At 37.5% G+C, this 72089-nt stretch overlaps 1 pseudogene; it reads left to right on the top strand.

Annotated features, from left to right (window-relative positions):
• The first annotated feature begins 33776 nt into the window (after positions 1-33776).
• Positions 33777-52968, top strand: LOC128043015 (uncharacterized; annotated as a pseudogene).
• The last annotated feature ends 19121 nt before the right edge of the window (positions 52969-72089 follow it).

Here is a 72089-nt window from a genome sequence, read left to right as displayed (position 1 = left end):
TTGCGAAAGTTTTCGAATGGCGCTTGATGAACTGAACCAAGGACGTTTTCGGGGCAGGGTCGTATCATCACCCCTTCTTCGAAGCGACTTGTTCTCAAGTCGATGCGTTGGTTCACTCGAACATAGCTCCTCTTACTCAACTTTCCTCAATCGAATGGGACTAATGACAATTGAGTCCACTGAAAAGAATAGCCATGAGTTAGTAAATAGCAACGCAAACAAACTTGTAGTCCAATCATAAGCATAACAAAACAAGTATAACGCATGTGAATGGACAGATTCAGATTGCCATGCAAACAAGCTAATTTACTCTCCAATGCCTCGTCAAATATTCGAAACAAAGATGGACATGTTTTAAGGCATTCAATCATCTCAAATTGTTTCCACAAACCATGAATAAATCGCGAGTAATAAATCAAATGGTAAACGTAATAATCACAAGTAGGTATTTGAAAAGGTTCACACGGTTCACAAAGTTGCACAATCATACCATGCATTAATCGACGGACTATAGATTCACTCACACATGCATCATAAAAATTATCAAAAACAATAATCTTTTTATCAACCATCAAAAATATAGATCATAAATAAATAAAATAGGACAGTCAAGCATGTTTCGATCTAAGTGTTTTACAAAAATTAAATCATCAACTCGATCTTTGTCAATATCCGAGGAGTACAAAGCTGTTTCAAAAGTTTCAAGCATCTTACCTTTATAAGCAGAAGAATAAGGGTCGATTTTACCATTTCCATTTAATACAAACCTTCGCTCATCGGGGGCATAGTGTAGTCGAAGCTCCGTTGTTGAGTTAACCTTTATCAAATGGAACTCAAACTTCATGTTAAGGCACAAATATAAATTGAAAACAAATTTGGCAAATTTCTTTACCTTATTCAAAAACGAAGTATCAAAACAATAGAAAGTATTTGCACACAATAGATTATGCTTGATTTTCCAACAAAATATACCAAAATAGATTCCGGGTTTAAAAACTTGATTTTGATTAGTCATGCCGAAGTGTAAGAAAGATTTCATTAAACCAATCAAATTAAAAACCATGAGGATTTTCGCATACATACCAACATACATTCAAAACTTTTTTTATTCACCAAAACAGATTTGCACAAATTCGCGGATTTTACACAAGGCAAATTAAGAGAATAACAACTCACGCTTCCTTTCGTAATGACTTTATCAACCACAATCAAATAATAACAATTAATCGGATCAAAATGAGGGAATCTTTTAAGAACTAAGTCACCAAAAGTTTTATCAATAATTTTCAAATCTGTACGGGACTCGGTTGCTAAAATTTCCTTACCTGGCTTACCTTCGGGCTCATGTAGTGCGATTTCATCTTCAACCTTGCCTATGTTGATCGTATGAAAGCGTCTTTCATCGGAAAGGTATTGAAGTTGAAAGTTATCTTTTGGTCTTTTGGGAACTTGAAAAGTAGCAACACAACAAAAATTCATATCTTGGTTAGTGGAAACATTCCTCACTACCCATTCCTCATCTTTTTATTTTGTTTCTTTTTCTAACTCATTTTCTCTTCTTTCTTCAATTTCTTTTTCACTTTTCTTGTCTGTTTCACATTCCTTTTCACTTTCAATCTCTTTTTTCTCTTTTTCATTCTCTTTTTCTTTTTCGATTTCTTTTTCTGTCTTCCTTTCATTACAAGATAGAGATGTTACAAATGAATTAGAATGAAAAGACTCTCGTTGGGTATGTAAGGAATGACTTGCATACGAACAATGATCACCTTTTCAAAATTGATTCTCAGTGGACGAGTTCCTTGGGGCTTACGAAGGATTACTTGTGATTTCTTGTTCGTCACCTTGGAAAACTTCACACTCGAAACTTGCTTTGCATCATCTTGAATTTCTCGTTGAATAGGAATCATGATATGAATCTCTTCTCGAATATTCGTTGGATGTTCGTTTTCTTGGCGCTCTCATTTTTGCCCTTTCACTTGAATTAAGTTGTTCTCGTTGGGCTCTTTTCTCCACTCGGTCCAATCGCATGTCATTGATAGTAGCACTCAATGTTCGAAGTATGGCATTTGTTTGTTTGAGTTCAACAGCCCATTCGTCTAACTATTGTTGGATCTCTTTAAATTTATCATGGACATCATTATGGTCATCATCAACTTGACCAATTCTAGGCATATTATTTTTTTCTTTTGGAATACCTGCAAAATAAACACTTGAAAGAAAAAAACTTCACAAACCTCACCGTTAATCACTCAAAAAGGAAAATCAAATTCTCAAAGAGGTAGAATTAAGTCTTCTGAGTTCTTTAGTAGAGTCTATATCAATCAATTTAGAAAGTGGATGAACTGTAACTAGCAAAGAATCTTAATTGCACTAGGAGTCCAAAAAGTGACGAGACTCCAATTGATTTGTGTCGCACCGAGGAAGAATTGTGCAAACTTTTAAATCCTAATAACATAAGAAACAAGGTGTTAGATAGTGTAAAAGGAAGAATAAAGGCAAAACAAATGAAAACCTACAGCTAAGAATCAATAAAAATTGCTGAAACCCGAAAACCCAAAAAACTGCGGAGTAACTTGACAACTTCGTTCGAGGTGTTCCTGATCTCTAAAAATCACAAAATTTAAACTGGAATGTCTTTAAAATATTTTATATTTTATCTGGAAATTTTCGGCACTAAACTCAACCCGCTGAATCTTTTTTTTAATTTTTACTTGATTTTGTCTTTTTCAAATTTTTTTACTTTTTATACTGATTTTTTTGCAGAAATATTTTTTAATATTCTATTACAGTGCCACAAATATGCATGTAAAATTTTAGACCAATCGGAAAACGTTTACCCACTGAAATGAATTTTTTTCCAAAAATTTTTCTGGGTAAAAACTACTGTTTAATGTTTTTAAAAGGAGATCAGTTTAGAAATCACCCAAGAACACCCAAAACGCTCAAAATCTGATACCAAATGATAGAGGGTTGTGCGCGACCAAGATCGAGTCGTTAAGTCATGGGAAAGTCCTACGAGATCTATAAACAAATTGGCTGCAACGAAAACAGAAAACAGAGAACTAAACTTTTCAGATCAAGAAACCCAAGTCGAATACAATAAGAAATACTTGGGCGGCAAGAAATCTAGAAATTGTGAATGAAGAACGTGTTTTGATGCTTAAGAATGAAGCCGAATCAGATCTTGAAGTTTGGAATGGCTGAAACGCAACAAGAACAATTAATCCCAAGTTAACCAATAAATCGGCACAAGCAGAAATTAATAAAGAAGAACGAACAGCAAGAAAATAAAGAAAGTCCTAAGAAGCCTTGAAATCCCGAAAGACTTCACAACTCCCTTCAAACGGCTCTAATCTCCCCTCCGATGTAAGCACAAGGCAAGAAGAAGGCTGAAGATGGCTCCCACAATAAAAAAGATTGTTAAAACTACTTCTAAAGAAAACTCAAGAGAGAATTCTTGGAGAAACTCTAAGAAAATTTTCACTCAACAAAAATTTGAAATTTTAATGTAATAATCAATGTAATTGTATATAAGGTGGTCGGCCAAGCCTTATTATAGGCCTTCTATCTATTTTCCTAACCCTATTAGGAAACCTAAAAAAAAAAAACCTAATTATTAACTTCAAGGGAAATTCGGCCAAGGCTTTTAATGGGCTTCTTGGGCTGAATTTTTTTTACATAGGAATTTAATCGTAAAGTCTAAAATTAAACTAAGTATTTAAAAAAATTAAAGTTTTACAAATTGGGCCACTTTGACAATTTGGCCTGATTTTCAACTAAGTCTAATTTAAATTTCTTGATTGGGCTTGGAACATCTTATTGGGTCGTTTCTTCAAGCATTTGGGCTTGTAATCCATTCTCTCCCGAAATTGGTTCATTGATGCTCGTAATTGAGATCTAAGCGCCTTATCTGCAAGATTCGGTTTCTTGGGCCAAGATTTCCAAGATTTGACATCTTGATTTTCTTGATTCTTGAAATCTCTCAAAACAGCAAAATTGGACCAAGATTCGGTTTCTTAATTTTCTTGAAAACAAGAAAGTGAATCTTGATTTTCTTTTTCCTTTGTATACGCATCTAAGGCCTTGCTAATGAAGTCTTGAATGGTTCCATTTAGTTTCGTATGCATTTGCCTGGCCTTTGACCTCGTTATTGGGCCTTGTGGTAATTTGAGCCCATCACGTCCTTGAGCTTGAATTGGGCCTTTGTGTCTTGTATCATTCCCTTATCTCTCCAACATGTCTCAGGGTCTCAATGCCCAAATCATATAACATATAAGTAAGTACTTACAATCCTATGTCATGCCATCTATATGCAACGATGTCAAGAATCACAAGGCCAAAATATCTATTATTAAGCACACATATATTACTTACCGATTTACCGCTCACTATCACTGCGTATTTACATTATAAGTACATAATTATCACTGTCACTTGGCATGTTTGACATGCCTACATATGCAGTCTCACAACAGTAATCATGAACACATGTCACATTGACGTGATCTGGCTCGGTTGATTGAGTCGATTCACTTGATTGCCCGATTGTCAACGAGAAGTTTTTCATTCGATGTTGTATGAAGATAAAGATATGGAGATGTATAAACGAAAGCCGGTAATTTGGGTTCAAAAGATAGGCTTGGGTTCAAAAGATAGGCTAAGTTAATATAGCTAGGTTCGGTTTAACAAGAAATAAAAATTATAAATTGATAGTTAAAATGGAAATGGAAATTGAACTCAAGCTTAAGAACGATTCAATACTATGTAAAGTATTGCCCCGGGACTTATATTGCTTAAGGTGGATTAATGGAAAGTCGAAGATGGACCTTGACCCGTTACCTATATAGAGGTAAGAACCAAAGGTATAAAAGATGGTTGAACACCACACCGAGAGGGTGATAAGTTCAAAGAGTCGGGTTGACGCCACTAGCTAGCTAGATAAGTCAGAACGAGACTCAAATGAATGAAGAGAGGAGGCAACCTCACTATCAAGTTTTTAATAATAAAAAATGTCTAACCTGTTTACAAAGAGAAACAAACTACTTATAGTTTACATATGATAGCCGAATAGACAAACTTAAGGACTAAGCAATTTGGCTTTAAAAGTGTGAATTAATCTAGCAATGTATTTCCTATTAGCTAAGCCTATATTCGGCTGAATGGGGAGTTTAATGATCAGCTTCAAAACCAAGGAAATGAATTTGGTAGCTTGTGAATGTATGGGAGGCCAATGAGCGTGTCTAGATTCGGCCAAAGTTCGAATGGTCTCTCCAACAGATGCTTCTTGGCCAAATAAGTACATATGAGATCAATGGACAGCAATCGATGCATGTAGATGAACAATCATGAACTCTTCCATTCATTGTAATAAACCATTCATGTACCATCTTTAAAGCATTCATTCATTGAAGGGGGGAATGATACGACCCCACCCTGGACATGTCCTTGGTTCAGCTCACCTAATTTTAATTCAGCTCACATGAGCTTAATTTAGCTCGTTTGAGCTCGGTTTAATTTCTTTTCAGCTCATTAATTTTATTTGCTGGAATAAACTTAGTTAATTAAATAAGTTAGTTAATTTAATTAAGTTCAGCTCAAAATCAGTTAACTTGCATTTTAATGTGTCAAATTCTAGACATGTTAATTGAGTTTAAATGTGTCTTAGTTCATACATAGTTATTAGCTAATTTTAATGTGTTAAGCCTAGGACAAATTTATTAGCTGCTGCTATTTAATTTGTCCAGCTGAATTTAATTTATTGGCTGCTGTTGTTTAATGTGTCTGGCCTAATTAATTGTGTCTTAACTTAAATAAATGTGTCTAATTGTTAATTAATGTGTTTTACTTCTTTAATTTAATGCGTCCTGCTGCTGCAGAATATTAATGTGTCTTGTTGTTGAATTCTAGTCTAGCCGAAATTTAAAGAGCAATTTAATGTGTCTAGTTACTGCCGATTTTTAATATGTCCTAACTTGTTTTTAATTTGTTTATTTAATTGTTTCAGGTATATACCTTGGATGGAACCCATGCATGTATAATGATTTAATGGCTGAATTTATTGGATGCAGTCACCATGCATGGACGGCATTTAAAAGAGTGAGCTGTTGATTGCTCTCCTCCAAGTGACCATTCGGTCATTGCAACAGCCACAAGTAGCTGATGCTTATTCTTCCCAAAGTGGCCGGCTAGCTCCCCAAAGCAACCTTGAAAGCTTTCACACCTGCTGCACATTCCGTTCACATCACAAGGCATTCCAGATTTTTGTTTTCACACACACAAAGCTGTTTGCATTGGGTTTCATACTTGGATGACCATTACAATACTCAAGCTACCAATTAAAGCTCCTAAACTATTCAGCTGAACAAGGAGTTTCAATTAAAGCCATTCAAGCTGACGTGACCATGTCCCAAGCTCCACCAAGCCCGCCTCTTGACCCATTGAGCTCCCAAAGGGACCTATGACTCGATCTCGGTCCAAGCGACTCCAAGAAGCTGTTTCAACTTTATTTCTTAAGTTTTGGAAGGAGAATCAGCTCATTGATGATGGAGAAACTCAAGCCAACTCATTGAAGAATCCATGCACCTTAGTGCAAGCTGATTTTAGCTCAATTTCAGCTCCCTTAGTTCATTTCAACTCCAACCAGCTCATTTGAGCTCAATTCTGTCCATTTGAGCTCAATTTAGTTTCCTATCAGCTCATTAATTTTATCATTTAAATAAATTACATATTAGCTTAATTAATTCAGCTTGTTACAGCTCTAGACCGAATTCCCTAGCTCAAATCAGTTTATGAATTGTTTCCTATCTTTTTGAGCTAGCCGAATTTAATAGCTATGTTTTTAATTAATTTTTTTAAAATTACTAAGTTTTGTTGCTTATATGTCTAGTTCTGCTGAATATATTTTGGAATTTAATGTATTTGTGATTCATGTAGGTACAACTGAATGTGGGAATACCATTAAAGATGATTCATGAACAGGCTGGTTCAATGTATGTTCAGGTGCATGCACGAATACCTACAACGAATGGTTGCCTTAAGGATGATACATGAATGGTTCATTACATTGAATAGGATAGTGCATGAATGTCCATCTACATGCATCAGTTACTGTCCATTAATCTCCTATGTACTTATTCGGCCAAAAGGCATCTTTTGGAGTGTCCATTCACACCTTGGCCGAATCTAGACAAGGCTTTTGGCTTCCCATGCATTCACCACCCACCAAGTTCATTTCCTTAACCATGAAGCTGCCCATTGAAGACCCATTCAGCCGAATTTAGACATAGCTTTAAGGGATACATTTCTAGATTAGTTTAACTCATTTAAAGCCGAATTACTTAGTCTTTAAGCTTATCTAATTTTGTCCATTCGACTATCATATGAAAACTATAAATAGTTTATTTCTTTTTGTAACAAGGTTAGATATCTTGAATATTAAAAACTTGATTGTGAGGTTACCTCCTTTCTTATTTCGTTCGAGTCTCGTTCTGACTTATCTAGCTAGCTAGTGGCGTTAACCCGACTCTTTGAACTTATCACCATTCTGGTGTGGTTTTCATCCATCGTTTTATACCTTTGGTTCTTACCTCAATATAGGTAGGGTCAAGGTCCATCTTCAATATTCCATTAACCCACCTTAAGCAATATAAGTACCGGGGCAATACTCTCTATAGTATTGAGTCGTTCTTGATACTTAAGTTCACTTTTCCATCTCCATCCTATTTATTAAATATAAACTTTATTTCTTTTCTTATTAAACCGAACCTACAAAATATCCAAATTTAGCCTATCTTTTGAACCCTTTTAAAAAGTCTTCCGCTTAAATTGAAAACAATCTTCATCTTAAAACAATTTCAAAAGAACTTCTCATCGACAATCGGGCATCTTAAGTGAACTCGACTCAATCAACCGAGCTGGCTCACGTCATTTGGTATCAAAGCTTGCAAAACAAGGAGCACCGACGTTTGTAGCTATCCCGGAAGATAGGTTTGTAAAACAATCATGCATAAAAAAAAGAAAGGCACTCAATTTATTTATTCATCTATTGTAATTGAAAAAAAAATTCAAAGTTAAAAAAAATCGAGTGATTATAAAAAAAAAGTGAAGTCTTGAAAATTCTATTTCTTCTTCTAAATATCACATACGTGAGTTTTACATTATTTTTTTTTATACTACTCCAAAAATACGCCACACTTATACCCTGATTTTATTTTTGTTTAGCCTACCCTACACCATTTCATCATTCCCTTTGTTACCTATTTTGAAACTGACCTTCAAGCTACAAATTAAGTCGATACGAGACGAATTACGAAATTGTGAAACGAGGTTGAGTGGTAAAAGGCAAGAGTGAATTACATCAAAGAAAAAGCCTAAAAGAGTGCAAATACGAGTGTGAGTGACGAATATTTTCTTTCTGAGTGAACCATGAGTTTTGTGAGTGAGGTTTATTTTACTTATGTCTAGAAGCCCCGAAAGATATATGGCGAAAAGACAACCCGTAAGAAATGTGCCAGATTTAAATTTGCAAGCCTTGCTACGCGAGGTTAAACGTTTATTTGATCGTAAGTTAGAGCCAATACAATATCGACTTGATCAAGTGGAAGGGAGAGGCCATCGAGGAAGGACTCATCTAAGTCCACCTAGAAATCGAAACCAAAGACAATCTCATGATAATGAAGTATCTGAAACAAGTGGGGCCGAAAGCGAACAAGGCTCAAACATTAGTGACCAAAGGAGACGTCGACGACGTCAAGGACCACGAGAGCAAGAAAGGTATGATGACGACCTTAAAAGTATTAAACTAACTATTCCTCCTTTCCATGGACGTTCAGATCCGGAAGCTTATTTGGAATGGGAGAAGAAAATTGAATTAGTGTTCGAATGTCACAGTTATTCTGAGGCAAAGTAGGTCAAGTTGGCGGCCATTGAATTTTCAGATTATGCTATGATTTGGTGGGACCAATTTGTCACGAGTCGAAGGCAAAATAGCGAGCGTCCTATCACCACTTGGGCCGAGATGAAAGCCGTGATGCAGCGAAGGTTTATTCCTTCATATTATCATCGGGAGTTGTATCAAAAGCTCCAAAATCTCACCCAAGGGACCAAAAGTGTGGAGGATTACTACAAATAGATGGAAATAGCCATGATTCATGCGGATGTGCAAGAAGATCGCGAGGCAACTATGGCGCGATTTTTGGCCGGACTTAATCGATAAATAGCCAACATTGTTGAGTTGCAACATTACGTGGAGATTGTAGACAGGGTGCATATGGCAATCAAGGTTGAGAAGCAAATTAAAAAGAAGGGTGTCATTCGAGGATATTCATTTCCCAATACATCTAAATGGAACCAAGGTGCGAGCAAGAGTGCCGCTCTTAATTCAACAAAGGAGCCAACCGCACCATCAAAAACGCCCAAGCCAATTATCGAATCTAGCAAAGGTAAGTCTGTGGACAATTTCCAAAACCGATCAAGAGACATAAAATGTTTTAAGTGTCTTGGAAGGGGACATGTAGCAAATCAATGTCCAAATCGGAATGCCATGATTGTTATACCTAATGGTGACATTGAATCCTAGGAGGAAATAGACAAAAACGAAGAAGAGGATGAAATTCCTTCCGATAATGAAAATGAAGTATTTGCCATTGAAGGAGAGATGCTAGTAGTCAAAAGAAGTCTTAGTGCACAAAGCTTCGCGGGATGAATTACAACGAGAAAACTTGTTCCATACGTGTGGACTTGTCAAAGAAAAGTTTTGTAGCATTGTGATCGATGGTGGAAGTTGCACCAACGTTGGAAGCACGTACATGGTGGACAAACTTACATTGGCAACAATCAAGCATCCAAGCCCATATAAATTGCAATGGCTCAACGAAGGGGTTGAACTAAAGGTTACTAAGCAAGCCATGATTTCATTTTCCATTGGCAACTACCATAATGAGGTATTATGTGATGTTGTGTCCATGCATGCGGGTCATATTTTACTCGGAAGACCATGGCAATTTGAATGGCGAGTCAAACATGAAGATTTTGCTAATCAATACTCATTTCAACATAAGGGTAAAAATGTTACTTTGGTTCCTTCGTCTCCACCGCAAGTCATGGAAGACCAACAACGCCTTAAGCGATCCATGGAGCAAGCGAAAGAAAAAGAGAGCATCGAAAAAGAGACTGAAAAAGAAAGAAGAGAAAAACTAAAAGAAAAGAAAGTGAGTTGTGAGAAAAATGAGAGTATCGAAAAAGAAAAAGAAAGCAAAAGAAAAGTGAGAGAGAAAAAGAAAGGAGATTTAAATAACCATTGCTTTCTTATGTCTTCGTTTCAGGTTAAATTGAAGAAGGAGGCCCGACTACATTACAATTCCGAAGAGAGAAGATTTGAAATGATTGAAGGAGGTATTCCTAAATTTAAAAATTTTACTTTTCACGATGAGCAAGGTAAGATTTCTGAAGTTATTCAACCATTTTTTCTTTATTCGAATGATGATGAAATTTTTGTTGGTACTTTGATTTCTAAAAATTGTTTGAATCCTATTGCGGTTATTTGTTTGATTTTGCTTGATGAGGATGAAACTACTTTGGTTGATGATAAGAAGATTCTTTTTCTGGAAAATGTGATGAAGGTTAAAAATTCTTGACTCATTGCTCACATGTCATTTACTTAAACAATGACTTGTGGAAGCAAATTGAAATATTCGAATGCTTAAAAACATATTCGTCTTTGTTTCAATCATTTGACGAGCTTCCATCGAGGCCAATCACCCGAGCCCTTGCTAAGAGGTTTCAAGAAGCTGTAGGAAGCTACATTGCTCGAGTTTGGATCGATGGAATGGCTGAATATCAAGTGGCCAACTCAAGTATCTCGGTGTGCAATTTTCTACAAGCTGACTTAGCTTGTGCTAGCTCAAGGGAGCTCAAATAGTCATTTAGTTAGCTCATTGAGCAAGATTGTAGTTTCTTTAATTATTGCATCTTAGTTGTTGAATAAAGTTATTAATTAAGTTAGTTAATTAGTTAAGTTATAGTTTAATTAATTAATTTGTCTAAATTCTGGAATGTTAAATTCGATTTTTAATTTGCTGTTAAGTTGTCTTAATTTAATACAAGTTTTTAATGTGTCTTAGGCTAGCTGAAATTAATATAATTAATATGTCTTAATTTATGCATTAAAATGCCTTAAGATACTGCAAAATCTATGAATCTATATTGCATGAACTTATTTTGTCTTTAAACAAGAATTAAAGGCTATTTTTAATCTGGTGCAGGAATTTGGCATGGATGGTAATCAATTCGGCTGCGGCTGATTACTCTCCTCCATACACCTTTTCGTAAACAGCAAAGGGACTTTTGGGGGTTGCATTTGAATTTCCAAAGCAGCTCAATTCAACTCATCAAATACCTTAGAAGACGCCACCAGCTGTTGAACAAATGTCACTATCTTTTGGCCACTCAATTTCATGAGTTCACACACATTTGGTTGCTCCTATTCCTTGTGCACACCATGGGGCTGTTGGAGTTTCCCAAAACTCCCTTAAAGGCATGCAACCTGTTCAGCTCACCAAGGATTTTTCATAAAAGCTTTCCAAGCTTCTAGGCTGAACCAAGACTCTCCATTCAGCTCACCAACACTTCCATTAAATATCCAGCTGAATGGACTTCATCTAGAAGCTACCCAATTGACTTTTCCATGCATTAAGCTTCTCAAAACATTCTAGAAAGGTTGCTGGAAATCTCCAGTCTCTTTTGCTTTAATTTTGGCTGACTATTCAGCATCTCATTAGTCCATTCGGCTACCTTAGGCTTAGGCTACAAATAATTGCTTATTTGCATTTTGTAAGGACCTTTTTGAATCTTTTATGAATTTTATGCACTTTGTGAGTTTGTTTTCAACTCTCATTGTTCTCCAAAGACTGGTCTGACTTATCAAGTGTCCTTTGTGGCGTCAACCCATTTTTGTATTCGAACTTATCACTTTGTCCCTAAATTATGGCGTTCAAATTATACCGAGGTTCCTATCAATATTGATAGTGGGTCGAGGTTGCATTTCTATTTCCTACCTTCCTAACCATTACCATCTTAACCTAAGCATTCGTATCAGTTTCGGGATAACACACTTATATTGTGTTAGATCAACTTGAATACTTGGTTTATGATCACCTATCAATCTCCATTCATTCCATAACCTCTTGAACCAATTTGAGCCTTTATTCCTTCTTTCTTAACCTATCTTCGACAGACCTTAATATTACTCCAATTCATGAACGGGCAAACAAATACGACTCAATTCTTCAACGAAGTGAGTGCGTATCATGTTGGTATCAGAGCTAGCTGAATCGGAGTAAGATCAACATTTTCTGTATTACTGATACGGCCACGCCTCAAGTCCTACCTAGCTCGAACAAGGAGCCGTTGGAGTTTCCCCAAGGTCCCATCACCCGATCACGAGCTAAACAATTCAAGGAGGTCTGTTTGGCTTTAGTTGACAAAGTTTGGGCGAGATCTTGGTTGGTCACATCGAGGAAGCTTGGACCAACTCGAAAAGCAATCCGTGCACTTTAATACGAGCTGAATTAACTTCCATTTCAGCTCAATGAGCTCGAATTAGCTCAACTTCACTCAAACCTTTTCAATTCACAAATATCAACTAGACATTAATTTAATAGCTGAATATTTATTTAAGTCGATTTAATTAGTTTATTACAGCTTATTAATATGTTTGTTGCATGTTTTAATATGTTAAGTTTTATTACATGATTTTAAGTTGCTTTAAAGTCTTAAATTTAATGAGTGATTTTAGTGATATAGTTGACCGAATTAATGTTTCATGGTTTTAATATTAATTTTGTTCAGCTAAATATCATATTAATTTTAGTTCTTCTTATTTATATAGGTTGGCGAATGTGTGGGATCATTTAACAAGGTTAGCGAATTTGAAGATTCATTTTAGCAAGGTGCATGCATGTTAGATACATTGCACCGGAGATACATGCATCAAATTGGTGAGCTGAATTCAACATTCCTAGGTGACTATTCGGCCAAGGGAGCTAATGTTTCCAACTCCAAAGCTGCCCATTAATTCCTTTCACATTTGCTGGATGCATCTTGGCTTTTCGGTTCCATGTGTTCACACTCCATGACTCTTCAACGTTGAGCTTTCACACTTGAATTGGCTGCTCGTTATCCTCTTAATTGCTGGTCACCTTTCAGCCAAAAGTTACAACATAAATGAGCTAATTTACGCCCATTGGGCGAACCTAGCTATCCATGCATCATCCAAGTTTTTCTAAGTCGAATGCTTCATCTAGAAGGTGTCTAATGGAGCTCCATGTTCAAATTTAATCTAGCTAGTTCATTTAAGTGATTCATTTGCTTAATTTTTAAGGAATGTAAGTGACCATTCGGCTAGCTTAGGTGTTGCTTATAAATAGCTGAAATTTTACTTTGTAAAGGACTTTTGACATTTTTAATTAGCGAATTGCTGCCAAAATTGTGAGGCATTTTCTCTCAAATTTCGTTCGAGACCCGTAAGACTTATCTAAGCTTTTAGTGGCGTCTTTTCGAGTCTTTTCCAAACTTATCACTCCTTAAACCCGAGTGTGGCATTCACCTTTGATACCTTTGGTTCATACTTTCCTAAGTATCGGGTCAAGGTCCTTTTCAACCATTTCCAATTCATTTAGGTCCTATAAGTTTCGGGTCGACACTTTTCTTTAGTGTTGGTTCATTCTTGACCTCTTTGAACCATTACCAATTCGTACCAAATACCATACCATTTCATACCAATTCCATACCATTTCGTACCAATTCCCAAATACCAAAACGTACCAAAACCAAATACCATTTCTTAATTATCTTAAACCGAACTCTTCCATTCTATTCATACCATTTCGACTTAAACCAAATCCACATCCAACTTTGCACAAACTTATCTTACTTCTTTGTACACAAATATATTCTAACTCCTTCTCGTCTAATCTACTTCTTCGTTTACGATCGGGAACCAAACAACTCGGACTCAACTACTAAATCGAGATCGTATCATTTGGTATCAGAGCTGGTTAAAACGAGAAGTACGAGCATTCGAAGACATTTTGAAATAGGTACGTAAAAAAAAGTTCAAAAAAAAATTTTGAGTGAAACACGAGTGGAGTGTTATTCTTTCTTTTCGAGAGATTCGTGAGGTTTTGTTGTGAGGTTTTTTTTTCATGTCTCAAAGTCCTGAACGAAATATGGTGGAAGGAGGTGGAAGGCAACCAATTTGAAACATTGCGCCTGGAGGAGGTGGAGTGCCAGATTTGGCTCAACAAGCCTTCTTACGAGAAATCCAACGTATGATCTGAGGTGAGTTAGAATCCGTTAACGAACAATTGGATCGAGTTGAATTGGGGTATCAACGAGAGCGTACACCCCAAGGGCCGCAAAGAAGGCGAGACCAATTGGAAATCAATCAAGACGACCTATATGATCCGAATGAAGCCGAAAGTGATCAAGGATCAAACATAAGTGAAGGACGAAGAGGTCAAAGGAACCGAGGTAATCGGAATCAAAGACGCATGGATGACGACTTAAGAAACATTAAACTATCCATTCCATCCTTTCAAGGAAAATCTGATCCGAAAGCCTACTTGGAATGGGAGAAGAAGATCGAATTGGTTTTAATTGTCATAATTATTCCGAGATCAAAAAGGTGAAGTTGGCGGCCATAGAATTCTCCAATTACGCTATGATATGGTGGGATCAACTCACTACGAGCGAAGAAGGAATGGGAACGGCCAATATCCACTTGGGCCGAGATGAAGGCCGTGATGAGACATCGTTTCATTCCTCCTACTACCATCGGAACTCTATCAAAAGCTTCAAAATCTCACTCAAGGTTCAAAGAGTGTTGAGGATTATTTCAAAGAGATGGAGATCGCAATGATCCGAGCCGATGTCCAAGAAGATCGTGAAGCAACGATGGCGCGATTCCTTGCTGGTCTCAACCGAGATATCGCTAACATTGTGGAACTCCAACATTATGTTGAGATAGTGGACATGGTACACATGGCCATTAAGGTGGAGAAGCAACTCAAGCGAAAGAGTACCACTCGAAGTTTTCCTACTCCAAGCACCACTAGATGGGGGCAAAGTTCGAGTAAAACTAATCCACCAAGCCGTGCCAAAGAGCCAATGTTGCCTACCAAAGCAAACAAACCTATGGGCGTCTGAGCAAAGGTAAGGCAACCGATTCATTTGCTAATCGTTCAAGAGATATTAAGTGTTTTAAGTGCCTTGGAAGGGCCATATTGCAAGTCAATGTCCCAACCGCAACGTCATGGTGGTTCGTGCAAATGGAGAAATCGAATCGGAGGAGGAAGAACTTGAAGATGAGCCGAAATCGCTTCGACAACGATGAAGAAGTTGAACACGCTCTTGATGGAGAACTCCTCGTTGTTAAAAGAAGTCTAAGCATCCAAAGCATCAACGATGAACAACAACGAGAGAACATCTTCCATACTCGTTGTCAAGTACAAGGAAAGCTATGTAGCGTCATCATCGATGGAGGAAGTTGTACGAACGTGGCGAGCACTCTCATGGTGGAAAGATTAAATCTACCGACCACCAAGCATCCAACCCCGTACAAACTTCAATGGCTCAACGATGGAGGAGAGTTAAAAGTGACAAAGCAAGTTCTAGTCTCCTTTTCCATTGGGAAATATTCCGATGAAGTGCTATGCAATGTTGTTCCAATGCAAGCGGGTCACTTGTTATTGGGCCGTCCATGGCAATTCGATCGTCGAGTCATGCACGATGGTTACTCAAATCGATATTCTTTCAAACATCTGGGAAGAAATGTAACCTTAGCCCCATTGACGCCAAAGCAAGTTTACGAGGATCAACTAAAGCTGAAAAATTCCGTAGATCAAATGAGAGAAAAAGAAAAGAGCGAAAATACAAAAGAAAAGAAAATGAAAAAAGAAAGAAAATTCAAAAAAGAGAATGAAAAAAATGAGAAAAGCAAAAGATGAAAAAGAAAAGTGATTGAAAAATTGAATGTCTTTGCAAAAGCAAGTGATGTTCAAAAGCGTTTTGGCAAGACAACCGATCCTTGTACTTATGTATAAGGAAAATTTGTTTAATACTAACGACTTATCCGGAGATCCCCCTTCTTCTGTTTTGTCTCTCTTGCAGGATTTCAAAGACGTTTTTCCGGATGAAGTGCCAAGTGGCTTGCCACCACTTCGTGGGATCGAGCACCAAATTGATTTTGTACCTGGAGCCGTTATTCCGAACCGACAAGCATACCGAACCAATCCTGAAGAGACCAAAGAGCTTCAACGTCAAGTTAACGAACTCATGGAAAAGGGCTACATTCGAGAAAGCCTTAGTCCATGTGCCGTACCGGTTTTGTTGGTGCCTAAGAAGGACGGAACGTGGCGCATGTGTGTCGATTGTCGCGCCGTAAATAAAATAACTATTAAGTATAGGCATCCCATACCGCGCTTGGATGACATGCTCGATGAGTTAAGTGGTGCAAAGTTGTTCTTGAAAATTGATCTCAAAAGCGGATACCACCAGATTCATATGCGAGAAGGTGACGAGTGGAAAACCGCTTTTAAAATGAAACATGGTTTGTATGAATGGTTGGTAATGCAATTCGGCTTAACCAACGCACCTAGCACTTTTATGAGACTTATGAACTATGTTTTACAAAATTTCATTGGTAAGTTTTGCGTTGTATATTTCGATGATATCCTCATTTATAGCAAATCGATGGATGAGCATGTAATTCATTTGCGAGCTGTTTTAGAAGTACTTAGAAAAGAGACTTTGTATGCTAATCTTAAAAAGTGTACATTTTGTTCTGACAAAGTTATCTTTTTAGGTTTCGTGGTTAGCTCGGAGGGCCTTGAAGTAGATAGCGAAAAGATTAAGGCGATTCAAGAATGGCCGAGACCGACGAGCATAAGCCAAGTGCGAAGCTTCCATGGCCTAGCAAGTTTCTATAGGCGATTTGTACCTAACTTTAGCACGTTAGCGCACCGTTGACAAGCACTATCAAGAAGAATTCGACTTTTCATTGGGGCGAAGAACAAGAAAATTCTTTTAATCTTATTAAAAATTGTCTTACTAAAGCTCCATTATTAGCATTGCCTGATTTTTCTAAGACATTTGAAATTGAGTGTGATGCCTCAGGTGTTGGAATAGGTGCCGTGTTGACTCAAGACGGGAGACCGATCGCTTACTTTAGTGAAAAGTTGAATGGTGCTGTGCTAAACTACCCCGTTTATGACAAGGAGATGTATGCACTTATCCGCGCTCTCGAGACTTGGCAACATTATTTGTGGCCAAAGGAGTTCGTGATCCATTCGAATCATGAAGCGTTAAAGCACATTAAAGGACAACACAAATTAAACAAACGTCATGCTAAGTGGGTGGAGTATTTGGAGTCATTTCCTATGTCATTAAATATAAAAGGGTAAGGAAAATATCGTGGTGACGCTCTTTCAAGAAGGTATACCCTTTTGTCGTATTTGGATTCTAAACTGCTTGGTTTTGCATTGTTAAAAGATTTATATCCTGCTGATGATGATTTTGGAGAAATGTTTGTTGCTTGTGAAAGTGTTGCTATTGATAAGTTTTATAGGAGTGACGGATTTCTTTTTAGAGAAGGAAAATTATCTCTATGGATTTTGTCCTTGGATTGCCTAGGACTAAGACAGGGAAGGACTCTATTTTTGTTGTTGTTGATGGTTTCTCAAAAATGTCTCATTTTATTTCTTGTTCAAAAACTGATGATGCCATTCACATTGCTAATCTTTTCTTTAAGGAAATTGTTCGTTTGCATGGCATCCCGAGGACGATTGTTTCGATCGAGATGCTGAAGTTTTTGAGCCATTTTGGAGATCGCTTTGGGAAAGCTCGGAACTAAGTTGATGTTTTCAACCACTTGCCACCCCCAAACAGATGGACAAACGGAAGTGGTCAATCGAGTGCTATCAACTTTGTTACGAGCCATCATACGAAAAAATCTCAAGACATGGGAAGAGTGTCTACCGCATATTGAATTTGCGTATAACCGATCCGTTCATTCGGCAACCAAACACTCTCCTTTTGAAATCGTTTATGGATTTAACCCGTTAACTCCTTTAGATTTAGTGTCTTTGCCTAATGATCAACTTATCCATGCAGATGCTAGAAAAAAGGCCGAATATGTAAAGGAGTTACATCGAAAAGTTCGAGCCAACATTGAAGCAAAAACCGAAAGTTATACTCGGAAGGCGAACAAGGGTCGTAAAAGAGTTATCTTCGAACCGGGTGATTGGGTTTGGGTTCACATGAGAAAGGAACGTTTTCCCGCCCAAAGAAGGTGATGCAAACCTGGTCGCATCATGTTTCAACACAACTCGATGTCATCGAGAGTGGCTAAAGCTTGAGGGGCCCAAGTGCAAAATGAAGCCTAATTTTAGCTCGTTGAGCTCAATTCAGCTCGTTTCCAGCTCATTGAGCTCATTTGCTTGTTTGAGCTTACTTTGCGTTTTATAATTTTAGTTGCTGGAATAAAATAAATGCAAATTAGTTTATTCAGCTTAAATAATTAAATTGCATTTTAATTAGGACTTTTTAATTAGAAGCGATTAAATTGTGTCTAAAGTGGAGACAAATTAATTTCATATTCTAATTAATTTGTCTTAGCTGTTGTTGAATTAAATTTGTGTCTAAGTTATTATTTGTTTTAATGTGTCTTAGATTAGGCAAATTAATTACATGTTTTGAATATGTCTTAGTTAGCACATGACATGAATTTATTCAGCTTATTACATCATTTTAATGTTTCTTAGTCCAAATTGAATTAATGAGCAGATTTAATGTGTCTTGTTGTCGTCAATTTAAATGTGTCCTAATATGAATTAAGTTGTGAATTAAATTGCTTTCGGTACATGCATGGATTGGCCATGAAGAGAGTTGATGATTCCTTTTCCTCATGTGACTATTCGTAAAGCTCAATGGACCATGAGCTAAATTAAAAATCCAGCAGTAGTTTTTAGCTTCTCCAAGTGGCTGTTCGTGAAGAGCAATGGACAAAGAGTTGTTCACACAAGACCATTCATCTCACAAAACATTTTCACACCATGAGAGCTATTCATTTTCGTTCATCCACACTTGGAGGCTGTTGGAGATCAAGTGTTCACACACTTGGGCTGTTCGTGTGCTTAAACTACCATTAATTTGGCTGCTGCTTATTTGGTTGCCCAAGGAGGAATTAAAGGCTGCTCATAATGTTTTTAGCTAAACAAACATTGAACAAAATCATTTCAGCTCATTAGTGCAATTATTAGCTGAATTGGAAGACTAAACAACCTATTCATTGGTGTCACCTATGCATAGAAGCTTCCAAATGACTTTTTGGTTATTTCAACAGCCATTTGAGTTCAATTAAGTGTAATTAAGCTGATTGCTTTGAATCCATTCGGCTGGAACATATCCAGCCTATAAATTGTTGTTTTTGTAATCATTTGAAGGTTACTAATTTTGAGACTTTGATCAATTATGAACTTTTGTTCAATTGGTGAGTATTTCAACTCCCTTTGTTCTCTCTTGACTCCATTGACTTATCAAGACATTCTTGTGGCGTCAATCCTGTCAATTTCGAACTTATCACTTTACTAAAGTGTGGCATTCAATCCTATATCGTTGGTTCTTATCTTTCATAGATATTGGGTCACGATTAACAATTTTTCATCATTTCAAGCTAACGTAAGATTTGGGTCGATATTGCATATAATATTGGTTCTTTCTTCAGCCTTGAAATCGAACCTACCCTATCCATTCTTTAATCACTTAAATATTTTCTTGTTTCCAGCCAATTTGTTCTTTTCAACCCGACTTGAAAACCTCAACTCATACTCCTTAATTTTAACGATCGGGCACATCAACGACTCGACTCTCATCACCGAGGCTGGGGCGTATCAGAAGGTCAAAGCTACTACCACGTGGTGACGGACCTTTTCAAGTTTTGGAGCGAATCAACGAGAACTCTTATCGACTTGATCTACCAGGTGAGTATAATATAAGCGCAAGTTTTAATGTCTCTGACTTATCCCCTTTTGATGCAGATTCCGATTTGAGGGCAAATCACTTTGAAGAGGGGGAGGATGATACGGCCACGCCTCAAGTCCTACCTAGCTAGAACAAGGAGCCGTTGGAGTTGCCCCAAGGTCCCATCACCCGATCACGAGCTAAACAATTCAAGGAGGCTGTTTCGGCTTTAGTTGACAAAGTTTGGGGCGAGATCTTGGTTGGTCACATCGAGGAAGCTTGGACCAACTCGAAAAGCAATCCGTACACTTTAATACGAGGTGAATTAACTTCCATTTCAGCTCAATGAGCTCGAATTAGCTCAACTTCAGCTCAAACCTTTTCAATTCAGCTTAATATCAACTAGACATTAATTTAATAGCTGAATATTTATTTAAGTCGATTTAATTAGTTTATTACAGCTTATTAATATGTTTGTTGCATGTTTTAATATGTCAAGTTTTATTACATGATTTTAAGTTGCTTTAAAGTCTGCCAATTTAATGAGCTGATTTTAGTGATATAGTTGACCGAATTAATGTTTCATGGTTTTAATATTAATTTTGTTCAGCTAAATATCATATTAATTTTAGTTCTTATATAGGTTGGCCGAATGTGTGGGATCATTTAACAAGGTTAGCCGAATTTGAAGATTCATTTTAGCAAGGTGCATGCATGTTAGATATATTGCACCTGGAGATACATGCATCAAATTGGTGTGCTGAATTCAACATTCCTAGGTGACTATTCGGCCAAGGGAGCTAATGTTTCCAACTCCAAAGCTGCCCATTAATTCCTTTCACATTTGCTGGATGCATCTTGGCTTTTCGGTTCCATGTGTTCACACTCCATGACTCTTCAACATTGAGCTTTCACACTTGAATTGGCTGCTCATTATCCTCTTAATTGCTGGTCACCTTTCAGCCAAAAGTTACAACATAAATGAGCTAATTTATGCCCATTGGCGAACCTAGCTATCCATGCATCATCCAAGTTTTCTAAGTCCAATGCTTCATCTAGAAGGTGTCTAATGGAGCTCCATGTTCAAATTAATCTAGCTAGTTCATTTAAGTGATTCATTTGCTTAATTTTTAAGGAATGTAAGTGACCATTCGCTAGCTTAGGTGTTGCTTATAAATAGCTGAAATTTTACTTTGTAAAGGACTTTTGACATTTTTAATTAGCTTAATTGCTGCCAAAATTGTGAGGCATTTTCTCTCAAATTTCGTTCGAGACCCGTAAGACTTATCTAAGCTTTTAGTGGCGTCTTTCTGAGTCTTTTCCGAACTTATTACTCCTTAAACCCGAGTGTGGCGTTCACCTTTGATACCTTTGGTTCATACTTTCCTAAGTATCGGGTCAAGGTCCTTTTCAACCATTTCTAATTCATTTAGGTCCTATAAGTTTCGGGTCGACACTTTTCTTTAGTGTTGGTTCATTCTTGACCTCTTTGAACCATTACCAATTCGTACCAAATACCATACCATTTCATACCAATTCCATACCATTTCGTACCAATTCCCAAATACCAAAACGTACCAAAACCAAATACCATTTCTTAATTATCTTAAACCGAACTCTTCCATTCTATTCATACCATTTCGACTTAAACCAAATCCACATCCAACTTTGCACAAACTTATCTTACTTCTTTGTACACAAATATATTCTAACTCCTTCTCGTCTAATCTACTTCTTCGTTTACGATCGGGAACCAAATGACTCGGACTCAACTACTAAACCGAGATCGTATCAATTACGATATTGGAAAAAAATTCAAAAAAATTCAAAATTCCATTGTTCTTGTTTTTGTATTCAGTATTTAGTTTGTTTAAAAAAAGAAGAAGAATTCAAAAATTATTTAAAAAAAGTGTGACAAAATTCATTGTTGCCAAATTGTAAAGGTGAAGTTGCTGCCCGTAGTATTCAAATTATTTCCAGCCACACTTAACCTTTCTATTTTGTTTGATAGCCTACCTTTAATCCAGACATTAGCTCCACCAAACCACATCAATTTTGTAAGCCGACCCCAAACGGTACTGATTCGTCAACCTAGTTTGCGGAGAACTTCGAGAGTCGAAAATCGAGTGGAAAAAGGCAAAAGAGATTGGTGAGACTATTAGAGAGTAGAAAAAGCCAAAAAGAGTGAATCCTTTTCGTTTGAGTGCCTTGTGAGTTTTGTTGAGTTTTATTTTATTAAAAAAATTACTATGTCTAGAAGTCCCGGAAGACGTCAAATGGATGAAGGAATGCGTCCTGTTTGTAATATTGCAGAAGGCGGAGGAGTTCCTGGCTTGGGCCAACAAGCGTTGATACGAGAATTCCAACGAATGCTCCAAGAAACTATAGAACCAATGCAAGAACAATTGGAACAATTAGAAGAAGAAGTAGAATACATCCGGAACAAACAATTAGGCGAAGAAGGGAAACGCGCTAGAGAACCCCAAAACCAAAGGCGTGATCGTGGCCAGCCTAGGCAAGATCAAGATGACCTATATGAGCCTAGTGAACCCGAGAGTAATCACTCGTCTGTCCAAAGTAGTTGACATCAAGTACGTAGAAACCGTAGACAACGAGACTGAAACCGTCTCGACGATGACCTTAAGCACATCAAGGTGTCCATACCGCCCTTCCAAGGTAAAAATGATCCGGAGGTGTACCTAGAATGGGAAAAGAAAATTGAGCTCATTTTTGAGTGTCATAACTACTCAGACCTTAAAAAGGTAAAGCTCACTGCTATTGAGTTTTCGGATTATGAAATTGTATGGTGGGACCAGCTCGTAACTAGTCGAAGGCGGAACGGGGAGAGGCCTATCTCTACTTGGGCCGAAATGAAGGCTGTCATGCGAAAGCGATTTGTTCCATCTTATTACCATCGAGAATTGTATCAAAGGTTCCAAAATCTCACTCAAGGAAGTCGTAGAGTCGAAGACTACTACAAAAAGATGGAAATTGCAATGATAAGAGCTGATGTTGAGGAAGATCGTGAAGCAACGATGGCAAGGTTCCTAGATGGTTTGAAAAAAGATATTGCCAATATCGTCGAACTTCAGCATTACGTCGATGATACGATGTAGCCTAACGAAACAGACTATCTTCGTATGTTACGGATCTAGGAATGTTGTAAGCACGTTCCTGCAACAAGAAAATAGCAAGGAATTAAAGAAATAATCATGGTAAAATATGGGTAAAACAAAAGAACGAAAATGGAAGGAAAATGAAGTTGTTGGCGTTTAAAACAAAAAGAAATTCAATCGGTGAAGTTGAACGCGTCATGAAACGGCCAAGGCAGCAACTTGAGTGTTCAACAATGGCAAAAGTAATCGTTGGAATAGATTAACGTTAAACTCGAAAGAACTTGTACAATCTACTGAGCAAACCCGAATCGAATCTGTTCAACGTCAAAAGGACTTGGACCCTCTAGATAGCGATCTAGGAACCCGAAGTATCAAGAAAATTTGACACAACAAACTAAGTCTGAAATGCCAAGGAAAGTTCAATGAAGAACCGAAATTGAGAGAAATTCTCAAACGTAATTGTTTTCATAAATCATCTAACCTGAATACATCATTTTAATATGTATTTATAAGTACAAAAGAGGGGTGTTGAATGGAAATTCGTGGCTGTAATCAAAAGGGTTTAAAATAAGGAGTTATAACTCCTTTTGGCGTCATTTAATAACACCATACATTTAAATTTCAAACGACAACCTCCTTGTTCTTATCCTTGTATATTCGCTACACATGCACACACACACTCTTGTGCACAAGCGGTCATGTGCTCCTCACATGTTTGGATGCCTCATGGGCTGCCACAAATGCATAGGACACTTGCCATTACATAGGACACGTTTAACCGCTTACGGACTCGTCACCGGAGTTGAGCCGGTGGAGCTGAGTTTGAGCTAGCTAGAAATGTATTGAGTGAAATGAGCTAGAAACAATCTTCGTAACTATTTCGAGTGAGATGAGCTGCATGCACATATTTGAGCTTCAACCGAGGTAGAAATGATATCTTAAGTCATCTGTCCATTACGCTTCCTTATGGTAAACAAAACAAACATGCATTAAAGTAATGCAAACTTATTGAAAACTTATTAACAAGCTGTAAACATAATGCAAACTTATTCATTAAAACACAAACAACATCAAATCAATACCAAAACATACTTAAATACACACATAATACATAGTAGAACCTAAATACGTCACATATCAGCATGCAACATGTTATAAAGCCTATGTTCTAAGGCATGAACATGATCAAATAAATCTGGAATCGTAGCACAAGTAAGGAACAAGGCTTCCTCAATTTCTTTGCCCTAGATCGAGTAATAGGTCCTAATGGTAAGACCTCGGATCGGTTTGCTTTGTTGGTGTGGCGCGCACATCATCCCCCCTTCTGGAAAAGGATTTGTCCTCAAATCTGTAGAATCATCATAAGGGGTTAAATCAGATACATTAAATGTGGCACTCACATTGTATTCTCCCGGCAAGTCTAACTTGTAGGCGTTGTCATTCACTTTCTCCAACACCTGAAAAGGACCATCACCACGCGATAACAGCTTGGACCGCCTGGTCGGAAATCGTTCCTTTCGAAATGAACCCAAACCCAATCTCCCACATCGAAGGTGACTCGCTTTACGCCTTTGTTTGCTTGCTTTGTATATTTGTTGAGTCCTTCGTTCGAGGTTCTCCTTAACTGTTGATGCAATTTCTTCACGATTCGCTTTTGCTTTACCGTCCTGTTCATCACCGTTCTCGCGCAAAGGCAACATATCTAGAGGCGTAATAGGATTAAAGCCATAAACAACCTCAAAAGGTGACATCTTAGTAGCGAATGTACAGCATGGTTATAAGCGAATTCAACGTGTGGCAAACAATCTTCCCAAGTTTTGATGTTCTTTTAATGATGGATCAAGTAAAGTAGATAAAACTCATTAACAACCTCGGTTTGCCCATCGATGCAGGGATGACAAGTAGTAGAAAACATAAGTTTCGTACCTAGTTTGCTCCAAAGAGTCCTCCAGAAATGACTCAAAAACTTCACATCCCTGTCAGAGAAACAATCGACCTAGGAATACCATGTAATCGTACAACATCTTTAAAGAACAAGTTAGCCACATTAACAAAGATCATCGGTCTTATGGCATGAAATGAAATGTACCATCTTCGAGAATCTATCAACCACAACAAATATACTATCCCGACTGTTCTAGTTCGAGGTAATCCCAAAATAAAGTCCATTGAAATATCACCAAGGATTCGTGAATAGGTAAAGGTAAGTACATACCATGTGGTGAAACCTTCGATTTTGCTTTCTTACATGTCACACAACGTTCACGAGAGCGTTCAAAGTCCCGGCGATCTTAGGCCGAAAAGATGCTCTTTTAAGGTGTGTAACGTTTAGCGACCCCAAAATGACCCATCAATCCACCTTCATGTGCTTCACGGATCAAGATATCACGCATTGAACCCTGTGGAATGCATATCCTGTTTTCTTTGAAAAGATATCCATCATGCCTGTAGAATTTTCCATCTGCACATTTCTCACAAGCATTATACTTATCGTAAAAATCATGATCATCAAAGTATAAATCTCGAATATATGCAAATCCAATCAAATGTGAATCAAGATAACTCAATAGTACATATCTGCGTGATAATGCATCAGCATCGACATTATCTTTCCCTTTTTTGTATCGAATGACATAAGGAAAAGATTCTAAGAATTCAACCCATTTAGCATGTCGTTTGTTCAATTTATGCTGACCTGTGATATATCGTAAAGCCTCGTGGTCGGTGTGGATCACAAACTCCTTAGGCAACAAGTAATCTTGCCATGTCTCCAATGCCCGAATCGGTGCATACATCTCTTTATCATAAACCGGATAATTCAATGTTGCTCCACTCGGTTTCTCGCTAAAATATGCAACGGCCTCTTTTCACGTATTAAAACTGCGCCTATACCAACTCCGAAGCATCACATTCAATTTCAAAAGTTTTATCAAAGTCGTAAGGCTAACATCGGTGCTTTTGTTAAACAATCCTTAATTTTCGAAGGCATCTTCTTGTTCTTTACCCCACAAGAAGTCGGAATTCTTTTAATAATTCCGGTTAAGGGTGCGGTAATAGAACTGAAGTTAGAACAAACCGTCGATAAAAACTAGCTAAACCATGAAATGATCTAACCCGAGTAATCGATGTCGTCGTGGCCATTCTGAATTGCCTTTATTTTCTCATGATCAACTTCAACACCTGTGCACTCACAATGTAACCAAGAAATGTAAGTCCACAAGACAAAACACACATTTCTCTACGTTACCATACAATCTTTTTTTCTCAAAGTCTGCAATACTGACTCTCGGATGTTCTACGTGATCCCGCAAAGTCTTGCTATAAACTAAAATGTCATCAAAGTACACAACACAAAACTTTCCAATAAAAGATCGCAGAACATGATTCATTAGTCACATAAAAGTACTAGGTGCATTACTTAAACCAAAAGGCATCACTAACCATTCATACAAACCTAGCTTTGTTTTGAAGGTCATCTTCCATTCGTCGCCTTCTTGCATGCGAATCGATGATATCCACTCTTCAAGTCAATTTTGGAGAAGATGACGGCTCATAAAGCTCGTCCAACATGTCATCAAGTCTAGGAATAGGATGACGATACTTAATTGTAATTTGATTCACACTCTACAATCTCGCACATCCTCCAAGACCCATCTTTCTTCTAGACTAACAACACCGAACAAAGACATGGACTCGGACTTTCTCGAATATAACCCTTGTCCATCAATTCGCAACTTGCCTTTGAAGCTCTTTCGTCTCTTCAGGGTTAGTACGATAAGCTGGTCGATTTGGAATGGTAGCACCTGGAATGAAATCAATCTGGTGCTCAATGCCACGAAGAGGTGGTAATCCCTTCGGTGTTTCTTTCGGAAACACATCCTCAAACTCTTATAAAAGGGACACAATCGATGCAGGCAAATCAGCAGGGAACTTAGCCAATAAACAATGATCTTTAAATATTAAAATAAACAAGGATTGGTGAGAGGAAAGACATTTCCTGATTTCTCGACTGCTTGCATATACGCTCATCTTTTTCTTCTCCTTTGCAACTTCCTTACTCTTTTTCAAGCTTGTTTGATCTTCAATTACTTGACTCGGTGTCAAAGGAGCCAAAGTAATCTTCTTACCTGCATTCATAAAAGAGTATCAATTTGTAAAACCATCATGCATTGCCCTCTTGTCATACTGCCAAGGGCGCCCCAAAAGAAGGTGAGTAGCATCCATCGACACAACATCACAAAGGACCTCGTCCTTGTAGTTTCCAATTGAAAACGGTACAACCACTTGTTTCGTCACTTTAAGTTCTCCACCGTCATTCAACCACTGCAACTTGTACGGATTTGGATGCTTTGTCGTCTTAAGACCTAATCTGTCAACCATCACTGAACTAGCAACATTAGTACAACTACCGCTATCAATAATCACAACACATACCTTATCTTGAACCTTGCATCGTGTGTGAAAGATAGTCTCACGTTGTTGCTCGTCTTGCACCTGTTGCACATTCAAACTACGTTTGACAACCATGATCTCCATAACTTGACCAGATTCAAGAACTTCTAGGTCATTCTCCTTTAGTCGGAGTTCATGTACATCTTCCTCGAGAATCGACTCGATCTCTCCATCTTCTCGCATCAACATAACCCTCCGATTAGGACACGGCTAGCAACATGTCCTCTACCAAGGCACTTAAAGCAATCGAATATCTCTTGATCGCTCGGTGCCACCATTGGTTGTTTGCCACGTCCATTATCGCAATGGGAGGCTTTGGTTTCTTTGGGTTCGCTGCTCTCGAATCCGTAATGGCGGTTGTGGTGCTTGTTTCTGGCATTGTTAGGGGTGTATAAAGGATTCGAAAAAGATTTAAATGGAGTATTACCTTGAGTAGAAGCTTTTCTACGTTGTTGTCGCTCAATTTTGATCGCCATATGCACCATGTCATCCAACTCAACATAATGTTGCATTTCAACAATGTTTGCTATTTCAGAATTTAAACCTGCCAAAAACCGAGCCATAGTCGCCTCACGGTCCTCAAATATATTTGCACGCATCATGGACATCTCCATCTCCTTGAAATAGTCCTCAATGCTCCTGTTGCCCTGTTTCAAGGTTTGTAATTTCTGAAATAAATCTCGATGATAGTGAGAAGGAACAAATCGTCTCCGCATGATACGCTTCATATCTTCCCATGTTCTCACTAGACCTTCACCCGTACGTCGTCGACTAATCAATAATTGGTCCCACCATACCAAAGCATAGTCAACAAACTCCATAGTCGCTAGTCGAACTTTTTACGTTACGAGTAGTTATAACACTCAAAACGTGTTCAACCTTGCTTTCCCATGTCGATAAGCATCCGGATCTCAACGTCCACGAAAAAAGGTATGGCAACTTTAATGTTAGAAATATTATCGTCAATCGTGCGTCACGGTCGTTGATTCACCCTTGGTGAATGTTCAATGTCATTTTCATCATTATGTTCATTATGGATGATTGTGAACCACCCCTTCAATCTTGTCCAAACGAGAGTGTATAGGCTCTAATGCATTTTCTAATAGACGTTGCAAGGTGCGAGTAATAGCTTGCATTTGCAAATCTGGTGGTTGATCTCCACCACGACTACGATCTTCCGATCCCGTCATCTAAAGCAACACACAAAAATACGATAATGAGTTAAGTAAAACAAAAGTAAAATTCCTCACAAGACACTCTCAAAACCTCTCGCCACTCCTCCAAGAACTGTGCACTCTAAAATAGCACTCAGTAGCTCGTGTTTCACTCGGGAGAATGCGTGAATGACTCTTTTGTCTCCCTTCTGTTCTCACAACGCCAATGCCTTTTTCCTCACAATTTCTCGTGTTTTAGTTCTTTAAAGGACTAATCCAACATTTCAAAACCTGTTATAATTGTGTTGGCTATAAGGAAAACACACGGTTAGAGAGAGAGAAAAAATAAATAAACAAAGGAAAGGATAAGAAAAGAGTAAAAGGATAAGAAAATAAAATAAACAAAGGAAAAAGGATGGAATTTAAATAATTTAGTTTCTTCGCAAAGAAGTGCTTTACAACGTTCCTAGCTCGAACAAATAAGAATAGTTCGTTTGGTTGATATCCAAGCACTTCGCAATTACTGAGTACAAAACTAAACATTATTCAACATTTCAACATAACAAAACACACTTTTTTTTCTTTCCCAAACTTGATAAATTTCAATTCCTCCTTTATTTTTTTTATTTTTTTTTTTGAATCTGATTTTTCTTTCTCTTTTTGTTGTTGTTTTTTTGAATTTTTGAAACTGATATATATATATTTTTTGTTTTGAATTTCGAATTTTCTTGTTGGAGAAGAAAAGTACAACAATTCCAACCTATGCTCGGATACCAGATGATACGATGTAGCCTAACGAAACAGACTATCTTCGTATGTTACGGATCTAGGAATGTTGTAAGCACGTTCCTGCAACAAGAAAACAGCAAGGAATTAAAGAAATAATCATGGTAAAATATGGGTAAAACAAAAGAACGAAAATGGAAGGAAAATGAAGTTGTTGGCGTTTAAAACAAAAAGAAATTCAATCGGTGAAGTTGAACGCGTCATGAAACGGCCAAGGCAGCAACTTGAGTGTTCAACAATGGCAAAAGTAATCGTTGGAATAGATTAACGTTAAACTCGAAAGAACTTGCACAATCTACTGAGCAAACCCGAATCGAATCTGTTCAACGTCAAAAGGACTTGGACCCTCTAGATAGCATCTAGGAACCCGAAGTATCAACAAAATTTGACACAACAAACTAAGTCTGAAATGCCAAGGAAAGTTCAATGAAGAACCGAAATTGAGAGAAATTTTCAAACGTAATTGTTTTCATAAATCATCTAACCTGAATACATCATTTTAATATGTATTTATAAGTACAAAAGAGGGGTGTTGAATGGAAATTCGTGGCTGTAATCAAAAGGGTTTAAAATAAGGAGTTATAACTCCTTTTGGCGTCATTTAATAACACCATACATTTAAATTTCAAACGACAACCTCCTTGTTCTTATCCTTGTATATTCGGCTACACATGCACACACACACTCTTGTGCACAAGCGGTCATGTGCTCCTCACATGTTTGGATGCCTCATGGGCTGCCACAAATGCATAGGACACTTGCCATTACATAGGACACGTTTCAGCTGCTTCTGGACTCGTCAGCTGGAGTTGAGCTGGTGGAGCTGAGTTTGAGCTAGCTAGAAATGTATTGAGCTGAAATGAGCTAGAAACAATCTTTCAGAACTATTTCGAGTGAGATGAGCTGCATGCACATATTTGAGCTTCAACCGAGGTAGAAATGATATCTTAAGTCATTGTCCATTACGTTTCCTTATGGTAACAAAACAAACATGCATTAAAGTAATGCAAACTTATTGAAAACTTATTAACAAGTCAAACATAATGCAAACTTATTCATTAAAACACAAACAACATCAAATCAATACCAAAACATACTTAAATACACACATAATACATAGTAGAACCTAAATACGTCACATATCAGCATGCAACATGTTATAAAGCCTATGTTCTAAGGCATGAACATGATCGAATAAATCTGGAATCGTAGCACAAGTAAGGAACAAGGCTTCCCTGAATTTCTTTGCCCTAGATCGAGTAATAGGTCCTAATGGTAAGACCTCCGGATCAGTTTGCTTTGTTGGTGTGAGCGTGCGCACATCAGTCGAGGTTATGGATATGGTTCCCATGGCAATAAAGGTTGAAAAGCAATTGAAACGAAAGGGAACCGTTCGAACTTACCCGGCGTCCTCTACGAACAAGTGGAATTAAGGAATGAGTAAAGCTCTTTTTCGACCCAAGGAACCTTCTGTTGCTGCTAAATCTAACCAAACGGTGAAGCTAGCAAAAACAAAGGTGAGATTATTCCTAATCATTCTCGTGATATAAAGTGTTTTAAATGTCAAGGTAGGGGTCACATTGCTAGCCAATGCCCCAACCGACGGGCGATGGTGGTGCGATCAAATGGCGAGATCGAATCTGAAGAAGAACAGGAGGAGGATCCTGAGATTCCAACGGAGGAAGGAGAAGAACTTCAGTTTTCCGTGGAAGGAGAAATACTCGTTGTTAAATAGATTTTGAATATTCAAAGCGTAGAGGAAGATCAACAATGAGAGAACATATTTCACACCCGTTGTCATATTCAAGATAAGGTATGTAGCGTGATAATCGATGGAGGAAGTTGCACCAATGTCGCGAGTACCTTGCTCGTTGAAAGATTCGGTTTAGTCACCACGAAGCATCCCAACCCTTATTGATACGCCCCGGCCTCGTGGATGATTCCGAGTCGTTTTTGTTGCCCGATCGTTCTAACGATGAAGTTTCGTTCGACTTGATTCAAAAGGTTATGTTTGTCCAACAAAGATGATAATGGTTCAATCAAGGTTAAAATGGCAATGGTATATAAGGTACTTCGGCTAAAAATGAAAGAAAATGTTTATTAAAAGGTTTGGAGTTTCGTTTTAAGGTAGAATGGATGGGAAGCTTAAAAACAAGAGTGAACCAACTTTAAGGGTTTAAGTTGACCCGATTCTTATATGTCTTTAAGGTGGATTAAGAATGATGTAAATAGGACCTCGACCCACTATCTAACGAAGATAGGAACCTCGGTATAGTCGAACGCCACACTTGGTTAAAAGTGATAAGTTCGGGTTGCAAAGGACAAAGGTTGACGCCACTAACTAGTAGATAAGCCAACTAAGTCTTTGGACGAAATTCAAGAGAAGAATCCTCTCTAAATTTTGACAGCAATTCGTTAAAGGTTCAAAAGGTTCTTTACAAATTGAATTTAACAACTATTTATAGACAAAGACTAGGCTAGCCGAATAGTCATATGAATGCCTAAAAATTAAGCAAATGAATTTCTTTAATGTGCTTAACTAAATTCGACTGAATGGAGCTCCAATGGTCATCTTCTAGAATGATCAATGGATTTGGAAACTTGGAGAAGTGCATGGCAGCAGCTAGGTTCGGTTAATGGTCTTGAACAAGCTCAATTAATTGGCAACCTTTGCTGAAAAGTGATCATCAATTAAAAGAGGTAATGAGCAGCCATCAAGGTGTGAAAACTCAGCTTTGAAGGATCTTGGAATGTGAACACATGGAACCGAATAGCCAAAATGAATCCAGCAATGTGAAAAGAATTAAAAGTCGGCTGAATGGTCAACTTGGGAGTAGAAAACAATAGCTTCTTTGGCCGAATGGACACCTAGGAAGCTTCAATCAGCAGCCAATTTAATTTGCCAAACATGCTGATACGATCTCGGTTTAGTAGTTGAACTCGAGTCATTTAGTTCCCGATCGTAAACGTAGAAGTGTATTAGAAAAGAAGAAGAGAAAATGTAATTAAGTTCAAAGAGGTAAGGTAGGTTCGTTCAAAGTAGGTTGTGGAATTTGGTTTAAGTCTAAATGGTATGATTAGGTTGGTTGAGTTCGGTTTAGGAATAATTCAAGAATGGTCTTTACTTTTGGTGCGATTTGGTATTCAGAAAATGGTACGAAATGGTATGGGATTTGGTACGAAATGGTAATGGTTCAAAAAGGTCAAGAAAGAACCAACACTAAAAAGAGTGTTAACCCGAAACTTATAGGACCTAAATGAATTGGAATTGGGGTGATAAGGACCTTGACCCAATACTTAAGAAAGTATGGACCAAAGGTATCAATGGTGAACGCCACACTCGGGTTGGGGAGTGATAAGTTCGAAAGAAAGACTCGGAAAGACGCCACTAGAAGCTAGATAAGTCTTACGGGTCTCGAACGAAATTTGAGAGAAAATGCCTCACAAATTTGGTAGCAATTCGTTACTTAAAATGTCGAAAAGTCCTTTACAAATTGAATTTAACAACAAAGTCCTTTGAACCCATTTTGCCTACCTTTCACTTATAAAACATTCAAACTCCATCTATCTACAAATTTGAACAAGCTTCTCGTCGACGATCGGGCATCTTAAGTGAACCCGACTCAATCAACTGGGCCGGATCGCATCAACGAGCACTCGAAGTCAATTTGAAATAGGTACGTAAAAAAAAAGAGTTCGAAAAAAAAATTCAAAATCGAAAAAAAAATCAAAAAAAATTGAAAAGAAAAAAAAATTGCATACGGTCTAGGTGCGGACGAAAAGAACGTGAAAGATCCGTAAAAAAAAAAGAGTCTGGAGACACTTCAACAAAAAAATTTTCAAAATCACATTCTACACCCTTTTATATCCTTCTTAGTGAAATTTCACTCTATTAAAAAAAAAATTTAGTGTTTCGAGTTTGTAAGTTCGATACCTATTTCTACTCATCTTCTTTTCTTCTACGCCACACTTATCCTAAAAGCCTTTCTTATTTCTTTTAGCCTACCCATAACCTAACATCGATCCTTTGTTAAACCTTTTGAAGCCGACCCACTGGACTAAGAGTAAGTCACTACGAGTCGCTTACGAAATCACGAGAGGAAAGTGAGTGGTAAAAGGCACGAGAGTTACATCAAGTTAAAAGCCGAAATTGAGTGAAACACGAGTGGAGTGTTTATTCTTCTTGTGAGAGATTTTGTGAGGTTTTTGCTGTGAGGTTTTTATTTACATGTCTCAAAGTCCTGAACGAAATATGGCGGAAGGAGGTGGAAGGCAACCAATCCGAAACATTGCGCCTGGAGGAGGTGGAGTGCCGGATTTGGCTCAACAAGCCTTGTTACGAGAAATCCAACGCATGATCCGAGGTGAGTTAGAATCCGTTAACGAACGATTGGATCGAGTTGAATTGGGGTATCAACGAGAGCGTACACCCCAAGGGCCGCAAAGAAGGTGAGACCAATTGGAAATCAATCAAGACGACCTATATGATCCGAATGAAGCCGAAAGTGATCAAGGATCAAACATAAGTGAAGGACGAAGAGGTCAACGGAACCGAGGTAATCGAAATCAAAGACACATGGATGACGACTTAAGAAACATTAAACTATCCATTCCATCCTTTCAAGGAAAATCTGATCCGGAAGCCTACTTGGAATGGGAGAAGAAGATCAAATTGGTTTTTGATTGTCATAATTATTCCGAGATGAAAAAGGTGAAGTTGGCGGCCATAGAATTCTCCGATTACGCTATGATATGGTGGGATCAACTCACTACGAGCCGAAGAAAGAATGGGGAACGGCCAATATCCATTTGGGCCGAGATGAAGGCCGTGATGAGACGACGTTTCATTCCCTCCTACTACCATCGGGAACTCTATCAAAAGCTTCAAAATCTCACTCAAGGTTCCAAGAGTGTTGAGGATTATTTCAAAGAGATGGAGATCGCAATGATCCGAGCCGATGTCCAAGAAGATCGCGAAGCAACGATGGCACGATTCCTTGCTGGTCTCAACCGAGATATCGCTAACATTGTGGAACTCCAACATTATGTTGAGATAGTGGACATGGTACACATGGCCATTAAGGTGGAGAAGCAACTCAAGCGAAAGAGTACCACTCAAGTTTTCCTACTCAAGCACAACTAGATGGGGCAAAGTTCGAGTAAAACTAATCCACCAAGCCGTGCCAAAGAGCCAATGTTGCCTACCAAAGCAAACAAACCTATGGGCGATACGAGCAAAGGTAAGGCAACCGATTCATTTGCTAATCGTTCAAGAGATATTAAGTGTTTTAAGTGCCTTGGAAGGGGCCGTATTGCAAGTCAATGTCCCAACCGCAACGTCATGGTGGTTCGTGCAAATGGAGAAATCGAATCGGAGGAGGAAGAACTTGAAGACGAACCCGAAATCGTTTCTGACAATGATGAAGAAGTTGAACACGCTCTTGATGGAGAACTCCTCGTTGTTAAAAGAAGTCTAAGCATCCAAAGCATCGATGATGAACAACAACGAGAGAACATCTTCCATACTCGTTGTCAAGTACAAAGAAAGCTATGTAGCGTCATCATCGATGGAGGAAGTTGTATGAACGTGGCGAGCACTCTCATGGTGGAAAAATTAAATCTACCGACCACCAAGCATCCAACCCCGTACAAACTTCAATGGCTCAACGATGGAGGAGAGTTAAAAGTGACAAAGCAAGTTCTAGTCTCCTTTTCCATTGGGAAATATTCTGATGAAGTGCTATGCGATGTTATTCCAATGCACGCGGGTCACTTGTTATTGGGCCGTCCATTGCAATTCGATCGTCGAGTCATGCACGATGGTTACTCAAATCGATATTCTTTCAAACATCTGGGAAGAAATGTAACCTTAGCCCCATTGACGCCAAAGCAAGTTTACGAGGATCAATTAAAGCTGAAAAATTCCGTAGATCAAATGAGAGAAAAAGAAAAGAGCGAAAATACAAAAGAAAAGAAAAATGAAAAAAAGAAGAAAATTCAAAAAAAGAGAATGAAAAAAAAATGAGAAAAGCAAAAGATGAAAAAGAAAAAGTGATTGAAAAATTGAATGTCTTTGCAAAAGCAAGTGATGTTCGAAAAGCATTTTTGGCAAGACAATCCTTGTACTTATGTGTAAGGAAAATTTGTTTAATGCTAACGACTTATCCGGAGATCCCCCTTCTTCTGTTTTGTCTCTCTTGCAGGATTTCAAAGACGTTTTTCCAGATGAAGTGCCAAGTGGCTTGCCACCACTTCGTGGGATCGAGCACCAAATCGATTTTGTGCCTGGAGCCGTTATTCCAAACCGACCAGCATACCGAACCAATCCTGAAGAGACCAAAGAGCTTCAACATCAAGTTAACAAACTCATGGAAAAGGGCTACATTCGAGAAAGCCTTAGTCCATGTGCCGTACCGGTTTTGTTGGTGCCTAAGAAGGACGGAACTTGGCGCATGTGTGTCGATTGTCGCGCCGTAAATAAAATAACTATTAAGTATAGGCATCCCATACCGCGCTTGGATGACATGCTCGATGAGTTAAGTGGTGCAAAGTTGTTCTCAAAAATTGATCTCAAAAGCGGATACCACCAGATTCATATGCGAGAAGGTGACGAGTGGAAAACCGCTTTTAAAACGAAACATGGTTTGTATGAATGGTTGGTAATGCCATTCGGCTTAACCAACGCCCCTAGCACTTTTATGAGACTTATGAACTATGTTTTACGAAATTTCATTGGTAAGTTTTGCGTTGTGTATTTCGATGATATCCTCATTTATAGCAAATCGATGGATGAGCATGTAATTCATTTGCGAGCTGTTTTGGAAGTTCTTAGAAAAGAGACTTTGTATGCTAATCTTAAAAAGTGTACATTTTGTTCTGACAAAGTTATCTTTTTAGGTTTTGTGGTTAGCTCGGAGGGCCTCGAAGTAGATAGCGAAAAGATTAAGGCAATTCAAGAATGGCCGAGACCGACGAGCATAAGCCAAGTGCGAAGCTTCCATGGCCTAGCAAGTTTCTATAGGCGATTTGTACCCAACTTTAGCACGTTGGCTGCACCGTTGACAAGCACTATCAAGAAGAATTTGACTTTTCATTGGGGCGAAGAGCAAGAAAATTCTTTTAATATTATTAAAGATTGTCTTACTAAAGCTCCGTTGTTAGCATTGCCTAATTTTTCTAAAACATTTGAAATTGAGTGTGATGCCTCAGGTGTTGGAATAGGTGCCGTGTTAACTCAAGACGGGAGGCCGATCGCTTACTTTAGTGAAAAGTTGAATGGTGCCGTGCTAAACTACCCCGTTTATGACAAGGAGATGTATGCACTTATCCGCGCTCTCTAGACTTGGCAACACTATTTGTGGCCGAAGGAGTTCGTGATCCATTCGGATCATGAAGCGTTAAAGCACATTAAAGGACAACACAAATTAAACAAACGCCATGCTAAGTGGGTAGAGTATTTGGAGTCATTTCCCTATGTCATTAAGTATAAAAAGGGTAAGGAAAATATCGTAGCTGATGCTCTTTCAAGAAGGTATACCCTTTTGTCGTATTTGGACTCTAAACTGCTTGGTTTTGCATTGTTAAAAGATTTATATCCTGCTGATGATGATTTTGGAGAAATATTTGTTGCTTGTGAAAGTGTTGCTATTGATAAGTTTTATAGGAGCGACGGATTCCTTTTTAGAGAAGGAAAATTATGTGTGCCGCGGAGTTCCATACGAGACCTATTAGTACATGAGGCGCATAGCGGAGGCCTTATGGGCCATTTTGGCGTTGGAAAAACCTTAGCAACCCTCCAAGAGCATTTTTATTGGCCGAAAATGAAAAGGGACGTTGAGCGTGTGTGTGCTGATGTGTGGCGTGCAAGAAGGCCAAATCCAAGATTAAGCCAGACGGGTTGTATCGCGCTCCCTATACCCGACGGACCTTGGGAGGACATTTCCATGGATTTTGTCCTTGGATTGCCTAGGACTAAAACGGGGAAGGACTCTATTTTTGTTGTTGTTGATCGCTTTTCCAAAATGTCTCATTTTATTTCTTGTTCAAAAACTGATGATGCCATTCACATTGCTAATCTTTTCTTTAAGGAAATTGTTCGTTTGCATGGCATCCCGAGGACGATTATTTCTGATCGAGATGCGAAGTTTTTGAGCCATTTTTGGAGATCGCTTTGGGGAAAGCTCGGAACTAAGTTGTTGTTTTCAACCACTTGCCACCCCCAAACAGATGGACAAACGGAAGTGGTCAACCGAGTGCTATCAACTTTGTTACGAGCCATCATACGAAAAAATCTTAAGTCGTGGGAGGAGTGTTTGCCGCATATAGAATTTGCGTATAATCGATCCGTTAACTCCTTTAGATTTAGTATCTTTACCTAACGATCAACTTATTCATGCAGATGCTAAAAAGAAGGCCGAGTATGTAAAGGAGTTACATCGAAAAGTTCGAGCCAACATTGAAGCAAGAACCGAAAGTTATGCTAGGAAAGCGAACAAGGGTCGTAAAGAATTATCTTGAACACGGTGATTGGGTTTGGGTTCACATGAGAAAGGAACGTTTTCCCGCCCAACGAAGGTCAAAGCTACTACCGCGTGGTGATGGCCCTTTTCAAGTCTTGGAACGAATCAACGAGAATTCTTATCGACTTGATCTACCAGGTGAGTATAACATAAGTGCAAGTTTTAATGTCTCTGACTTATCCCCTTTTGATGCAGATTCCGATTTGAGGGCAAATCGCTTTGAAGAGGGGGAGGATGATACAGCCACGCCTCAAGTCCAACCTAGCTCGAGCAAGGAGCCTTTGGAGCTGCCTCAAGGTCCAATCACCCGATCACGAGCTAAACAATTCAAGGAGGCTGTTTCGGCCTTAGTAGATCAAGTTTGGGGCGAGACTTTGGTTGGACGCATTGATGAAGCTTGGACAAACTCGATGAGCCTTCCTTGCACTTTGTTACGAGCTGAATTAAGCTCCACTTCAGCTCATTAAATTCGAACCAGCTCAAAATTAGCTCAAAATAACTTAGTCAATAATATAGTAGCTGAAATAATTAATTGAGTTAGTTAAATTAGTTATTTACAAGCTTAATTAATTTTCGTTATTAAATTGGTCTTAAATCTGGTCAAACTTAATTATGCATGATATTTTAGTTATTATGACATGTTATTAATTTTGTCTTAATTTATACAGCTTATAAATATGTTTTTAAGCTTGTTTTTAATATGTTAACTTTATTACTTGTTTTAATTATGTCCTAAGGCTGCGAATTTAATGTGCAGCATTTTAGTGTTAATTTAATGTGTCTAAACATGATTTTGAATTATTTGATGAATGTTGCTGTAGGTACATCATCCATGAACGTTTTTGGAGCATGAAAGGTATTAAAAGAGGGTACATGAAGGGGACGGCACATGCATGAATGGGAGAATGAAGTTGGCTGCTGTTTGAAGTCTCCTAAGTGACCATTCAGCCGAATTTATTACTTACACACTGTTGAATACATCATGGCTGTTCGGATCAAGGTGTTCACATTCAAAGACTCTTCAAAACTTGGTTTTCACACTCAAAGTGACTACTCAACATCTTCTTAATTGCTGGTAATTTTTCAGCAATAGTTGCCAATTAAATGAGCTCCTTTAAGCACATCAACCGAATGTAGCTGCTGCCATTTACTCCCTCAAGCTCCAAGTTCAATTGTCCATCTAGAAGGTGACCATTGGAGCTCCAAGTTCAGCCGAATCTAGCTAGCCCATTTAAGTAATTCATTTGCTTAATTTTTAAGGAATTTAAGTGACCATTCGGCTAGCCTAGTGGATTATTATAAATAGCTGAATTTTCACTTTGTAAGGGACTTTTTGACATTTTAAGTAACGAATTGCTGCCAAATTTGTGAGGCATTTTCTCTCAAATTTCGTTCGAGACCCGTAAGACTTATCTAGCTTCTAGTGGCGTCTTTCCGAGTCTTTCTTTCAAACTTATCACTCCCCAACCCGAGTGTGGCATTCACCTTTGATACCTTTGGTTCATACTTTACTAAGTATTGGGTCAAGGTCCTTATCCACCATTTCCAACTCAATTTGGTCCTATAAGTTTCGGGTCAACACTCTTCTTTAGTGTTGGTTCACTCTTGACCTTTTTGAACCATTAACATTTCGTACCAAATCGTATTACCATTTCGAACCAAATCACCTTACCAATTCGTACCAAATCGTATTACCATTTTGAACCAAACCACATTACCATTTCGTAACAAACCCAAAACCAAACTCGACCAAATTCAAACCAATTCTTTCTCATCTAAACCAAAAACCATACCAACTTTGTTCATCCGACTTGCTTTCTTTGAACCCAATTCTCTTTACTTTCTCTTGAATCGATTTATTCAAACATACTTTTTCGTTTACGATCGGGAACTAAATGACTCGGATTCAACTACTAAACCGAGATCGTATCAAGTGTGATGCCTCAGGTGTTGGAATAGGTGCCGTGTTGACTCAAGACGGGAGACCGATCGCTTACTTTAGTGAAAAGTTGAATGGTGCTGTGCTAAACTACCCCGTTTATGACAAGGAGATGTATGCACTTATCCGTGCTCTCGAGACTTGGCAACATTATTTGTGGCCAAAGGAGTTCGTGATCCATTCGGATCATGAAGCGTTAAAGCACATTAAAGGACAACACAAATTAAACAAACGTCATGCTAAGTGGGTGGAGTATTTGGAGTCATTTCCCTATGTCATTAAATATAAAAAGGGTAAGGAAAATATCGTAGCTGACGCTCTTTCAAGAAGGTATACCCTTTTGTCGTATTTGGATTCTAAACTGCTTGGTTTTGCATTGTTAAAAGATTTATATCCTGCTGATGATGATTTTGGAGAAATATTTGTTGCTTGTGAAAGTGTTGCTATTGATAAGTTTTATAGGAGCGACGGATTTCTTTTTAGAGAAGGAAAATTATGTGTGCTGCGGAGTTCCGTACGAGACCTATTAGTACATGAGGCGCATAGCGGAGGCCTTATGGGCCATTTCGGCGTTGGAAAAACATTAGCAACCCTCCAAGAGCATTTTTATTGGCCGAAAATGAAAAGGGACGTCGAACGAGTGGGTGTGCGATGTGTGACATGCAAGAAGGCCAAATCCAAGATTAAGCCGCACGGGTTGTATACGCCACTCCCTATACTGATATGAGCTCGCCCATGAAGATAGGTGCCGAATCCATGGAGTTGCCTTTGGGGCCAATTACTCGAGCACGTGCCAAGAAGTTCCAAGATGCTGTAGCAAGCTATATTGCTCGATTGTGGAGTGATGGGTTGATTGCCCATAAAATGCCCAGCTCAACTAGCTTGATTCGCACCATCCTACAAGCTGATTTTAGCTCGTGTCAGCTTAATTCAGCTCAATTCGGCACTTAATTAGTTCAAGGAGCTGATTATATTTATTTTGAATAAATTTAATTAGTTGTGTTAGTTAGAATTAGCTCAAAATCATTTAATTAAATAAATGTGTCTTAATCGGACATTCTTAATTCAGCATATTAAATATGTTTTATATTAATACATGCCTTTAATATGTCCATATTAAGTCATAAATTAAATGTGTTTAGTTTAATTACAAAGTTTTAATGTGTCTTGACTTAGACAAATTTATTAGTGGTCGCTAGTTAATTTGTCTTAGTTAAATTAATGTGCAGATTTTTAATATGTCCAGCTGATGATTTCATGAGTATTAAACTTGTCTTAACCACATTTATTTGATGTTTTTCAGCTAGCTTAATGGCAAAGGAAGCTCATAAAGAAGGAGCATGTATTTGGGCACATGCATGGACGGCATTTAAAGTGCAGCTACCTTGTGTTTCCAGCTGATTTTTTGTGTAGCTCAATGGACTTCAAGCTGATATTTTGAGCTTCTCCAAGGGTCAATTTCGTGGAGAGCAATGGCCAAAAGGTGCTTCATAAATTCCAGCAACTAATTCACTTGGTGGCTACTCATATTCGGCCAAAGAAGCATAATTCTTGAAGCTGTCCATTTCTCTTCTCCATAGCAGCAATTAAGCTATTTTAAAACATTAGTTGAATGTGAATTATCATCCTTAAAGGGGCCAGCCGAATCATCTCTTCTAGAAGGTTATTATTCAGATTTTTTTTGTTGTTTATGAATGCATCTAGGAAATTGCTAGGAAGTTTCCTAAAGAAGCTTAAGGCTTAAGAATCTGATTAGACTATTCGCTACCTTAGTCCATCCTATAAATAGGCCATGTAATTCACATTTTGAGGTTAATGAACAATTTTATAGCTTTGCTAAATTGTGAGGTTGTTTTCAACTCTCGTTATTCTCCAAGGACTAGTGAGACTTATCAATATCTTTGTGGCATCAAACTTGTCTTTGTTTATATTCGAACTTATCACTTTAATCCCAAAAGTGTGGCGTTCGATTCATACTGAGGTTCCTATCATATTTTGATAGTGGGTCAAAGTCTTTAATCCATTTCACAAACCTTCCATCAACACCTTACCATTCTAAGCATTCTCCTAAGTTACGGGTTAACACACTTCATTGTGTTAGTTCAGCTTTGAATCCTTAGCCACATTGCATTCTCTGACTTTTGTTTCATTTCCTAAATCAACCAAACTCATTTTAGCCTTAATCATCTTTTCTTTCTAGCCTACTTTGTAAAGCTTTCAAATTACTCTTAATTCACGATCGGGCAATTTCTACGACTCAAATCATTAACGAGGAGAGAGCGTATCATATACCCGACGCACCTTGGGAGGACATCTCTATGGATTTTGTCCTTGGATTGCCTAGGACTAAGACGGGGAAGGACTCTATTTTTGTTGTTGTTGATCGCTTCTCAAAAATGTCTCATTTTATTTCTTGCTCAAAAACTGATGATGCCATTCACATTGCTAATCTTTTCTTTATGGAAATTGTTCGTTTGCATGGCATACCGAGGACGATTGTTTCTGATCAAGACGCGAAGTTTTTGAGTCACTTTTGGAGGTCATTGTGGGGAAAGCTCAGAACTAAGCTGCTGTTTTCAACCACTTGCCACCCCCAAACAGATGGCCAAACGGAAGTGGTCAACCGAGTGCTATCAACTTTGTTAAGAGCCATCATACGGAAAAATCTCAAGTCGTGGGAGGAGTGTTTACCGCATATAGAATTTGCGTACAATCGATCCGTTCATTCGGCAACCAAACATTCTCGTTTTGAAATCGTTTATGGATTCAACCCGTTAACTCCTTTGGATTTAGCATCTTTACCTAACGATCAACTTATTCATGCAGATGCTAAAAAGAAGGCCGAGTATGTAAAGGAGTTACATCGAAAAGTTCGAGCCAACATTGAAGCAAGGACCGAGAGTTATGCTAGGAAAGTGAATAAGGGTCGTAAAAGAATTATCTTTGAACCTGGTGATTGGGTTTGGGTTCACATGAAAGGAACACTTTCCATAACGAGATCAAAGCTATTACTGCGTGGTGACGGACCTTTCCAAGTTTTGGAACGAATTAACGAAAATTCTTATCGGCTTGATCTACCAGGTGAGTATAACATAAGTGCAAGTTTTAATGTCTCTGACTTATCCCCTTTTGATGCAGATTCCGATTTGAGGGCAAATCGCTTTGAAGAGGGGGAGGATGATACGGCCACGCCTCAAGTCCAATCTAGCTCGAGCAATGAGCCTTTGGAGCTGCCTCAAGGTCCCATTACCCGATCACGAGCCAAACAATTCAAGGAGGCTGTTTCGGCTTTAATTAACAAAGTTTGGGGCGAGACTTTGGTTGGGCACATCGAAGAAGCTTGGACCAACTCGAAGAACACTCCATGCATTTTACTACGAGCTGAATTAACTTCCAATTTAGCTCAATGAGCTCAAATCAGCTCAATTTAGCTCAAAACTTGCAAATTCAGCTCAAATAATTTTTGCTATTTAATTTGTCTCAAATCTGGTCGGATTTAATTATGCATGATTAGTTGTGTTTTTCTTACATGTTATTAAGTCAAATTAATTTCCTACAGCTTATAAATTTGTCTTAATACATGTTTTTAATTTGTCTTGTTCAAACCGAATTAATTAGGCTTAGTTTAATTAATTGTGTCTTGTTTTAATTATATGGATTAATGTTGTGCAATTATGTTTCTAATATGATTCAGCTGAATAATGATTAACTAAATTCATTTGTTCATGTTGTGTAGGTTAGCCGAATGTGGATGGAAGCATTTAAGCTAGGTGCATGAACCATAGGTTCAATGAATATGGCGTTACATGCATGAAGAATGTTCAGCTGATTTTAAATGATTCAAGAACCAGCATAATGTCGTTCACACATGAAGTTCACACTCTTGGCTGTTCGGTTCATAATGTTCACACTCAAGGACTCTTCAAAGCTGACTTTTCACACCTATTTTGGCTATTCACGTTCACCTTTATTGCTGGTCACTTTTCAGCCAAAAGATCCAACTTAAATGAGCCTATTTATGCTCATTGCTCGAACCTAGCTCATCCATGCACCATCCAAGTTGTTCAAGGTTCAATTATCCATCTAGAAGCTGACCATTGGAGCTCCCATTCAGCCGAATCTGATCAGCTCAATTAATTGGTTCATTTTGCTTAATTCTTAAGGGTTGTATGTGACTATTCGTCTAGTTTAATTGCTACCTATAAATAGCTGAAAACTTCACTTTGTAAAGGACTTTTGACATTTTAAGTAACGAATTGCTGCCAAATTTGTGAGGCATTTTCTCTCAAATTTCGTTCGAGACCCGTAAGACTTATCTAGCTTCTAGTGGCGTCTTTCCTATCACTCCCTAAACCTGAGTGTGGCGTTCACCTTTGATACCTTTGGTTCATACTTTACTAAGTATTGGGTCAAGGTCCTTATCCACCATTTCCAACTCAATTTGGTCCTATAAGTTTCGGGTCGACACTCTTTTTAGTGTTGGTTCTTTCTTGACCTTTTTGAACCATTACCATTTCGTACCAAATCGCACCAAAACTAAAGACCATTCTTGAATTATTCCTAAACCAAATTCCACAACCTACTTTGAACGAACCTACCTTACCTCTTTGAACTTAATTACATTTTCTCTTCTTCTTTTCTAATACACTTCTACGTTTACAATCGGGAACTAAACGACTCAGGTTCAACTACTAAACCGAGATCGTATCATTAACACACTTATATTGTGTTGGTTCAACTTGAATACTTGGATTTCATTCACATATCTACCTCAATACATTCCATCACCCCTTTTTGAACTAATTCAAGCTTTTATCTCTTGTTTCTTAACCTATTTTCGACAAACCTTAATATTACTCCAATTCACGATCGGGCACAACAACGACTCGGATTCAACTACTAAACCGGGGTCGCATCATTTGGTATCAGAGCTAGCTGAATCGGAGTAAGAATCGTCGTTTTCGGTATTACGAGTTGTAAAAAAAATTTGAAAAAAAAATTTGAAAAAAAATTCGAAAAAAAAGTTTGTATTCAATTTACTTTTCCTTTTTGTATTTAGTATTGAAGAAAAAAAAGAAAAAAATTCGGAATTAAAAAAAAAAAGAAAAAAATCGAAATTGAAAAAAAAAGAGTGATTGAAATTCATTTTGAGTTTGTAAAAGCATTGCTTGTTACCTGAAGGACCATATCTATATAGCCACACTTAACCATTTCTATTTTGTTTGATAGCCTACCATTTCCGACATCATTACCCACCAAACCAAATCAATTTTGTAAGCCGACGCCAAACGGTATTGATTCATCGACTTAGTTTGCGAAGAACTTTGAGAGGCGAAATATCGAGTGGAAAAAGGCAAGAGTGATTGGTGTGAGTTCATTCGAGAGAAGAAAAGCCAAAAGCGAGCGTAAACACGAGTGGAGTGAAAATTTTCTTTCTGAGTGACTTGCGAGGTTTTGTGGTGAGGTATCTAATTTTCTGTTATTATTATTATTATTTTAACATTTCTTCTTTTATTGTATAATCATGTCTCGAGAAGAATTTTCCGAAATAGAATTCCAATATTTGATGCAAGAGATGCATAGAATGGTGAAATCAAAATTTGATAAGTTGCATGATAGATTGGATCGAGTGGAGGAAAGATTCCGACGGAAGCCAAATTCACCGAATCAAGAGACGGAGACAAGATCATTTCGAAAGCACACATTCCATGATTATTCGAGAAGAGATGAACGAGTTTCTTATGCATCGAGATATTTTCCCACGGAAGGTATTCACAAAGAGATGATCGTGACTTGCACGATGAATCTGCCATTTCTTTCGAACGAGAAGCTTGTCGTTATGATTCTTATAAGTTATCATCTTCTTGTAATGGAAGAACAAGACAAAAAGAAAATAGAAGAAAAGAAAGACAAGAGATGTTGATGCAAGAAAATGAACGAATCTTGAATGAAATTGAGAGAAGAAAAAAAGAAAAAGAAATAAAAGAAAAAGAAAAAGAAATAAAAGAAAAAGAAAATGAGAGTGAGAAAAAGAAAAAAGAATTTGAGATTGAGATTGAGATTGATATTGAGAAAAAAATTGAAAAGGAAAAAGATGTTGAAAAAGAAATGAGAGAAAAGGAAGATGGTGAGCGAGAATAAGAAAAAGAGAGGAAAATTTTAACTAACCCTCGAGATGTTTATTTTTGTTCTGTTCCTTCTTTTAGGTTTCGACAAATTCTATGACGAATATCAACTTCAATATCTTCCTGACGAGCGACGTTTTTGCCTGACCGAAAAAGGTAAGGATGAAGTTGAAATTGAACCACATGAGCCCGAAGGTAAGATAGGTAAGGAACACCTAGCACTTGAATTTCCATTATCTTCCTTGAATGTGGATAAACATAATGTCAACTTCATCTTTGTAAAAGCTCCATGCCAAAAAGTGGTTGATTTTCCTTCATCGATTAGTGTTTTAATCTCAAATGGTGGTGAGACGAGCTTTCCCAAAACAAATTTTTGCGTTGACAAGTTTGGTTTAATGAACTCTTTGCTACTCTTTGGCATAAATAATCAAAATCAAAATTTTAAACCTAGAATCTGTTTTAGTACATTTGTTGGGAAATTCAAGCATGACCAATTGTGTGCAAACAATTTCTATTGTTTTGACGCTTGGTTGTTCAATAAGGAAACGAGGTATGATAAATTTGATTTCAATTCAATCCTTAGTCTATTTCTGTGGTTATACCTGAAGTACGTATTTCATTTCGACAAGGTTAATTCCACCAAGGAGCTTCGATTGCATTACAAGTCCAAGGAGAGAAGATTTGTGATGATCGACGAAGGTAAAAATGTGATACGATCTCGGTTTAGTAGTTGAACCCGAGTCATTTATTTCCCGATCGTAAACGAAGAAGTATATTAGACAAGAAGAAGAAAGAATATATTTGTGTTCAAAGAAGTAAAATAAGTTCGATCAAAATAAGATGTGGATTTGGCTTAAGTCAAATGGTATGATTAGTATGGTCGAATTTGGTTTAGGAATAAACAAGAAATGGTATTTGGTTTAGGTACGATTTGGTATTTAGGAATTGGTACGAAATGGTATGGAAGTTGGTACGAAAATGGTATGGTATTTGGTACGAATTGGTAATGGTTCAAAAGGTCAAGAGTGAACCAACACTAAAGAAGAGTCTTGACCAAACTTATAGGACCAAATTGAGTTGGAAATGGTGGATAAGGACCTTGACCCAATACTTAGTAAAGTATGAACCAAAGGTATCAAAGGTGAACGCCACACTCGGGTTTAGGGAGTGATAAGTTCGAAAGAAAGACTCGGAAGACGCCACTAGAAGCTAGATAAGTCTTACGGGTCTCGAACGAAATTTGAGAGAAAATGCCTCACAAATTTGGCAGCAATTGTTACTTAAAATGTCAAAAGTCCTTTACAAAGTAAAATTCAGCTATTTATAATAATCTCCTAAGCTAGCCGAATGGTCTCTTTCAATCCTTAAGGAGTAAGCAAATGAACCACTTGAATGTGCTAGCTAGATTCGGCTGAACTTGACAAGCTTCTAGAACTCCCATTGAACCTTGGTCACTTTGAATGGTGCATGAAGGAGTTAGATTCGGCCAATGTACATAAATAAGCTTATTTAAGTTGTGTCTTTTCTTTGAAAAGTGACCACCATTAAGAGGATTTGAATGGCCAAATGAAGTGTGAACACTCGGTTTCAAAGAGTCCTTGTGTGTGAACATTCCAAACCGAAAAGCCAAGAGTGTGAACTTCATGTGTGAACGGCAATATGCTGGTTCTTGAATCATTTAAAATCAGCTGAACATTCCTCATGCATGTAACGCCACATTCATTGAACCTATGATGCATGCACCTAGCTTAAATGCTTCCATCCACATTCGCCAACCTACAAAACATGAACAAATGAATTTAGTTGATCATTATTCAGCTGAATCATATTAAAACGAAATTTAGACAACATTAATCCAAATAATTAAAACAAAACTCAATTAATTAAACTAAGTCTAATTAATTCGGTTTGGACAAGACACATTAAAACATGTATTAAGACTTATATATAAGTGTGGGAAATTAATTTGACTTAATAACATGTAGGAAAAACACAATTAATCATGCATAATTAAATCCGACCAGATTTGAGACAAATTAAATAGCAAAAATTATTTGAGCTGAATTTGCAAGTTTTGAGCTAAATTGAGCTGATTTGAGCTCATTGAGCTAAATTGGAAGTTAATTCAGCTCGTAGTAAAATGCATGGAGTGTTCTTCGAGTTGGTCCAAGCTTCTTCGATGTGCCCAACCAAAGTCTCGCCCCAAACTTTGTTAACTAAAGCTGAAACAGCCTCCTTGAATTGTTTGGCTCGTGATCGGGTGATGGGACCTTGAGGCAGCTCCAAAGGCTCCTTGCTTGAGCTAGATTGGACTTGAGGCATGGCCGTATCAAAATGATCCTTGTTTTTCCATTCTTCGAGGTGAACAAGGTATGACTCATGAGAACTTTAAAATCTTTCTGCCCTATTCGGTTGGAAATAAACATCTTTTTGAAGAATTGGTTTTTGCAAAGTATTTCAATCGTGAAGTGTTTAATTGTTCAGCTTTATTTGAAAGTGATTTATCTATTTTGATTGATGCTGATAATGCGAATTTGGAAGAACCCATCGTTCAATTTCCATTGCCAAGTTTTATTGTGCGAGATTTCCATTCATTTGTTTGTGATGAAAGGATTACGCTGATGGTGTCTTCATTTCATTTGAAATATGTTGGTAAGACTATTATTGTTGATAAATTTGTTGGTGAATCAATAGGCAAACGTCCACTACAAGTTTCAATCGAACAAGAGCATGAATCCAATGGTTTTTTTTATTTACCTGATAATGTAGAAAATGTGTGGTCGTTGAATTGCTGTGAAAGCTTACTATGTTTGAACGAAGAAATTTGGAAAAGATTGAAGGCAAATGAACGTTTTAACATACCTAATTTTGTGAGCCTATCCATTCCATGCTATCATAAAGGGCTGTATAAGGATAAACTTTTTATGAGGGACAAGAAGCTCGACTTGAGGAAAAGTCGCTTCGAAGAAGGGGGGATGATACGACCCCGCCCCGGAAACATTTTTGATTCAGCTCATTCGAGCTCAATTCAGCTCATTGAGCTCGTTATTAGCTCACTAGCTCATTTAATTTAATTTGCTGGAATAAATTAATTAGTTGAGTTAGTTATTTTAGCTTAAATAATTACTAAGTATTTAATTAAGAAATTTGGACATTTTAAATATGTTTTATTTGTTTTAATGCATGCTTTAATTTGTCTTAAGCCTATTTAAATGTGTTCTATTTAGTACAGCTTTTAATGTGTCCGGACGGATTTAATGTCGTTGTTTAATGTGTCTTTAGTGCTTTAAAGTGCGAATTTAATATGTCTAATTGTTGACTTAATTCACCAATTAATGAACCACTTTAATGTGTCTTGTGGTGCCGAATTTAATGTTAACTTAATTCATGTCCAAATTAATTAATATGGCTAATTAATTTGTCTTGGTTCAAGCATGAGATTAATTATGTTCAAAAGGGGGCTGCCGAAATTAATGTGCATGCATTATTTGACTGAATTTATTTTGTGTCTGCAGGTCATTGAATTCGGCTAACTTAATGGCAAAGGAAACATGCATTTAAGGAGATGTTCCCATGCATGGAACGGCAGCAAAGACATGAATTAAATGAGATGTTCCCATGCATGGACGGCATTAATGAAAGCATGCTAGGGGGGACGTTATCGAACAAAGATTAAAGTCGGTATTGCTTGAATCTGCACAAAGAAAGAGTCGTTGTTTGGGAATTTCAAGTGACCATTCGGCCAAAGCATGTTTGTTGCTTAATTAACCAAGGCTGACGTTTCATACTCCCAAGAAGCATTTAGGAGCTGTTTTGTGTGCCCCAAAACGTCAATAAAAATGGTCAAGCTGTTCAACTCACAAGGAGGCTTCATTAAGGTGCATTCAACTTCATTGGTCAAACCAAGACCCTTTTCACTCAACCATCACCTCCTTAATTCAAGGCTATTAGAAGACATCAAAAGGCTGCCTTTGACGTCTCCAAAGCTAGGAATCTTCAAGGAAGCTTCAAGGGACGTTCTAGGAAGCTACATGAAATTTTCAATTCATTTGTTTTGAAAATAAGCTGACTTTTTAGCTGCTCAAGTGTCCATTCGGCTACCTTAGGACTTTAGCTATAAATAGCTTGCTTTGTGTTTGTTTTAAGGTTAGACAATATACTTTTGAATTATATATGAATTCTGATTACTTTGTGAGTTTATTTTCAACTCTCATTGTTCTCCAAAGACTCGTCTGACTTATCAAGCAACCCTTGTGGCGTCAACCCGTCTTCTATTCCGAACTTATCACTTTGCACCCAAAGTGTGGCGTTCAAATTATACCGAGGTTCCTATCATCTTTGATAGCGGGTCGAAGGTTCTATTTTATTCATTTTCCATCCATACACCATTTAGCCTATCTAAGTATTCCTATAAGTGCCGGGTTAACACACTTATATTGTGTTGGTTCAACTTGAATACTTGGATTTCATTCACATATCTACCTCAATACATTCCATCACCCCTTTTTGAACTAGTTCAAGCTTTTATCTCTTGTTTCTTAACCTATTTTCGACAAACCTTAATATTACTCCAATTCACGATCGGGCACAACAACGACTCGGGTTCAACTACTAAACCGGGGTCGCATCAAATTTGGTGATGTATTTCCTGATGAAGTGCCGAACGGGTTACCTCCCATTCGAGGCATTGAACATCAAATTGACTTCGTGCCAGGTGCGGTAATTCCAAACCGACTGGAATATAGGAGTAATCCTGAAGAAACGAAGGAATTGGAGAAGCAAGTAGCCGAGCTCATGGAGAAGGGTTATATTCATGAGAGTTTAAGTCCATGCGCGGTTCGGGTCCTTTTGGTACCTAAGAAAGATGGATCATGGCGAATGTGCATTGATCCGCCGCAATCAACAAAATCACCGTCAAAGATAGACACCCTATTCCCCGCCTTAACGATATGTTCAACGAACTTAGTGGAGCTCAACTCTTTTCAAAGATAGACTTAAAGAGTGGCTATCATCAAATACGAATGCGAGAAGGAGATGAGTGGAAGACCGTGTTCAAAACTAAGTATGGTCTAATAGAATGGTTGGTAATGCCATTCGGTCTTACGAATGCTCCAAGCACTTTTATCGTTTAATGAATCATGTTTTACATGCTTTTATTGGGAAATTTTGTGTTGTGTACTTTGACGATATTTTGATTTATAGTAGAAATTTGAGGACCACATTCAACACCTACGCGATACTTGAAGTGTTGTGGAAAGAGGTACTTTTACTAATTTAAAGAAATTTTCTTTCTGCATTAATGAAGTTGTCTTTTAGGTTTTGTTGTAAGCGCTCGTGTTTTGGAAGTTGACCAAGAGAAGGTCAAGGCGATCAACGAGTGGCGCATCCAACTAGCATCGACCAAGTGAGGAGTTTTCACGGGTTAGCAAGTTTCTACCAAGGTTTGTGCCTAATTTTAGTTCTTTAGCATCACCTTTGACAGGTATAATCAAGAAAAACTCTCCCTTCATTTGGACTAATGATCAAGAGAATACTTTCATTAAAATTAAAGAGTGTCTTACTAACGCTCCCTTGTTGTCCTTACCTAATTTTAACATGACATTTGAGATTGAATGTGATGCTTGGCATTGGCATTGGCTATTGTTTTAATGCAAGATGGAAGGCCTGCTATGTACTTTAGTGAAAAGCTCAACGGAGTCACATTGAATTATCCAACGTATGACAAGGAATTGTATGCGTTGATCCGAGATCTCGAAACGTGGCAACACTATCTATGGCCGTAGGAATTTGTAATTCATTCGGATCACGAGGCCCTAAAGCACCTCAAAGGACAAATGAAGCTCAATAAACGTCATGCCAAGTGGGTGGAATATTTGGAGTCATTTCCATACGTGATAAAGTACAAAAAGGGAAAGGAAAATGTTGTAGCGGATGCTTTATTGCGAAGGTATGCATTGTTTTTGATCGTGACACGAAGTTTCTAAGCCATTTTTGGAGGACGTTGTGGGGAAAATTGGGCACCAAGCTGCTATTTTCGACGACATGCCACCCCCAAATGGATGGCCAAACCGAGGTAGTTAATCACGTGTTGTCTACTTTACTTCGAGCAGTCCTACGAAAGAATTTAAAGATGTGGGAAGAATGTCTACCTCATGTGGAATTCGCATACAACCAGACTGTTCATTCTGCAACAAAGTTTTCTCCTTTTGAGGTAGTATACTTAACCCCATTACTCCTCTTGATTTGGTTCCTATGCCTTCTAAATAACTGGTGCATGTAGATGGCAAAAAGAAGGCCGAACTCGTTAAACAATTGCACAAAGATGTTAAGGATAATATTGAGAGGAGAACCGAACAATATGTTCGAGGAGCAAATAAAGGGTGCAAGCGAGTCGTATTCAAACCCGGTGACTGGGTTTGGATTCACATGCGCAAAGAACGGTTTCCCGAACAAAGGAAATCCAAGCTTCAACCAAGGGGTGATGGTCCTTTCCAAGTATTGGAACGGATCAATGACAACGTTTACAAAATCGACTTACCAGGTGAGTATGGAGTGAGCGCAAGTTTTAACGTTGCTAATCTCTCTCCTTTTGATGTAGGTGACGATTCGAGGACGAATCGCCTTGAAGAGAGGGGGGATGATGTGAGCTCGATCATCAACCCTAATGATGAATCCATGGAGCTTCCATCAGGGCCAATCACCCGAGCCCGTGCCAAGAGGTTTCAAGAAGTTGTAGGAAGCTACATTGCTCGAGTTTGGATCAATGGAATCGCTGAATACCAAGTGACCAGCTCAAGTAGCTCGATGTGCAATTTTCTACAAGCTGACTTAGCTTGTGCTAGCTCAAGGGAGCTCAAATAGTCATTTAGTTAGATCATTGAGCTAGATTGTAGTTTCTTTAATTATTGCATCATAGTTGCTGAATAAAGTTATTAATTAAGTTAGTTAATTAGTTAAGTTATAGTTTAATTAATTAATTGGTCTAAATTTTGGACATGTTAAATTCGATTTTTAATTTGTTGTTAAGTTGTCTTAATTTAATATAAGTTTTTAATGTTGATACGCCCCGGCCTCGGTGATGAGAGTCGAGTCGTTGATGTGCCCGATCGTTAAAATTAAGGAGTATGAGTTGAGGTTTTCAAGTCGGGTTGAAAAGAACAAATTGGCTGGAAACAAGAAAATATTTAAGTGATTAAAGAATGGATAGGGTAGGTTCGATTTTAAGGCTGAAGAAAGAACCGATATTATATGCAATATCGACCCAAATCTTACGTTAGCTTGAAATGATGAAAAATTGTTAATCGTGACCCAATATCTATGAAAGATAAGAACCAACGATATAGGATTGAACGGCACACTTTAGTAAAGTGATAAGTTCGAAATTGACAGGATTGACGCCACAAGAATGTCTTGATAAGCCAATGGAGTCAAGAGAGAACAAAGGGAGTTGAAATACTCACCAATTGAACAAAAGTTCATAATTGATCAAAGTCTCAAAATTTGTAACCTTCAAATGATTACAAAACAACAATTTATAGGTGGATATGTTCCAGCCGAATGGACTCAAAGCAATCAGCTTAATTACACTTAATTGAACTCAAATGGTCGTTGAAATAACCAAAAGTCATTTGGAAGCTTCTATGCATAGGTGACACCAATGGGCAGTTGTTTAGTCTTCCAATTCAGCTAATAATTGCACTAATGAGCTGAAATGATTTTGTTCAATGTTTGTTTAGTGAAAACATTATGAGCGTGCTTTAATTCCTCCTTGGGCAACTAAATAAGCAGCAGCCAAATTAATGGTAGTTTAAGCACACGAATAGCCCAAGTGTGTGAACACTTGATCTCCAACAGCCTCCAAGTGTGGATGAACGAAAATGAATAGCTCTCATGGTGTGAAAATGTTTTGAGAGATAAATGGTCTTGTGTGAACAACTCTTTGTCCATTGCTCTTCACGAACACCACTTGGAGAAGCTAAAAACTCATCATGGATTTTTAATTTAGCTCATGGTCCATTGAGCTTTACTTAATAGTCACATGAGGAAAAGGAATCATCAACTCTCTTCATGGCCAATCCATGCATGTACCGAAAGCAATTTAATTCAGCAACTTAATTCATATTAGGACACATTTAAATTGATGACAACAAGACACATTAAATCTGCTCATTAATTCATTTGGACTAAGAAACATTAAAATGATGTAATAAGTGAATAAATTCATGTCATGTGCTAACTAAGACATATTAAAAACATGTAATTAATTTGCCTAATCTAAGACACATTAAAACAAATAATAACTTAGACACAAATTTAATTCAACAATAGCTAAGACAAATTAATTAGAATATGAAATTAATTTGTCTCCACTTTAGACACAATTTAATCACTTCTAATTAAAAAGTCCTAATTAAAATGCAATTTAATTATTTAAGCTGAATAAACTAATTTGCATTTATTTTATTCCAGCAACTAAAATTATAAAACACAAAGTAAGCTCAAACAAGCAAATGAGCTCAATGAGCTGGAAACGGGCTGAATTGAGCTCAACGAGCTAAGATTAGGCTTCATTTTGCACTTGGGCCCCTCAGGCTTTAGCCACTCTCGATGACATCGAGTTGTGTTGAAACATGATGCGACCAGGTTCGCATCATTCCCTCCCTCTTGAAGACGATTTGTCCTCAAATCGGGCCACTTGCTCGAGAAAAATTTTTCACCATCACAACCCCCTTGGTTAACGGTACTGACAATGTTGCTCTCGAGATCCTGAAATCCACACATAACTTGAGCACAAGTCAGGTTATTTGCAGGCCCTACCTCTATAGGGATATGACGTTTAAATGTGTCATCTTCACGATAAAGATAATGATTAAGGACACGATGAATTGTAAACTTACAAAGGCTTTCTGAATTCGCATTCCAAACTTGAGCAAATAAACCATTACCGAGTTCAAGAGTATAAAAGGGTCTTACCTTTTCAAATTGACTCCCCATATTCGGCGAAGAGGAAGGACAAAGGATTCAAGCTCAAGTTGCATCCATAAGACATGGAAAATTTATTCAATCGATTATGACCCCTTAGTCCTATTCAATCAAAACTTGTATACCTCAAATTATCAAACCGTTCTGATATGCCAACATTATGATCAAAGGAATTAATCATGTTACATGTCATCATTATTTCGCATAATCGTATCAAAGGTGAAGTAGACATACATGTTGTCAAACATTCATATGTCTCAGATCTTATCCACACATCATTGTTCAAGCAAATTAATTTTTCACGACAATTCAATGAACACACATTTTCAAGATCAAAGTAAATGAGAAATTCTATTTGATTCATGTTCGTGCAAAATTAAACCTTGCGAGGGATTTATTGCCTATTGATTCACCAACAAATTCATCAACATTATGTTTTTTGAAAATGAGAGTTTTTTTGTCATCATTCAGAGCAAATTTATAGTCATCAATTAAAGAATGGCAATTATCGACTATAACATACAGTACCTTTTCAAAGTTCAAGTCATGAGAAAAGTCATCAATACGAGTTGAATGAAGTTGTTTAGAGAATAGAGAAACTTCACCTTGCTTACCATTAGAGGCGGGAAGACGAGGATCAGTTTTACCTTGTTCAATCAATTGAAACCGTCTCTCGGTAGAAAGGTAATGAAGCTGGAACCTGTCTATCGGTGAAAACTTGCAAACCTAAAATGAAGAAAAATCACAAGGCGATTTCAAATGGGGGGTAGCAAAAATATCCCTCCCTTGTGTTTGAGCACTCTCTTCTTCTTCACTCATTTCTTGTTGAAGCTCTCTCTTTTTTTCACTCAATTTCTTTTCAAACTCTCTTTCTTTTTCAATCTCTTTTTGCTTTTCACTCTCTTTTGTTTTTGAAATCTCATTTTCATATATTTCTTTTTCATTTCTTTCATTTTCATTTTCTTTATTCTTTTCTCGTGCAAAATCTTTTACAACCAAATTTTTCAATTTGATTTGGTCCTCATAGACTTGTTCCGGTGTGAGCGGCGCTAAAGTGATTTTCCTTCCTTGATGCTTGAAGGAATACCTATTGGTACGTTTATCATGAGTAACCTTACGATCCGATTGCCATGGTTCACCTAGCAACAAATGGCAGGCTTGAGTAGGCACCACATCGCAAACAACTTCATCTTGGTATCTACCAATGGAAAAGGCGATGCGCACTTGTTGATTGACTTTGAATTTTCATTCAACACCAAGTCCTTGCAGTTGATAGGGTCGTGGATGCTTGGTAGTGGCCAAGCCAAGTTTTTCCACTGTTCGAAAACTGGCCACGTTTGATCTACTTCCACCATCAATAATGAGGCAACAAACTTTATCGTGGACACGGCAACGCGTTTGAAATATATCTTCACATTGTGGTTCATTTTCCAATCTTTGAAGGATTGAACTCATCTTGATGTCATGGTCTTCATCTTCGAAAGCTGGTTGCAAATCAGACTTAAAAAATTCTTGGAACATGATTCAAGAAAATTGTTAGAAAACGAAAGATTAAACAAACAGCGATTGAACCTCACCAATTGAAATCCTCACCAATATCTCGCAAAGAAAGAATAAAGTGATGGACACTCCACTCGTGTTTTCACTCTTATATCGGCTTTTGATCTCTCTAATGATCTCACCAAACTCTTGCCTTTTTCCACTCTAGTTCGCGTCTCTAAGTTCTCAATGGACTTCCTTAGACGAATCAGCAATCTAGATGGAGTCGGCTTCAATACTTAAGGTAAAGGTGGGAGTAATTGTCGGGACAAAAAAAAAAGGTAGGCTGAAACAAGGAAAATAAAAATCAAAGTATGTGGCGTTTTTGGGGGGGTAGAAGGAATGGTAGAATGAATGGATGTTCGGAAGTAACAAGAATTGATAACAAAATAAAACTCGCAAGACTTTTCACTTCTTCTTTTTTTTTTATACTTCGATTTTTTTTCACTTCAAATACAATTGAATAATACCAAAATATCTTCAAAATTCATGAAATCCTCTTTCTTTTTCAATTTTGTTCTTTCTTTTTTTTTGCTCGATTTTTTTCGATCACTTACTTCGGCAACTTCACGAACGTCCGTACTCCTCAATTTTAGCTAGCTCTGATACCAAATGATACGCCCCGGCCTCGGTGATGAGAGTCGAGTCGTTGATGTGCCTGATCGTTAAAATTAAGGAGTATGAGTTGAGGTTTTTAAGTCGGGTTGAAAAGAACAAATTGGCTAGAAACAAGAAAATATTTAAGTGATTAAAGAATGGATAGGGTAGGTTCGATTTCAAGGCTGAAGAAAGAACCGATATTATATGCAATATCGACCCAAATCTTACGTTAGCTTGAAATGATGAAAAATTGTTAATCGTGACCCAATATCTATGAAAGATAAGAACCAACGATATAGGATTGAACGCCACACTTTAGTAAAGTGATAAGTTTGAAATTGACAGGATTGACGCCACAAGAATGTCTTGATAAGCCAATGGAGTCAAGAGAGAACAAAGGGAGTTGAAATACTCACCAATTGAACAAAATTTCATAATTGATCAAAGTCTCAAAATTTGTAACCTTCAAATGATTACAAAACAACAATTTATAGGCTGGATATGTTCCAAATTAATGGACTCAAAGCAATCAGCTTAATTACACTTAATTGAACTCAAATGGTGTTGAAATAACCAAAAGTCATTTGGAAGCTTCTATGCATAGGTGACACCAATGGGCAGGTTGTTTAGTCTTCCAATTCAGCTAATAATTGCACTAATGAGCTGAAATGATTTTGTTCAATGTTTGTTTAGTGAAAACATTATGAGCACCTTTAATTCCTCCTTGGGCAACCAAATAAGCAGCAGCCAAATTAATGGTAGTTTAAGCACACGAACAGCCCAAGTGTGTGATCACTTGATCTCCAACAGCCTCCAAGTGTGGATGAACGAAAATGAATAGCTCTCATGGTGTGAAAATGTTTTGTGAGATGAATGGTCTTGTGTGAACAACTCTTTGTCCATTGCTCTTCATGAACAGCCACTTGGAGAAGCTAAAAACTACTGCTGGATTTTTAATTTAGCTCATGGTCCATTGAACTTTACGAATAGTCACATGAGGAAAAGGAATCATCAACTCTCTTCATGGCCAATCCATGCATGTACCGAAAGCAATTTAATTCAAAAACTTAATTCATATTAGGACACATTTAAATTGACAAGAACAAGACACATTAAATCGCTCATTAATTCAACTGGACTAAGAAACATTAAAATGATGTAATAAGTGAATAAATTCATGTCATGTGCTAACTAAGACATATTAAAAACATGTAATTAATTTGCCTAATCTAAGACACATTAAAACAAATAATAACTTAGACACAAATTTAATTCAACAACAATTAAGACAAATTAATTAGAATATGAAATTAATTTGTCTCCACTTTAGACACAATTTAATCACTTCTAATTAAAAAGTCCGAATTAAAATGCAATTTAATTATTTAAGCTGAATAAACTAATTTGCATTTATTTTATTCCAAAGAACTAAAATTATAAAACGCAAAGTAAGCTCAAACAAGCAAATGAGCTCAATGAGTGGAACGAGTGAATTGAGCTCAACGAGCTAAGATTAGGCTTCATTTTGCACTTGGGCCCCTCAAGCTTTAGCCACTCTCGATGACATCGAGTTGTGTTGAAACATGATGCGACCAGGTTCGCATCAAATGTGTCTTAGGCTAGCCGAAATTAATATAATTAATATGTCTTAATTTATGCATTAAAATGCCTTAAGCTGCAGCCGAATTTATGAAGCTATATTGCATGAATTTATTTTGTCTTTAAACAAGAATTAAAGGTCATTTTTAATCTGGTGCCGGAATTTGGCATGGATGGTAATCAATTCGGCTACTGCTGATTACTCTCCTCCATGCACCCTTTTCGTGAACAGAAAGGGACTTTTGGGGGTTGCATTTTAATTTCCAAAGCAACTCAATTCAGCTCATCAAATACCTTGGAAGACGCCACCAGCTGCTGAACAAATGTGACTATCTTTTGGCCATTCAGTTTCATGAGTTCACACACATTTGGCTGCTCCTATTCCTTGTTCTCACCATGGGGCTGTTGAAGTTCCCAAAACTCCCTTAAAGGCATGCAACCTGTTCAGCTCACCAAGGAGTTTTCATAAAAGCTTTCCAAGCTTCTAGGCCGAACCAAGACTCTCCATTCAGCTCACCAACACTTCCATTAAATGTCCAGCTGAATGGACTTCATCTAGAAGCTGCCCAATTGACCTTTCCATCCATGAAGCTTCTCAAAACGTTCTAGGAAGGTTGCTGGAAATTTCCAGTCTCTTTTGCTTTAATTTTGGCTGACTATTCAACATCTCATTAGTCCATTCAGCTACCTTAGGCTTAGGCTATAAATATTTACTCATTTGCATTTGGTAAGGACTTTTTTGAATTTTTTATGAATTTTATGCACTTTGTGAGTTTGTTTTCAACTCTCATTGTTCTCCAAGGACTGGTCTGACTTATCAAGCGTCCCTTGTGGCGTCAACCCATTTTTGTATTCGAACTTATCACTTTGTCCCTAAAGTGTGGCGTTCAAATTATGCCGAGGTTCCTATCAATATTGATAGTGGGTCGAGGTTGCATTTCTATTTCCTATCTTCCTAACCATTACCATCTTAACATAAGCATTCGTATCAGTTTCGGGATAACACACTTATATTGTGTTAGATCAACTTGAATACTTGATTTACTATCACCTATCAATCTCCATTCATTCCGTAACCTCTTGAACCAATTTGAGCCTTTATTCCTTATTTCTTAACCTATCTTCAACAGACCTTAATATTACTCCAATTCACGAACGGGCAAACAAATATGACTCAACTCTTCAACGAAGTGAGTGCGTATCAGACATGTAAGATGTTTTGTTCATTTGATTGTAAGAATGATGTTTTAAATCTGCCCTTTTACATGACTCATACTTGTCTTGATGCGAGTATGCATGATCTGCATGTTTGTTTTGATAATTTCTTGATGATTAATGGTTGTCCCTTCCCATTGATTCAGTTACCATCTCTACTGTCGAATATTGTGAGTTCTTTTGCCAAGGCCTATCAGAGACTAATCGTCCCATTTGTCCAAAGAAGATCGCATAAGAAGAAATATTTTGTAGTGAACAATCAGCTCGACTTGAGGACAAGTCGTCTTGAAGAAGGGGGGAATGACGTGGCCACGTCCCAAGCTCCACCAAGCCCGCCTCTTGACTCCATTGAGCTCCCAAAGGGACCTATGACTCGATCTCGGTCCAGACGACTCCAAGAAGCTGTTTCAACTTTATTTTTTAAATTTTGGAAGGAGAATCAGCTCATTGATGATGGAGAAGCTCGAGCCAACTCATTGAAGAATCCATGCACCTTAGTGCAAGCTAATTTTAGCTCAATTTCAGCTCCCTTAGCTCATTTCAGCTCCAACCAGCTCATTTGAGCTTAATTCCGTCCATTTGAGCTCAATTTAGTTTCCTATCAGCTCGTTAATTTTATCATTTAAATAAATTACATATTAGCTTAATTAATTCAGCTTGTTACAGCTCTAGACCGAATTCCCTAGCTCAAATCAGTTTATTAATTGTTTCCTATCTTTTTGAGCTAGCCGAATTTAATAGCTATGTTTTTAATTAATTATTTTTAAAAAAATTACTATGTTTTTTTGCTTATATGTCTAGTTCTGCTGAATATATTTTGGGACTTAATTTATTTGTGATTCATGTAGGTACAACCGAATGTGGGAATACCATTGAAGAAAATTCATGAATGGGCTGGTTCAATGTATGTTCGGGTGCATGCATGGCTACCTACATGAATGGTTGCCTTAAGGATGATACATGAATGGTTCATTACATTGAATAGGAGAGTGCATGAATGTCCATCTACATGCATCGGTTGCTGCCCATTAATCTCCTATATACTTATTCGGCCAAAAGGCATCTTTTGGAGTGTCCATTCACACCTTGGCCAAATCTAGACAAGGCTTTTGGCTTCCCATGCATTCACCACCCACCAAGTTCATTTCCTTAACCATGAAGCTGCCCATTGAAGACCCATTTAGCCGAATTTAGACATAGCTTTAAGGGATACATTTCTAGATTAGTTTAACTCATTTAAAGTCGAATTACTTAGTCTTTAAGCTTATCTAATTTTTTCCATTCGACTATTATATGAAACTATAAATAGTTTATTTCTTTTTGTAACAAGGTTAGACATCTTGAATATTTAAAACTTGATTGTGAGGTTACCTCCTTTCTTATTTCGTTCGAGTCTCGTTCTGACTTATCTAGCTAGCTAGTGGCGTCAACCCGACTCTTTGAACTTATCACCATTCTGGTGTGGCGTTCATCCATCGTTTTATACCTTTGGTTCTTACCTCAATATAGGTAACGGGTCAAGGTCCATCTTCGATATTCCATTAACCCACCTTAAGCAATATAAGTCCCGGGGCAATACTCTCTATAGTATTGAGTCGTTCTTGATACTTAAGTTCACTTTTCCATCTCCATCTTTTTTATTAAATATAAACTTTATTTCTTTTCTTATTAAACCGAACCTACAAAATATCCAAATTTAGCCTATATTTTGAACCCTTTTAAAAAAGTCTTCCACTTAAACTGAAAACAATCTTCATCTTAAAGCAACTTCGAACGAACTTCTCGTCGACGATCGGGCATCTTAAGTGAATTCGACTCAATCAACCAAGCCGGATCACGTCACAAGCACCTGAACCGAATCTACAAAGTCATTTCAGCTCAATTAAGCTCCTCCTTAATTTCATCCATGCCCAGCTGATTGAAGGCTTCTAGAATCTGCCCATTGATGTATCCCAAGATAGGAAGCTTCAAAGAACCTTCAAGGGACGTTCTAGGAAGGTTCCAAGAAGTTTCAAGTTCATTTATTTGCTGCATGCTGTCCATTAGGCTATCCAAAGTGCCTATTTGGCTAGCCTAGCCAATTTACTATAAATACTTAGCTAGTTGCTGTTTGTAGGGACTTTTGAACCTTTGACTAATGTTTATACATTTTGTGAGTTTTTCAACTCTCTTATTTCGTTTTAGACTCAAGTAGACTTATCTAGCTTGCTAGTGGCGTCTTTCTTGTTTCTTCGAACTTATCACTCAATCCCGAGTGTGGCGTTCAACCATTTGATACCTCTGGTTCCTAACTCTTATAGTTAGCGGGTCAAGGTCCTTTCCACCACCTTTAAGTGTTTTTATAAGAATCGAGTTGGTACTCCATTTTAGTACTGGTTCCTTCTTGACCTTAAAGCTTTTCGAGCCATCTGCAAATCCATCTTCAAATAACCTTTAGGCTCTTCACTTAACTGAATCCATTACATACCTTACTTAGCCATCTTGAACCTATTTTGGAAACTAAATACCACACTTAGCCGAATTTAACCCCTTTATTTTAAATTGAGCAATACTTCTCATTTTAACGATTGGTGATGTGAGCTTGCCTACGAACCAAATGGAGAACGAACAAGAAGCCATCAAGCTGCCCATTGGTCCAATAACGCGAGCTAGAGCTAAACGATTCAAAGATGCTATTTTAGCAATGGTGGAATGGGTTGAGGAAAATGATAGGAAGGAGTTTAAAAACGAGCTGAACATATTCAACTTCTTTGAAGCTGAATTTCGTTCTAGCTAATTAATTTGATGCTGGAATTTAGACCATTTAAATAAACATTTAAATAAGTTTCATTACAGCTTTTAAATATGTCTTAATTAATTTAAGTGTTTAATATGTCTTGATTTAGTTAAATTAAAGATGTCTTGATGTCATTTAGTTTGTCTAAATTATTACATGTTTTAAATTTGTCTAGCCAATTTATGTGTTATGATTTGTTAATATTTAAGTTGTCTCAATGTTATTTAGGATGTTCACATTATATTTTAATTTAGTTCGATGAATTTGCTTGAAATTAATTAAGTTCATGTTTATTTTAGGTGCAAATTAATTTGGAGATGAATTAGGCGATTCATGCATGGAGATTCAATGAATTTGAAGATGCATGTGCAGCTGAATTAATGCATTAAAAGTCGATTAATTTTGGTGTTCTTCAAGGCAACTATTCGCCAAGAGTGATCAAGCTTTTCATCCTTTCAAGCTTGGCGATTCTCTTCCCAAGGGCGATAAAAGTGTTCACACTATGTCTATTCGGTTCAGCCATGTTCACACTTCAAGGCTCTTCAAAACCGTCCATTCACACTTCTAAATGGCTGTTCAAGTTGCCAATTAATGCTGGTAATTTTCATCAATAGTTGCTTCATGAATGACCTCATTAAACTCCATTGGCGAATGTAATCATTGTCATTTTTCCAAGTTCATTGAAAGCTCTTCCTTGGTCTCTATTCAGCCGAACCTTGATGCAAGCATATACATGAATTTAAGCTGAATTTTTGTTCAATTTTTGCTTAGAAATTAAGTCTAGAATATGTCCATTCGGCTACTAGACATTAGACTATAAATAGTTGCTCAATTTCTTGTAAAAGGACTTTTGACAAATTTCTGAATGAAATATCATTTTAGTGAGGCAATTCACTCTCTTTATTCTCCAAAGCTCAAATTGACTTATCTTCAACAAGTGGCGTCAATCTGACTTTGTTTCGAACTTATCACCATTGGTGTGGCATTCTTCATACCGTAGGTTCCTATTTTGCTAAATAGAGGGTCTCGGTTTTATCCCAAATCCTTTCTTTCTTTGAAACCTTAAGCCCCGGGTCCTTATTTGCTTATAAGGGTTTGACTTGTTTTCATTGAAATATCCAGCAAACAACACTCCATCAAACTCCCTTGTTTCCCAAAGCCATTTAATTTTAAACACCAAGACTTGAATTTATTTCAAGGCCGACACTACCTAATTTCGATCGGGAAATATTACGACTCGTTATTTCATACGAAACGAGCTCGTATCAATTGGGCACATTAACGACTCGACTCACATCACCGAGTCGAATCACATCATTTGGTATCAGAGCTTGCAAAACGAGGAGTGCTGACGTTCGTAGCTATCCTGAAAGATAGGTTTGTGAAAAAAAAGTTTCGAAAAAAATTCGTGAATAAAAAAAAGAGGCACTCAATTGTATTTATTCATCTATTGTAATTGAAAAAAAAAGGAAATTACGAAAAAAATTAAGAATAAAAAAAGAGTACGAAGTAAAAAAATTTCGAAAAAAAAGTGAAGTGCTGGAATTTTTGTTTATTCATTCTTTGTGTTTCTCGATCAAGTGAGTTCCCCTATTCTTCTTATTCTACTTTCTTAAACGCCACATCCTAAATTGATTTTGTTTTGTTTAGCCTACCCTACACCTTTACAATCTATCCCTTGAAACCAACTTGAAAACCAACCCTCAAGCAGCAAATTAAGTCTACACGAGACGAATTACGAAATTGTGAGAGAAAGAATTGAGTGGTAAAAGGCAAGAGCGAGTGAGTGTATTAGAGTGAAGAAATAGCCTTAAAACGAGTGCAAACAGGAGCGAGAGTGAAGAAAAATACATTATTTTTCTTTCCGAGTGAATCGTGAGATTTTTGTGGTGAGGTATCTACTTTCTATTTTATTTTAATCTTTTTTTCTTTTCAGCAATAAAATTATGTCTCGAAAAGAATTTTTAGAATCGGAATTCCAATATGTGATGCAAGAGTTGCGTAGAATGGTAAGAACTAAATTTGACAAACTGCATGAATGATTGGATCGAGTGGAGGAGAGAGCACGACGGAAGCCAATTTCATCAAGTCGAGGGACAAAGTTAAGACTATCAAGAAAACAATCTTCCAATGACTATTTGGAAAGAGTCCCACATCATGATTCTTATTCATCAAGTAATTCGAGACAAAGAGAAGCAAACTCCAAATTCGAAACCTTTCAAGGTGACAAACGATAACGTAGAAATTTCTCTTCAAGCGCATCAAGGCGTTCATCCACGGAGAAATATTTACGAAGAGATGAACTTCTCTCGTATGCTTCAAAGTACCCATCCATGGAGGACCAATCATGAAGATATGATCGTTATCCCTATGTAGATGCTTTTCCACTCCTTGAACGAAAGGATTGTCATTCTAATTCATTTGTAACAGCTTTATATTGCAATGAAGAAATGAGGAAAAGAGAAAAAGAAATAAAAAGAAAAGAAAGACAAGAAATGATAATTAGATAAAATGAGCAAACATGGAATGAAATCGAGAAACGAAAAAAAGAAATGAAAGAAAATGAACAAGAAATAGAAAAAGAAAATGAGAGTGAGAAAAAGAAAAAAGAAATTGAGATTGAAAAAGGAAGTGAAAAAGAGAAAATTGAAAAAGAAATTGAAGAAAGAAGAGAAAACGAGTTAGAAAAAGAAACAAAAGAAAAGGATGAGGAAGAGGTAGTGAGGAATATTTCCACTAACCAAGATATGAATTTTTCTCGTGTTGCTACTTTTCAGGTTCCCAAAAGACCGAAAGATAATTTTCAACTTCAATACCTTTTCGATGAAAGACGCTTTCGTACGATCAGTATAGGTAAGGTTGAAGATGAAATCACACTACATGATCCCGAAGGTAAGCGAGGTAAGGAATTTTTAGCAACCGAGTCCCGACCATCAGATTTAAAAATTATTGATAAAACTTTTGGTGACTTATCTAGCTTGCTAGTGGCGTCAACCCGAACTCATTGAACTTATCACCAATCCAGTGTGGCGTTCCTCCATCTTTTTATTCCTTTGTTTCTTACTTCTATATAGGTAACGGGTCAAGGTCCATCTTCGACTCTTCATTTAATCCACCTTAAGCAATATAAGTCCCGGGGCAATACTTCATATAGTATTGAATCGTTCTTGACACTTGAGTTTGTATTTCCATTCCATTTTATCTATCAACTTATAAATTATTTCTTTGTTAAACCGAACCTATCAACCATCAAACCAAGCCCATCTTTTGAACCCATTTTGTTTACTTCCTCTTATAAATCAACTTAACTCCATCGATCTACAAAATTGAATGACACTTCTCGTTGACGATTAGGTAATCAAGTGAATCGACTCAATCAATCGAGCCGGATCGCATCATTTGGTATCAGAACTAGTCAAAGTCGAGGAGTACGAATATTCGTGAAGATGACGGAGTAAGTCAATGTGAAAAAAATTCAAAAAAAAAATTCAAGGTGTAATTTTTTTTCTTTTGTATTTAGCTTTCTATTGTATTGAATTAAAAAAATTTGAAAAAAAAAATTTGGAAAAAAAATAATTCGAAAGAAAAAAAGAGAGGAAATTCAAAAAAAAAGTGTGAAGTTTAGAAAGTTTTTGCAAGTTCTTGATTATATTTTTTTCTCTTCTATTAGTCCCGATCACCGAGATCATTCTACCATTTCTTCTACCCAAAAACGCCACACCTAAACCAATTTAATTCTTTATTTCAACCTACCCTATACACCCAACGTCATCCATTGCATCCATTTGAAGCCGACCCTCTAGGCTTGCTTATAAGTCAAAACGAGTTTTCTACGAAGTTCGAGAGGTGGATTCAAGAGGTAAAAGGCACGAGTGAAAATACATCAAGAAAAAAAATCCAAAATAAGAGTGAAACACGAGTGGTGTGCCATCTATTATTTTCTTTGCAAGAGAACTTGTGAGATTTTTGTGGTGAGGATTATTTTTCTTTCTAATTTATGTTTTGTTTTCTAATATTTTGTTGAACCATGTTTCAAGAATTTTCTAAGTTTGGATTGCCACAAGACTTCGAAGACAAAGAAGACTGTCTACATGCTGCCATTGATGAAGCCTTCGACATCAAAAGGATTTTAATCCTTCAAAATTTGGAGAACTGATACGAGCTCGTTTGGAAGATGTGACGAGTCGTAATAATTCCTGATCGAAATTAGGTAGGTCGGTTTAAGACTTTCAAGTCTATGAGTTTCAAGGAATGAATAACTTGATAAAACAGAGGTGTTGTTGGGTTTACGAATAATAGGAACAATTTGATGGATGGTTAACAAAGATGGTTATTCAATGAAACAAGATCGAACCCTTATTAGCAAATAAGAACCCGGACTTAAAACGTTTCAAGGAAAAAGGAAGGAATTGAAAATAAAACCGAGACCCACTATTTAGCAAAATAGGAGCCTTTGGTATAATGTTGAACGCCAAAAGAACCAACAAGGGTTGTTTTAGCAACATCGATTTCCTGACTTCTCTCTCTTTTATATACAAACTATTTTTTTCACTCTCATCTTTTGTCTCTTTTTCTTTTGTATCGTTCTCTCTTTTTTTATCACTCATTTTTTTGTTTTTCTTCTTTTCTACACTCTTTTCTTTATTTCTTTCATTTTTTTTCTCGCTCATTTTCTTTTGATTTTTCAATAGAACTCCTCATTTTGAGCTAATCATCATAGACTTGCTTGGGTGTTAGTGGAGCTAACATCACCGTTCGACCCAAATGCTTGAAAGTGTACTGATTTGTGTATCTATCATGTATCGCATGCTTGTTAAACTGCCAGGGCCGTCCCAGAAGAAGATGCCCCGCATGCATCGGTACAACATCACACAATACTTCATATTGATACTTTCTGATTGTAAACGAGATAAGTGCTTACTTTGTCACCTTCAATTCTCCACCATCATTGAGCCATTGTACCTTATACAGATGGGGATGTTTTATGGTGGCCAATCCGAGTTTCTCCACCATCAACGTACTAGCCACATTAGTGCAACTGACTCCATCGATAATAACACAACAAATCTTCCCCAACACTTGACAATGCATATGGAAGATATTTTCCCTTTGTTGTTCATTCTCAACGCCTTGCAAAGTAAGGCTTCTTTTCACAACTAAAATTTCTCCATTCTCGGCTTGTTCTACTTCTTCCTCATCTTCAGGTGATTCAATGGCCTCATTCACACGTTCACTTTCAGACTCAATCTCACCATCGTCACGTAAGAACATCGCATTTTGATTTGGACATTGGCTCACGATGTGGCCCCTTCCAAGGCATTTGAAACACTTTATGTCGCGGGATCTACTTGATTGGGCTTCCATCTTTCCCTTGCTGGTTTCAACATTCAGCTTGTTGAACTTTGTTGAACCATTCACTTCTTTGGTTCAGCTCGGTGTGTCACGTTTGTTAGTCCCTTGCCCCCACCTAGATGTTGAAGAAGTATTAGGGAAAGTTCGTGACGTACCTTTTCTCTTAATTTGTTTCTCAATCTTTATGGCCATATGGACCATGTAAATAACCTCAACGTAGTGCTGTAGCTCTACAATATTTGCAATGTCGCGATTAAGGCCGGTGAGAAATCGTACCATTGTGGCTTCTCGATCTTCCTCCACATCGGCGCGGATCATGGCCACTTCCATTTTCTTGTAATAATCCTCCACACTACGTTGGCCTTGAGTTAAAATTTGTAGTTTCTGGTACAACTCGCGGTGGTAGTAAGCCGAAATGAATCACTTTCTTATGATTGCCTTCATTTCCGCCCATGTAGACACCGGACGTTCACCATTGTGTCGTCGACTCAAAGTTAGTTGATCCCACCATATAACAGTATAGTCAGAGAATTCTATAGTAGCTAGTTTAACCTTCTTGCTCTCCCAGTAATTATGACACTCGAAGACTAATTCAACCTTTTTCTCCCATTCAAGATAGGCCTCGGGATCCGACCTTTCTTGAAAGGAAGGAATCGCCATCTTGATGCTCTTTAAGTCATCATCAGGCTGCATTCAATCTCTTTGTCCCCGTGACCGTTGGCCTTGTCTCCTTACATTTTGTAGTGAAGCTTGATCACTTTCTACGTCGCTTGGTTCATACAAGTCATTTCCATGTTGCCAAGGACGTCTTTGTTCTTTTCTTGGGATTGGAAGGGTGTTCGCACGCTAACTTCGTTCCTCCATTTGTTCCATTCTTTCGTGGAGAGAATTGAATTGGGGCTGGAACAAACGGGAGATTTCTCGTACAATTGCTTGTACTTGTAGGTCAGGCACTCCACCTCCGGGAACATTTCTTCTTGGTTGAAGGTTTTCTCCTCCACCAGCGGCATTCGAAGCTCCTCCACTTAATGCTCGACGTTCCAGACTCCTTGACATGATGATTAGAATAAGAAAATATCCTCACCACAAATCCTCACAAGTCTCTCACAACAAAAATAATATTCACTCCACTTGTGTTTTCACTCAACTTTCGCTTTTAACTTGATGTAACCTCTCGTGCCTTTTACCTCTCAAATCCAACTCCCAAAATTCTACAAAGCTACCTTAGTGATGTGATCTGGCTCGGTTGATTGAGTTGATTCACTTGATTGCCCGATCGTCGATGAGAAGTGTCGTTCAATTTTGTAGATCAATGGGTTAGGTTGATTTATAAGTGGAAGTAAACAAAATGGGTTCAAAAGATGGCTTGGTTTTGGAGATGGATAGGTTCGGTTTTAACAAAGAAAATAACTTATAAGTTGAAAGATAAAAATGGGATGGAATACGAACTCAAGCATCCAAATCGATTCAATACTATGTAGAGTATTGCCCCGGAACTTATATTGCTCAAGGTGGGTTAAATGGTTTATCGAAGATGGACCTTGACCCGTTACTTATGAAGAAGTAAGAACCAAAGGTATAAAAATGTGGATGAACGCCACACCAGGATGGTGATAAGTTCAAAGAGTCGGGTTGACCCCACTAGCTAGCTACATAAGTCAGAACGAGACTCAAACGAAATAAGATAGGAGGTAACCTCACAATCAAGTTTTGATAATAAAAAATGTCTAACCTTTTACAAAGAGAAATAAACTATTTATAGTTTTCATATGATAGCCGAATGGACAAGATCGACAAACTTAAAGACTAAGTAATTGAGCTTTAAATGTATTAAACTAATCTAGAAATGTATCCCTTAAAGCTTTGTCTAAATTCGGCTGAATGGATTTTTCAATGGGCAGCTTCATGGTTAAGGAAATGAACTTGGTGGCTAGTGAATGCATGGGAGGCCAATAGCCTTGTCTAGGTTCGGCCAAGGTGTGGATGGACACTCCAAAAGATGCCTTTTGGCCGAATAGGTGCCTAGGAGTTTAATGGACAGCAATCGATGCATGTAGGTGAGCATTCATGGACACTCCCATTCATTGTAATGAAGAATCCATGTACCATCCTTAAAGCATCCATTCGTTGAAGGAAGACATTCATGCATCCACGCGTACAATGAATCAACAATATTCATGAATCCTCATTAATTGTGTGTCCAAATTCGGATGTACCTACAAAAGCTATAAACAAATTAGATTCAAGGTACATTCAGCTTAGATTAAATAATATTAAGACATATTTAATAAATTAAAATAAATACACAAATAAAATATAAGTATCAATAAATTTGGCTAGCTCAATGAGAGTTGAAAATTATCGACAAGCTGAATTGAGCTAGTGAATTCAGTCATGAGCTGTAGAAAACTAATTAAAATAACACTAATACTTAATTTATTTAAATGATAAAAATAATGAGTTGATAGGAAGCTAGATTGAGCTCAAATGGTCGGAATTGAGCTCAAGTGAGTTGATTGGAGCTGAAATGAGCTAAGGGAGCTGAAATTGAGCTTAAGTCAGCTTGCAATAAACACATGGATTCTTCATATGGCTTAGCCCGAGCATTCCCTTCATCAACAAGCTGATCTTCCTTCCAAATTCTATGAAATAATACGGATACAGCTTCCTAAAGTCGTTTGGATCGAGCTCTAGCCATAGGTCCTTTTGGGAGCTCGATGGAATCGAGATTCGGGCTTGGTGGTGCTTGGGACGTGGTGACGCCATCGCCCCTTCTTCAGAACGACTTGTCCTCAAGTCGAACGTTTTGTTCACTAGAAAATATTTCTTCTTATGCAATTCTCTTTGGATGAATGGGGCAAATAGTCTTTCATAGACCTTTGCAAAAGAACTCACAATATTCGGCAGTAAAGATGTCAAATGAATCAATGAAAATGGACAACCATTAATCATCAGTAAGTTATCAAAACAAACATGCAAACCATACATAATCGCATCAAGACAAGTATGAGTCATGTAAGAGGGCAGATTTAAAACATCATTCTTATAATCAAATGAACTAATCGTCTTACTTGTCAGTAGCTCGTCAAATGATTGAAACAAAGATGAATATGTTTTTAAGCATTCGAGCTTTTCAATTTGCTTCCACAAGTCATTGTTTAAGTAAATGAAGTGTGAGCAATGGGTCAAGAAATTTAAGCTTTCATCACATTTTCCAGAAACAAAATTCTTCTTATCATCAACCAAAGCAATTTCATCCTCATCAAGCAAAATTGAACAATTAACCACAATAGGATTCAAACAATTTTTAGAAATCAAAGTACCAACAAAAATTTCATCATCACCCGAATAAAGGAAAAATGGTTGAATAACTTCAGAAATCTTACCTTACTCATCGTGAAAAGTAAAATTTTTAAATTTAGGAATACCTCCTTCAATCATTTCAAACCTTCTCTCTTCAAAATTGTAATGTAGTCGGGCCTCCTTCTTCGGTTTAACCTGAAACAAAGACATAAGAAACCAATGGTTATTTAAATCTCCTTTCTTTTTCTCTCTCACGTTTCTTTTGCTTTCTTTTTCTTTTTCGATACTCTCATTTTTCTCACAACTCACTTTCTTTTCTTTTAGTTTTTCTTTTCTTTCTTTTTCAATCTTTTCTTTTTCAGTTTCTTTTTCGATGCTCTCTTTTTCTTTAGCTTGCTCCATGGACCGCTTAAGGCGTTGTTGGTCTTCCAAGACTTGCTGTGGAGACAAAGGAACCAAAGTAACATTTTTACCCTTATGTTGAAACAAGTATTGATTAGCAAAATCGTCATGTTTGACTCGCCGGTCAAATTGCCATGGCCTTCCGAGTAAAATATGACCCGTATGCATGGGCACAACATCACATAATACCTCATCATGATAGTTGCCAATGGAA

The sequence above is a fragment of the Gossypium raimondii genome, chromosome 8 (genome assembly GCF_025698545.1).
Source record: "Gossypium raimondii isolate GPD5lz chromosome 8, ASM2569854v1, whole genome shotgun sequence".
Taxonomy (NCBI): domain Eukaryota; kingdom Viridiplantae; phylum Streptophyta; class Magnoliopsida; order Malvales; family Malvaceae; genus Gossypium; species Gossypium raimondii.
The sequence above is the reverse complement of the archived record's forward strand: the minus strand, read 5'-3'. Positions and strand labels throughout refer to the sequence as shown.